Source organism: Heteronotia binoei, chromosome 21, assembly GCF_032191835.1.
Source record: "Heteronotia binoei isolate CCM8104 ecotype False Entrance Well chromosome 21, APGP_CSIRO_Hbin_v1, whole genome shotgun sequence".
NCBI lineage: Eukaryota > Metazoa > Chordata > Lepidosauria > Squamata > Gekkonidae > Heteronotia > Heteronotia binoei.
This window is the reverse complement of record NC_083243.1, coordinates 170,246,323-170,307,270: the sequence shown is the minus strand read 5'-3', so window position 1 is coordinate 170,307,270 and position 60,948 is coordinate 170,246,323. Positions and strand designations below refer to the sequence as shown.

At 42.6% G+C, this 60,948-nt stretch overlaps 4 protein-coding genes across 7 annotated transcripts; 2 read left to right on the top strand and 2 right to left on the bottom strand.

Moving 5' to 3' along the window:
- Positions 1-221: 221 nt before the first annotated feature.
- MED19 (mediator complex subunit 19) lies at positions 222-3,447 on the bottom strand. Its single transcript, XM_060263342.1, has 5 exons — positions 3,167-3,447; positions 2,199-2,455; positions 1,064-1,160; positions 875-969; positions 222-646 (listed from the first exon to the last, which is right to left on the bottom strand). Exons 1-5 carry the CDS (start codon positions 3,396-3,398, stop codon positions 578-580), a joined length of 750 nt encoding a protein of 249 aa, XP_060119325.1. The 5' UTR covers positions 3,399-3,447; the 3' UTR covers positions 222-577.
- A 112-nt stretch (positions 3,448-3,559) lies between these two features.
- TMX2 (thioredoxin related transmembrane protein 2) lies at positions 3,560-20,757 on the top strand. Its single transcript, XM_060262229.1, has 8 exons — positions 3,560-3,986; positions 5,305-5,365; positions 6,835-6,948; positions 7,350-7,426; positions 7,970-8,076; positions 10,448-10,513; positions 10,714-10,843; positions 19,653-20,757. Exons 1-8 carry the CDS (start codon positions 3,798-3,800, stop codon positions 19,785-19,787), a joined length of 879 nt encoding a protein of 292 aa, XP_060118212.1. The 5' UTR covers positions 3,560-3,797; the 3' UTR covers positions 19,788-20,757.
- Positions 20,758-28,506: 7,749 nt separating this feature from the next.
- SELENOH (selenoprotein H) lies at positions 28,507-34,842 on the top strand. Its single transcript, XM_060262507.1, has 5 exons — positions 28,507-28,644; positions 29,613-29,762; positions 31,593-31,738; positions 33,293-33,419; positions 34,637-34,842. The coding sequence occupies exons 2-4, from the start codon at positions 29,614-29,616 to the stop codon at positions 33,397-33,399; spliced, it is 402 nt and encodes a 133-aa protein (XP_060118490.1). The 5' UTR covers positions 28,507-28,644; position 29,613; the 3' UTR covers positions 33,400-33,419; positions 34,637-34,842.
- Positions 34,843-35,278: 436 nt separating this feature from the next.
- BTBD18 (BTB domain containing 18) lies at positions 35,279-43,987 on the bottom strand. Of its 4 annotated transcripts, none has more exons than XM_060261871.1 (4): positions 43,904-43,987; positions 39,949-40,106; positions 36,500-38,395; positions 35,279-35,434 (listed from the first exon to the last, which is right to left on the bottom strand). In XM_060261871.1, exons 2-4 carry the CDS (start codon positions 40,073-40,075, stop codon positions 35,388-35,390), a joined length of 2,070 nt encoding a protein of 689 aa, XP_060117854.1. In that variant the 5' UTR covers positions 40,076-40,106; positions 43,904-43,987; the 3' UTR covers positions 35,279-35,387. The 4 variants fall into 4 exon arrangements, with proteins under 4 accessions (XP_060117854.1, XP_060117853.1, XP_060117851.1 ...); XM_060261870.1 differs by having other exon boundaries at positions 43,549-43,923; XM_060261868.1 differs by having other exon boundaries at positions 35,279-38,395; positions 43,904-43,978.
- Between the last annotated feature and the right edge of the window lie 16,961 nt (positions 43,988-60,948).

Below are 60,948 nucleotides of genomic sequence, written 5' to 3'. Positions count from 1 at the left end.
GGGAGATGAAATCTACCATTGTCTTATCAGTGTGCTGCCTTCTCTCGTCATACTCCATTCAGAGAGAGCAGCTTAGTGCAATCAGGTTATTAGCGTGTCCAGGAGTAAATAGAAGCCATGCTCCATGAATAATAATGAATCAGTGGAATTATTTACCTTTCTGCAGAAGATTACAGAGCTACTTACAAAGTCCCTGATAAATGAGGAGGCAGCCCTCAGGATTCCTTCAAATCATTAGCATCTCCTCCAACAGAGATTTAATTAAAATCTGAGACAGACATCCCAACTTAGTCAGGATCATTTTATACCACATCCCCCCCCCCAAAAAAAAACCCCTGAAACAATGGAAGGTTCTCTGCCAAAAGACAACAGCGTGCTTCATGTCACAAGCAGTCTGTATGTTCCCTAGTGGAGTCTCAGAAGTTCCACCCAGTAGTTGTCTTTTACAAGTTGTTCCACAAGGTTAAAGGAAAGTATATGAATCAGCAGTCACTCCACCGTCATTGCTTGTCCTTTTGTCAGCAAGCTTGCAGCACCTTCCTGAAGCACTCTCTCCAGCATACTTTCTGGCAGGACTTTACCGGAGGCTGCTACTGCTGCTGGCTTGAGAGCTGCCCACACCTGGGTGCTCAGGGCTATGCCGGTTCTGAGGAAAAAGAAAAACACAGAAGAATAACAGGGAAACCCTATTAGTTACTTATTTCTTGCTGAGACTCAAGGCGGGTTACAATTGAAAATAGCACAGTAAGCCAATGGAAGCAGCATGAACCACAGAGTTTCAGACCAGAAAAAAAAACCTCTGCTCTAATACTTTTCCTTTCTGACTTCCTTGTGCTGAAAGGGGAATACTTGTAAAAAGGCCCCCCAAACTCACCTTTTTTTTCTTTTTCTCCTTCTTTTTTCTTTTCCGCTCAGGATCATCCTCTTTTTTCTTTTTCTTTTTCTTGTGATCAGAATCTGAAGGTGTTTCTGCCCAAAAAGATTCAGTAATTGAAGAAGGCATAATTCAGACAGAGGTGAGGAATAGTGGTGGTTTAGGCTATTGGATGAAGAAGCATCTTACCTGGAGGGACAGGATCCTGGGTACGGCTCTGCTTATGTTTGTGCTTGTTTTTTTTCTTAGGTGGCTGGATGTGCATTAAACGACACTGCTCTGGCAGCTTTAACAGCACGAAAAGAAACGGAAGCACATTAGTACAGGGAGCATCTCATCATTCTGCTGTTGCACAGGGCAATTTTGAGGAAGGAGGCTCTCGAGACTTCCACAGGGAAAGTTCATACTAGTTTACATTCTATCTGTTGACAACTCAGAATTCCCGGGCCGCCTTTGGGTCAAAGGGGCCCAGCTATTCTGAAGCCACTAAGTGACATTATCTACCATGTCCAAACTTTCCAAACACAGCAAAGCTCAGGCTCTGCTATCCTCAGTGCTTTCCACAGCTGTCCCCAAGCTACTGTTACATACTCTATCTGCTACACCCTCAATAAATGATAAACCTATCCTTCATGGAATACTCCACCGGAATTCAAAGAAAAATTATTCTGCTCTGCATACCTGCTCAGTAACTAAGGAAGAAAACCCATGGCTCTCTGCCCAGTAATAATCTTTTCTATTACAGAACGAAGAACTTCTATAATCTCCTGCTTGGGATCTCTATTTACCACTGTGCCCACCAAACAAAAAGAGCCCCGCAGCGCAGAGTGGTAAAACTGCAGTAGGAGCCCTCTGCTCACGACCTGAGTTCAATCCCAGCGAAAGCTGGTTCAGGTAGCAGGCTCCAAGTTGACTCAGCCTTCTATCCTTCCGAGGTCGGTAAAATGAGTACGCTGCTTGCTGGGGGAAAAGTATAAATGACTGGGAAAGGCAATGGCAAACCATCCCATAAAGTCTGCCGTGAAAACTTTGTGAAAGCAACGTCACCCCAGAGTCAAAAATGACTGGCGTTTGCACAGGGGACTACCTTTTTTTACCACCAAACAAGATGATTCCTAAGGTGCTGAACTCAAAATGTGATCTCAGTCTCTCATGAATACACTAATAGGAATTCATATTTTTCCCATGATCTTCAACTCTCACCACAGCTTTCCAGCACAAACAGGTTTTCTTCTCTATCAGGAGACTACAGTGTAATTTTCCATCAAGAGCAAAGATGCCCCCCCTCACTATAGTCCCTATTCAGCTCCCATCGTTGACTTACCGGGCCTGCATGGAGACGAAAGCCTGTGAGCATTGTACCAGTTATGGGGTTAAATGAGCTCCCACAGATGGGAGGCTTCTCAATGAGAGAACGCAGACTACTGTTGTCATGAGAGCCTGGAAGATCTATCATCCCTGGCAGATCAGGCAGGAAGTTACTGAGCTTCTCCTTCACCTTTTTGCCACAAAACTTGTTGTAAGCATGTTCCAGGTTATAGTAGGTAATAAGGTTGGTGCTCCCTGTTAATTCAGTGGTGCCTGTGCAAAGCATAAAACATTGTAACATGTACCGTGATTAGTTTATCAGAAAGCAACATTCAGAATAGGTCAGGTGCAATGTTCCCTTTAAGCTGCAGAGTCTTGTGAGCAAACATTCTACTTTGTGAACTACTGGCATTAAAGCTGTGAGCTACTGCATAAATTTAGTGTGCTCTGGGGTCATTCTTCCTAAGCTAAGACAAAAAATTGTAAGCTGGGAACTATAAATCTGTGAGCTAGCTCACACTAACTCAGCTTAGAGGGAACACTGGTCAGGTGTACCATGTAAAACTCTCAGTACTGAACCAAATTTCTTATGCAGCCGACTGCTTTATCTCGGTATGAAGCAATGTAACGTTTCCCCTCCTACCACATAACCTTTATCCGTACCACAACATTCTGAATCTCTAGGTTCCCACACATTTAAGTGCACAGTACTTTTGCAAGGAAAGGGACACGCATGTTGCAAACCACCCCCTCTCCAACCAAGATGTAATAAATGTTGTCAAGCGGAGCTATTCCTTTGGTGTCACAGAGATGGTGTGTTAGTGTAAGGAAACAAGCAGAACAGCCCGAGCCCATGATTGCATAGCTGCAAATTCCACCGTCCTCAACAAAACTTGCTCTTAAGCAGCATATTCGTAAACTACCATTGGCCCAATACGCACAACCCGTCTCTAAGCACCGGTTGGCACCCCTCCCCTTTACTACCTGGCAATTCGCGCATTAGGTAAAAAGGGCCGACAGCCGCCGCTTTGCGTGCAGTTTCTTCTCCAGCGGCAGTCACCGCAGGTATAGGGGGTGGTCCACTCCCGGGCCCTCCGGGTTTTCCCGGACCAAACCCCAGAGCAGCAGCTGTAGTAGACTGAGGCGGCTCTGCCCCACCAAAGAGAGCGGAAAAATTCTCCATCATCCCGGCATGCTCCGCGCAGCATTCTCCCATTGGCTCCGCATCCTGACGATCCCTTACGTTTGTCTGGTTTTCATTGGACAACGTTTAACCCACCCCTATAGGTCATTGGCCAGCAGGCCTAGAAACCTAATTCTACTCTGATTGGTCCGCTGTTTAGCTAGTCAACGGCGCATTTGTAGCGACATCCTAACGTCAATATAGTGCGCCAGAGACGCGAATGCTCCAAAATCGTTTCCTTGTTTGTGTTCTGAGCAGCCAATGAAGAGGGTATAAAGCTGGCCAATAAAGACAAGCTATGCTTCATTAGTCCCACCTTTTATTTGATTGGTGTCATTGCTGGCCAATGAAATGAACACAAGCTAGGACGGTACATACTGGAGCATCATAGCGGAGGTGCAGCGCTGGAGGTTCGGTCAGTGGGAGGTGAAGATGGCGGTGCTAGCTCCTCTGCTCGCTCTGATTTACTCCGTACCTGGGATCTGCCGTTGGTTAGCCCAGCCTTATTACCCCCTCTCCGTCCTTCTCTCAGTTGCCTTCCTGCTAGTGCGGAAGGTGCCACCGTTATGTCAAGGGTTGCCCAGCCAGCGCGAAGATGGGAACCCCTGCGACTTCGATTGGGTGAGACTGCCCGTCTCCGCCTACTGTATTCCTGCCTCTTATTTCTCTTTCCCTTTTTGCCAGGAGCCTTCGCTGCTCCTCCGCTCCTAGAGGGATGATTTTATTTGCTTATATTGTTTAAAGTCCGCCTTTCTCAGTGAGACTCGAGGCGGATTGCGCAGTGTAAATTAAATTCGATTAACAAGATGAGACATCTATTAAACCATGTAATATCACTTCACTGCCTCCAGCGTGTCTACGGATCCCAGGAGGGCAATGCGGCAGGGTGGGTGTTCTATTCCCCTCTTATTTGTACTCAGGAAGTGGTGTGCACAGACTGTCTTTGGGCTCTTTGTCGCATAAGAACATAAGAGAAGCCATGTTGGATCAGGCCAACGGCCCATCAAGTCCAACTCAAAACTCATACTCTCTACAAGAGTACGAGTGCAGTGGTACCTTTCAAGACCAAAGGCACCACTGGATTCTAATTTTATTCTATTGCTTCAGACCAACACAGCTATCCGTCTAGATTTACGATGGTACAAGTGCAAGGCTGCTAGACTAACTAGCAATTTTTTTAAAAAATTCTCATATCAGGCACAAGTGACCCCAGACATGGCTTACTTGCACCGAAGCTACAGGTGTGGGGTTTTTCTCTTTGTCTCTCCCCCCCCACCCCATATGTTGTCTTGCAACAGTTCTCCAGTCAAAATCCTCAGTCATTTCTGCTCCCTGTTTAGGCAGCTCTTCTTGTGGCGAGGTCTGGCCTGCAGTCCAACTGGATTGACAGAAAGAAGGAAACCAGTCACTGGACAGCGGGCTGCTATTGATGTTTACCATAGTAGTGTTAAAATGGAGAAACCCACCCTTTCTGCAGCATTTCCCCCTTCTTTTCTTCCATGCACTAGGAGTATACAAAACTATAGCTTGGAAATGTTGTGTAAGCATTTTAAGTGGGAATCCTGTAGCTGCTGGAGAGGCTTATGTTGAAGGCCATTGTTCTAACTGGCTGCCTAGCTAACCCTTTCTCACTTCAGCTGTTTGCTTGAAGTTTTAACTTTGCCCTCATAGGTATGTTACAAAGTACCTTGTCCCTTGCTTTTTTGTGGTTCTTTTACATTTCAAGCAACTGCAAAATGGTGGGGGTTGTGTTCCTGCTTGAATTGACAGTATGGTTGAATGAAAAATTAAAGGGGAGTAATATGGGGTGTGGGGTATTTAAATTACATTTACTGAAATAGAAGGATAAGTGTGACATCTGTTTCAAGAGCATTTGGATCTGTTATATCCTTGCTGGGTGGCTCACCTTCTGTTTTTCGTCTTCCCCCTCCTGCCCCAGCGAGAAGTGGAGATCCTTATGTTTCTCAGTGCAATTGTGATGATGAAGAACCGCAGATCCAGTGAGTTACATGTATATTTGCCTTAGTATTTTTTTTGCAGTAAATACTTCTCCTGGAACTATAGAGATTTTCAGTGAGTGACCACTTTTGGAATAATCAAAAAACAACCTTCAGGCATGGCTTCCTTAGGGTGAAAGCTATTTACACATGTCATCTGATACAGGGAAATCAGTAAAACTCAAGCAGGGTGAGATTGTGATAAGTGGTTTATTTGATATACTAACTACTTAAAAGGTTTGAAAGGTTCTTGGATTAATGACCGCCAGGAAATTGTCCCTGTACCTCAATGATTATCTATGCATGCCTCCTTGAAGATGCCCTTGCTATATCAGAAAAGGTTTTAAAGGGAGAATTCAGCTTGTAGTGGTGAGTTACTATTCATATGCAGATAAAATACTAGACTTGGTCTCAATAGATTGAAAGTGGTCAGCTCACTAGAGGGCATTTGTTCCTTTAAAGCAGCTTGTGTACTGTTTTGTCTTGAATTGGCTGCTGATCCCAAGTTGTGAGTGAATCACTTAATTTGCTTAAATGGATCTTGTATTTAGTTGTAGTCTGCATAGGAATGTGACCCACTATCTCTTGAATTGCATACTGTTTCTTCTCCCTCCCCACTGTCCTTCTGTTTGTATCCTTGTATGTGTGTTTGTTAATTGATATTTCAAGATGGGTAACAGTGTTAATCTGTCTATAGAAGTAGAAACAGTCCTGTAGCGCCTTAAAGATCAACTATGTTTGTGGTATGGTATGAGCTTTTGTGAGTTACTGCTTACTTCTTAAGATCTGAAGAAGTGAGCAGTGACTCACAGCACTACAAATTTCATTAGTCTTGAAGGTGTTACTGCACTGTTACCCTTTTCTACTGTCAGTTGATAACATTTCATGAAGCTGAAGAATTGGGCTGTAGCTCACAAAAGCTTATGCCACAAGTAACAGTACAGCCCTGTGTGGTGTTATTTCAGACTTACCAGAGTAACAAAATAACAAAGCTACTACTCTGGAATTTCTCACTGTTTCTTTTGTTTCTTGGAGATTATCCAAGGTATGGAGGTCAGGGGGATAATGCCTTTGTGGGCCAAGCCTCGATATTTTATGGGTGAAGAACAATTTGAAGTTAATAGGGTCAAGGGAGGCAAAGAGATTGAAAGTTAGAAAAAAATGAAAAAAAATTGGGGTGGGGGGGCAGACATGAAAATGCAAACCTTTTGTTTGTTTGTATGGTGAATATTAGAAGCTTATCACACATGCCATAGAATACAAAACAGTATAATGTAAAAACAGTACACCATTATGTGGTAAAGGCCCTGCAATTATTTGAAGCATGGATTCTTAAATTTGTAGAGAAAGTATCTCCAAACTGCCAGGTTTGGGGTCTAGGCTTCAGACACAAGCATTTTGGGCCCATCCAAGTTGCAGGAAGAGCTCCTTGACTCATCAGTGTTATAACATCTTTCTTTCTGTGTCTCAAGTTACTGTGGACCAACATGTGGGAAATATCTTCATGTTCAGCAAAGTAGCCAATGTCATCCTTTTCTTCCGACTTGACATCCGGATGGGACTGCTCTACCTCACCCTCTGCATAGGTAAGATCCTTCAATGCAGGTGGCTGAGATTACACCACTTTTGCAGTTCCAGAGATCAGGAGTAAGATAATTAGATTCAAAATTTGCATTGCCTATTTAGACTCATAAGTCCCATCAGAGAAAATTGTTTGAAACATTACTCTGTATTTTCATCTTGTATGAATCAGCCTTGAGTTACCATAGAACAAACATCTTGGAATTCTTTTTTATTTGAACGATTTCATTATGGAATGTGTGTAAATTTGTGAAAATCAATGCATTTTACTCATCACATCCGTCATGAATGCTGTCATTTCAAAAGGATATATGCTAGTTGAACAATATCTCTTGGAGTGCTTTCATGAGTTGTTGATAGCATTTCAATATGCTGCTAAACCATGTTTCTTGGTGTGCATTTTCAGTGTTCCTGATGACTTGTAAGCCACCTTTATACCTGGGTCCTGAATACATCAAATATTTCAGTGATAAAACCATAGATGTGAGTATTGTATCTTCTGCACACCTATAAATGCCTGCTAAGATCTTAAGCTATACCTTGGTCTGCTTGAGGAGATTGCTGACAGATCTGCAGAGCAGGGGCTTTTTAGGCTAATACAATGAGTAAAGAAAAGGGTTTCACTGGTAATCTAAAAGGATAAAGAGAAGGCTGGTGGCTGGACATAACAGCAAGACCCTGCTAATGAACTCTTGCCATCTTGCTAAACTCTTGCTAAAGAACTCTTGCCTCCAGTGGCCATACACAAAGTCTGCTGTTGGAACAAGGGATGTCCAGCAGCACAAAATGACCATGGTCTGGCTCATATATTAGGATGTTACAGTGCTAACTGCTCTGCATGAGTCTTTTTTGTGGTGATCTTGGATGTGTTTTTGGATTGGAAGGGCTTGTTTGTATATGCATCCTTATATATGTTTAGTGTATGAATGGTTGTACATCATGATAGGTTAATTTTCCAATTTTTGCAAGAAGTATGTCTATCGCTAAAGCCCTTGGATGATAACAATTTGATTCCTCTCTTTACAGGAAGAACTAGCACGGGATAAACGGATTACCTGGATTGTTGAATTCTTTGCTAACTGGTCTAATGAGTGCCAATCATTTGCTCCCATCTATGCTGACTTGTCTCTCAAGTTAGTCCTTCCTTTTTTTATTAAACAACTGGAATAGTCCTGTGTCATAGCTCTGAGGCAAAGTTGGTGGCCAATGCCCTGGAATATAAGACATGTGGCTATTTTAAGTGCAAACACAATTCTTGCAATAGCATTCTAGTATACATACAGTATGGGGAAAGGAGTTTTGCCAGATTCTCAAAGTTGAAATTTAACACACCATTACTGAAGTGAGAGGGTGCAAGGGCTGGCTGGGCAGACATTCTCGCGCCTGTTTTCAGGGGGAGGAGGATGGCTTTTCCAGGGCTGTTTTTTCAGCCCAGGCTGTTCAGGATGAGAAGCTACTTGCACATCTTCCAGATTTGTAAATCGGGAGTAGCAGGGGGAAACCCCCACCAGAAATACATATAATAACCAAAATAAAAAAGTTGTGAATGCATGTGTTGGCTGTGCAGGTCAAATCAAACCCAAATTCTCTTTTTGTGTCTCCTCTTACATCGTGGAAGGGCTATTGTACTCAATCTGATATGGAACTAATGCTGTGCTGAATGATACTGAAATGAAGGTTAACATCCACATGGCAAAGATTGAATGGCTGCTGAAACAGAAGAGTGGACAACCATGTCCACAACAAATCAAGCACAATTCTTTAGGTGTGCTGAAACTGAGGTGTCAACAGTTTTCAGTGCCTTCATTGTTTCCCTTAAACTTAAACAATGTAAGGAGTTGCTCTCTTGTCTGTCTCTCTTTTCAGGTATTCCACAGAAAACAATTTGTTTACTAAATATAAGTAAAAAGCAACATCCCAATTCACACTATATAGAGCACTGCATATTTTTCTAGAGTGTAATTCTCTTTAAGGTTCCAAGCACAGGAACAAGCTCTGTGTAATACCTTCATTAGCTGGATGTTACAAATTTTCAGGGAAGATCAGAAAACATCATGGCCTGAGAAAATCTGCATTCTGCTCTTCTAGTTTTTCAAACTTTGCAACATCCAGCATGACGAAGAACTCTGGTGAGCTCAGATGATTGCACAGTGTTTTGTGTCAATGTGATCCTAACAAAATGTATTACATAGATTTTGTTTTTGGATTATACATGGACTAGTAGGACTGTACAATATTTGCTCCTTTGGAAATAAATTTTAAATATAAAGTAAACTAGCTTGGTTAGTTGCTTTACATTTCAGTGAACCTTGGAAAAGGCATGGAAGAAGGAGGAAAGAGATCTGCGGTGCAGTCCTGAGCTGAGTTACGCACTTTTAAATCCAGTGAAGTCTGTGGTCTGCTGATGGTTAGGATTGCACTGCTAGTACCTAAACTGGTAGTAGCTTATTTCTGCTGACTGGTGTTGTGTAACACTTCATAGTAGATTCTAGTAGCCCTACCAATCAGCTGAGCCATAGGCTTTTTATTACGCTAATAATGAAAGGAGGATTCTGACTTTAATAGCTTTGGACTTGAATAAAGTTACAGTTCAGTGGCACCTTTGAGAGCAACAAAGTTTTATTCAAGGTACGAGGTTTCATGTGCAAGCAGAGTTCTTCAGTGTGCTTCAGCAAACTTTATTCTGTTGCTTCAGAGAGCCCTGTGGTGCAGAGTGGTAAGCTGCAGTATTGCAGTCCAAGCTCTGCTCACGACCTGAGTTCGATCCTGGCGGAAGCTGGGTTCAGGTAGCCAGCTCAAGGTTGATTTAGCCTTTCATCCTTCTGAGGTCGGTAAAATGAGTACCCAGCTTGCTGGGGGTAAAGTGTAGATCAGGGGTGACCAACGGTATGTCTCCAGATGTTTTTTTTGCCTACAATTTCCATCAGCCCCAGCCAACATGGCCAATGGCTGGGGCTGATGGGAGTTGTAGGCAAAAAAAAACATCCGGAGAGCTACTGTTGGCCACCCCTGGTGTAGATGACTGGGGAGGGTAACGGCAAACCACCCTGTAAAAAAAAAGTCTGTGAAAACGTCATGTTGTGATGTCATCCAGATTCAGAAATGACTAGTTCTTGCACAGGGGACTACCTTTACCTTTATTGCTTCAGACCAACATGGCTACCCACCTGAATCAAGCTTTAGGCTAGGTATGAGCTGCAAGACACCTTTCCTGAAAAATCTTGTATCCACATAATGATGACCTGTAGTTAGTGTAAAAAGTTGTTTCAATTTTAGACCTAAGGAATAATCCTCTTTCCCTGGAAATATTGCATTAGGCCAGTTGCTGTTTATGGAGGCAGGTGCAGGTCTGCCTCTCAGTGAGTTCATGCCGACTCAGAGCAGTGGCTGAAATGGGAAAGAATGGTGAGATTGTGCTGTAATTAGCTGACAGTGCACGTCTAGGCTTCTTGAGGTTCTCCAAACTTTTCTAAGTGGTCTCTTATAATTGTTGTATTCTGCCAGGTATAACTGCACTGGACTGTGTTTTGGAAAGGTGGATGTGGGCCGCTACCCTGATGTTGCCACCAGGTGAGATATATTCAGAAGCTCTTGCTTTAGGAAACTTCTCAGGGGTGTGATGACTGGACAGGTGGAGAAGGCCAAAGTTGATGTGCCCTGTGTGGTGTGTAGTGCCATGAAGATTCCTCTTCCATTAGTGGGGGCAGTTATGGGGGAGGAGGTTGGCCATTCATTTGTTTTTGAACTTTGTACCAATTGTCTCTTCACAGGTACAAAGTCAGCACCTCTCCTCTTACCAAGCAGTTGCCCACCTTAATCCTTTTCCAGGGAGGGAAGGAGATGATGCGCCGTCCACAGATAGATAAAAAGGGACGAGCAGTCTCGTGGAACTTCTCTGAGGTATATTATTTAATAGATTTTTTTCCCCTCCCACTTTGCTATTTTAAAAAATCCAGCATTGACGCAGGTCGACACAGGAATTTTAGTATAAGTATGCCTTGTTAGGAGTTCTGTTGTAGGGATTCTTTTCCAAATGGTAGTCCTGACTGCAGGCACTGCTATAGTTGACAGGGCAACATGGTGGTGACCCTGATAGCATCGTTAAAACTAAGCAGTTGTCGTAGGAACACGAAATATATAGTTCAAATGATAGTGACTGAGGAATGACAATTCACATTCAGATGCAGTTCAAGTTCAAGATAGGAATACAGGTGTAGTTCTGTTTGAAGGATTTTTCAGTATATTGTAAACAAAACAAAAATGTTGTTCGGTCCTTTTATAAAGATTAATATAATCACTACAGTACATAATAAAGGACGTGGGCAGAGCAATTCTGTGCTGTGCCTTTGCTGCAGCAGCCAGCCGTGGGACAGCAGTGGGACCACTAGTCATCACCTTAAAGGGATAGTTATGTGGTGGCCAAATGGGAAAAAAGTGCCCCAGCAATGTTGCTGGGCAGTGCTGCAATGGTGTCTGTGGTGATTCCACTGCAGCATTCCACTCCAGTGTTATTGTGAGGTTGGGATGGCATAGACAGGGCAGGCAGGACCAATGGGAGTCACGAGTCAAGGTGACTGAGCCAAGCATCTGTCACTGGCAGGGGGTGGAGAGGAGCAGACCAGGAGAGTGATGATTCTCCTCTGCTGCACATCCTTGTTAAAGAGACCAGATCCCATTACAAGTGTCAGCCATCTTTCAGTAGGGAGGGGGCTGTCATCTGTTAGCCCTGTGGGCCCCCCAAGGTGGTGCTCAGCATACAGAGTGCATAGGGCCCCAGAGGGTGATGATGGACAAGAATGTGGATGTGAGGGTGCTCACTGCCAGCTGCAGCATCCAACAGGGTGCCTGCACTGTTGAGAGCATCTGTGCCAGCCCACGTGCCACCCCAGTTGGAGGCACAACAGGAGGAGGGGCAGGAGGCCAGGGAAGCAGTGATGGCATGCTGCTGGAGAGTCATCTGAAAGGGTGGCATGCATATCATTTGTGGCACCCATCACTAGTGCTGTGGGCAGCCGACACTGCCTAGTTACTGCTAGTGCTTGCCTTTGAACCCCTTATTTGCATACCCAAATATTCTCCAAGGTGGCCCTTGGGAGGCTTTGTAGGGCTGTGCTCTCTGATATTGACTCTATCCGCTGCGCAGCACTTTCAGCTATCAGTCAGATCTCACTGTGGTGGCGGGCCTTTATGCCAGCAGCTTTGTTTCACCATCCAATCCATTTCTCCTTGTCGAGCCATGCCAGCCCACCAGGGCCAGCCACCTTCCCCAGGGCTGTTCTGGAAGCAGTCATTCATGGTATTGCTGCCTAGGATGACTCCCATTTCCCTTCTTCCATGGGGTGAGTCGGCTGACCCACAACCCGATGCCAGTCCATCGTGTGTCTGTAGCTGGGGGAATGGCAGCCTGTCCCCTTGCCTTACCCTCCCACCCATCTGTGCCTGTTTCTGTGGCTGCAGTCTTGCCAGGGTGAAGCCCCTGCCCCTGTTGTGTCTATTGGGTTCTTGTTGCTTCAGCAACACTCTCCTCCTGCTCCCTTCCCAACAGATACCAACATTTCAGGTCGGCACAATGATTCAGCTTTATTAAAGATATCCAGGGACAATGGAGTGGTTCTCGTGGGATCACAGCACCTGCAACTAGTATCCTGCTCGGTCCTTTGTTACTAAGGTGCCTCCTCAAAGGCAAGGGGGAGGGAACGACCAGGTTGCTAGATGTGTCTGGGCACTTCTCTTGCAGCATGAGCACTTGATGGTGTTTCGGATGCACGGCTGGGATATCCCCTCTCCCTGTTGGATCAGCAGCTGTATGGGCCAAAACAGATGATGCAGCAGCTGGCAACATTCTGTCATGGCAGAACTGCCATTAGCAGTTTCATAGGGGTCTCCATGAGGCAAAAGGAGTGCCCCATCTGGCACTCCAGTACCTCAAGGGGGGGGGCCCAGGTGAAGGTTCTTGCACCCTCCACCTGAGTTGGCATCCTGTTGGCACCTCCCTGTAATGGAAGAGAAATGGCGTTAGCACTATTCAGGGCATACTTCTCCTGGACTGAAAGGGTATGGCCAGCACATAGGTTGGTGATGCTTGCTAGCTGCCGCAGGGTTTTGACCTGGGGAAGTGTTGCCACCTGGCTAGTTCACAGCCATCACAGTGCCAGCAGCTGCCTGGTATGTGGCATCCATGTTTGTGTGAAGACCTATTGCTCACCCACATGGCTGCTGGGTTCAGGAGGGGGAGATGCTGTGTCCAGTGTGGTTTGGTGGCATCACGGTACGCCCAGGAGAAGTATGGGAGCCTTGCTTACCTATTCATATGCAGCTGCTCCTTAGAATCCCAGAGGAGGGCCTGGTGCACCTGTGGGGGCTGAAATCTGGGAGAGGTCAGCCACAAAGTGTGGGCTTTGCTCACCCTGTGGTGTATTCCCCCCAGTTGCTCTCCCAGCAGCACTAGGTATCTTGTCTGTGATGTGCCTGCCACCAGAGCGCATGTACACTTGCACAGCAGAGAGCTGTCAGACAGCATTCCATATCCTGCACACTACCTCTGCACTGGGGGGGAGCTTCTGCAACCATTTGTAGGGTTGGGAGGCATAATTGGACCCTGAGTGCAGCCAGAGCAAGGGAGTGTGCTGACTGAGTGAGAATGTAGTTGGTATCCTGAGCCTGCTTGGGTGTGGCGGCAGCTGTGTGGGGAAGACTGAATTTGAAGTTACCATGGATGCCAATGGCTGACAATGCCATCCTTGCTGGCACAACTTTGTGCCTGCTCAGAGGGGCATTCCCATGCTGAAAATACTTTAGAAACCGCCTAACCGCTGCCATGCCCCCTGGAATGCCCATAGGCAGCAGGGTTTGTGCCATCGCCCCACTGGTGTGCAGCTGTGGCACTCCTACGGCAGTGGGACTCAGCTCTGCAGCACCCTGCTCCAATGTAAACTTCCCATACACTGACATAACTCAAGAGTTACACCAGTATATGGGTTTATCAGGTCACTATTCTGATATAGCCAGATTTCTCTGTAGAACTACGTTATTTTTTATTTTGTTTTCAAATACAATACAGAAGAACACTACGGAGCCTTTTTGAACACAGCTGCAGTTTGAAACATTCCCTTGTCACTTAACAGTGTTAACTCTTTAATGCTGATACGCAAATAAATATTCCTTATGTACACCCAGCCTGAAGGAAGCTATAAAAATGTACTAAATTGAATTTTAGAAAAACCTCACCTGTTTTGTATAATTATAAACATAATTAAAACTTTAATGTTTTAGTTTTAAGTTCATACATATTTAAGGATTCTGTGTGTGTTTGCATGCATGCACCCAGACATACTGGTCACGACTCACCACATCAGCCATTGGCCTGTCAACTGCTACTCAAGTTTTGTTGCCTTCCATTGGTTGAGTCCACTCCTCTCTCCTGCTACTGTTGCCTACCCACTCTCTGTGGCATTCAGCAGAGAAAGTAGGCAGTAGCAGCAAGGAGACAGCAAAGAGATGGGGAACAAAGGGCAGATGACTACTCAGGTGAACAGGTGGGCAAGCCTTCTCCTTGAAATGTGACTAGGCAGCAAGGCCTGGCCCCCACCAGGAGTGTTTCATCAGAGGCCACACTGACTGCCTCTTTCCTGTCACTTCTTCCTTCCCTCCTACCTTCAGCCTTAACCCAGGACAGATGAGGATTGGGCTACTGCTAGGCAACAAAACTTGGTTTTGTCAGTAAAAGGTGGAAGCCCTTTCCAGGCCTATTTTGGCCTTTGAGGGAGAACTCATTGGGGCCAGTCCTGACTAGGGTTGCCAGTTTCAGGTTGGTGGGAAATTCCTGGCGATTTTATGGTGGAGTCTAAGAAAGCCAAAGTTTGGGGAGCGGAGAGGCCTCAGCTGAATAAAATGCCAGAGTCCACTCTCCAAAGCAGTTATTTTCCCTAGGGGGAGAGAGATCTGTTGTCTGGAGTTCAGTTGTGATACCAGGAGATCTTCAGGCTCCACCTGGAGGTTCGCTACACTAAGCCTGGCTGCTTGCTTCTGTTCAGTAGCAGCCCCCCCATGACAGCCAGTATAGCATAGGAGTTAGCGCTTCAGAGCAGGGTCTGCTAGGCTCAGGTTCTCGCTATGGAAGCTGGCTGGGTGATTTCAGCCCAGTCATAGACTTTCAGCTCAGCCAACCTCACAGGGTTCTACTGCAGATCAAAAAGAGAAGAGGCGAATAATGTAAGCTGCTTTGGACCTCACTGGGGAGAAAGACTGTCCTTTTCCTAAATAGAGGCTTCAGAGAAGGGGAAGGAGATGGAAAGCTGAAGTCAGATCAATTTCCCTAGAGCAGGAGTGTCAAACTCATTTGTTATGAGGGACGGATCTGACATAAATGAGACCTCTTTGGGCTGGGCCATGTGTGTCATAAAATGTATTGCCAGGTCGCGGAGAGATAAACTTTATAAAGGACACAGACAAACACAAAGATTTTTTTAAATCGTAAAATAAAATACGCTTAAAAGATTAGCACTGTTGCAATATATTGTTTATTTAACAGTTTCTGATAACTGATACCTCTTGCTCTGAATTATTGCATCAAAATCTGGAGACAATGTCTGTGCTGTAGCAATCTTGAGTATGCTGTTCAGGTGTGTGTCTGTAAGCTGCAAACCTACTTTTGATTGAGTGACATTCATTACAGAAATCTCATGGTCAGTGCTTTGAGCCTAAGACCCAGGGGAAAACATGAAATGGGTGGGTATTGAGAGCTTTTGTACATAAGTTGCTTCGTGTGCTGGTCAGCCAGTGGAGAAAATAGAGGCTTTGCTCTGTAGCGCCGGTGTGATTGAGCAAGCCTGGCAAAGCAAGCTATGTTGCAGAAGGAGGCAAGAGGAAGAGAAGGAAGCAGATGACAGTGAGTTGCTCCCGGGCCTGATAGCCTTCTGGGGGCTGCATGTTTGATACCCCTGCCCTACAGAAAACAGCCACCTTGTGGTGCATGCCCTATGGAATACCATAAAACAACCGTGCCAGGCAAAAAACCCCAGATCATGCCACAAGCTCTCAATGATGCTAAAAGCCACAAGGCTGAATAGGACAGGAAAAGGTAACAACAGTGCACTGCAAATAAAAGGAATGCTGAGCTTCAGCGTCTACGTGACCATCATCTCCCCCCCCCCTCATAATTATTCTTCCTTATCCCCATTCTGAGCCTCTTTCAGGGCTTTGAGATACCACAGGGACACAAACACATGTGCACGGGGAAGCCAGCATCTGTTTCAGCTGCAGGATGGGATGAAAGACAAGGGTTGGGACAGCAAGGTGGGTGAGAAGACAGCAAGGATAGGGGGATGAGTGAATGTCACTAGTGGGGGGAGTAGTGGGGTGCCATTGTTGTGGGGTAGTTGAGAGGAAGAGGTTGTTGGGGGTAGTTGGAGTGTGGGTGGCTGGTAAGGCACCAAGGGTCGCGGCGGGGGGAGTGAATGCCTTCACTTTGGTGGATAGGTGGGAAGACAGCAAGGGGGGGGGGGTACTCACCCAGAGCCTCTTTCGAGAGCCCGTTGTATTTTTCCCACAACGGACCTTATTTCTAGTACCTATGTAATATTCTGCTTGGAAATTTCCAACAGCAGTCAGTGAAATAAAGTGCATATTACAGAATGGAAAGCATAAAGTGAATGAGACATGATAGCAAACTGATGTAATAGTCAACATAACTTATTGCCGATGTGCTACTAGGTTTATTGAATGTCACTGAAATGGAAAAAAAGAACTAATTCAAAGGGACCCACATACTAAAAAATGTGTATGTATGATTTGACGAAAAAAGGGACCCCTGTCGGTAAACGTGTCATATATACAGACAAAATTAGGATCATATAGAAAAGCAGGATTATACATAGAAAAACTACAATTGTAAAGTTGCTGTTGTGTTGTACTGTTCTACATTCCTCATCTAGGAACATGATTAATAAAATTGGTTAAAAGCCATATATCTAACATTTTAAACTATTAATCAACCCCACATCCTTGCATAACAGCTTAGAGTTCCACTTTATTAAAAGGCTGTGAAATAATTTTAATATTTTTTTCAGTGACAAAAAACTGCAATTTCATATATTTCCCCTTTACCTACAAAATATTCAACAGGTGTTTTTTCTGTAGTCATAGTTCCTATATAAGAGTGACGTTCCACTACATAAGTTCTAGTAGAGCAGATATTCATGTGATAAAATATGACGTGTTTAGTATTACAGACAGAGATATTCTACAGCTCCAACTCGCAGTGATCTTGTAGATCGTCAAAACAATTATTATTTCAACTTTTATACTGCCCTCCCCACAGAGCGAGCTCAGAGCGGTGTACAACAGATTACGTCAAAAATATTAAAACCCATCTACTAATCTAGGTATACACATAAAATACAAAAGTCATTAAAAGCATACAAATATCATAGAGAAATCATAAAACCTATCTGGCACCACAGAATAAATTTATTTATTTATTTTCCATTTATAGCCTGCCCGCCCCCCAAGCAGGCTCAGGGATATAATGACCCCCGGAGACAAGGGGAAGAGTGAGAATGCAACTGATTGCTCTTAAAAGCCATTGCTGTGCTTTACAGTATGCTTGGTGGAACATCTGCCTTACAGGCCCTGCAGAACCGTAACAAGTCCTGCAGAGCCCTGGTGTCATTTGTCAGAGAGTTCCATCAAGTCATAGCCAGGGCTGAGAAATTCCTGGCTCTGGTTGAGGACAGCTGGATACTTTGGGTCAAGAACTTCTAGCAGATTTTGTTCTCCTGAGTGCAGCACTCTCCGGGGGACATACCAAGAGAGGCAGTTCCGCAGGTAGGTTGGTCCCTGACCGCTTAGGGCCTTGAAGGTCAGGACCTGACCCGGTACTCAATCTAGAGTCAATGCAGCTGATGAAGCACAGGTTGGATATGTGCAGTCAGTGGTGTCCCCATAAGGACACAGGCCACTGCATTCTGGTTCCTTAACAGTTTTAGTTTTTTTTTAAGCAGTTCAAACTTAGGTATTAAGCTTTAATATCAGTGTCCTAAAAATTCTAACTGGGTAACCTCTAGTTGAGTTTTTAAAATCTTTTTTTGAATATGATGCTCATGTAGCGTTAAGTTTCTTTTAATTCTCAAATATTGGCCTTATGGAAGATTGCTATATAATTTAGCAGGGTCAAAATAGGTGTATAAGAGAGCCAGTTTGGTGTAGTGGTTAAGTGCGTGGGCTCTTATCTGGGAGAACCGGGTTTGATTCCCCACTCCTCAACTTGCACCTGCTGGAATGGCCTTGGGTCAGCCATAGCTCTTGGAGAGGCTGTCCTTGAAAGAGTAGCTGCTGCAAGAGCCCTCTCAGCCCCACCCACTTCACAGGGTGTCTGTTGTGGGGGGATAAGATACAGGAGATTGTAAGCTGCTCTGAGTCTCTGATTCAGAGAGAATGGTGGGGTATAAATCTGCAATCCTTCTTCTGTTACTGAAGTCCTTTTCAGTGATTAACTTGCAATTAATCACTGAAAAGGGTTCTGGTCCAGATTGTGTGTTATAGAATCTTCCAAGGGGCTCATGAATAAGTCAGCTAAATCAGGAGCAAAAAGAATGCCCATTCCTATGTTTCTTGTGCAGTAACAGAACTGGCTAGCAAACCTGAGACTCTCTCCTCCCCCACCCTTTAAAGTAAGTCAGCTCCATTAAAAATATATAGGCGGTTTCAATTTGTTACAAGAATCCAGAATAGATTCAAGCACCATATGCTCCTTCTCATGAGGGATACTTGTATAGAGGGAATTGACTCCTTTAAAAAGGTCAAAACAGTCTCCAGTGAAATTATTTTGCCTTCTGTAATGGAAAAGACATCTTTAGTATCCTTAACACAGGAAGGTGATTTAATGAGAGCTTGTCATAAAAAGGAACCCATATACTGAGGCAAAGGTTCCAATACTGAATTGAAACCCAAAACAATAAGTTGGCCAGGTGGTGTAAATCCTGGTTTAAGTATTTTAGGAAGCATGTGCCAGACCAGAATTTGAGGTTGTAAATTAATTAAAATGTTTGAGGTGGACATTTTAACTGGAGCCTCATTGGCAGCTGTTGTAATGATATAAGAAATATTATCTGTAGGGTCTTTAGATAGGGGTACATGCCATATAGTATCTTGTAACTGTCTAAAGCAGTGTTTCCCATTTGCAGGGTCGTGGCCCAGTACTGGGCCACACAAGCCTCAATAGCTGGTCACCAGGGGTGGCCCGACAGCCCCTCCCCCCTCTATTTATCTTCGGCACTGCATGCTCCAGCCCCTTCCCCCCATGCTGCTGCTAACTGTAACACACTCTGAGCATCCTCCAGCCGGAGGACGCTAAGAGTGCTACAAAAGCTATGTGCTGGCCAGAAGTCCTCCCCCGTCCCTCTCTGATGTACAGAAACATCAGAGAAGGACGGGGAAAGCTCCTGGCTGGTGTGCAGTCTCTGTATCACTCCCTGAGCATCCTCCGCCCAGACCACGGGGAAAAAACCAGGCCACGGGGAGAGGGGGAGTTTGGGAAACCCTGGTCTAAAGGGAGAATGAGACCCAGCAAACTGGGTGACCACCTACATGTAAATCAGATGCTCTACCTCTAAGCCATGGGTCTTCCAGATAAGGATGTGAGTCTTGTACTGAACATGTGGGGAAGGATATGAGACTGCCACTAAGCAATGCTGGTTTGTGTCTGCCACAGGAGAATGTGATTCGGGAGTTCAACCTCAATGAGCTGTTCCAGAGGGCGAAGAAAACACCTAAGCAGAGTGAAGAAATCTCCGAGGAGCAACCTATTGCAACTGAGCTCAACGGAGAGACTAAAAAAGATAAATAGAACCCACTGGACTGAACTGTGTGTTCCTTGCCATTTAATTTCCCTTTTTTTTTTCATTTCCATTTTAACCCCCCGTCATGAGTCACCAGGCATTTGCCTCTACCCAGCAGCACGAGATGTATTTAAAAATAATGATTCTCCCTACTGGTCCTATTTGTTGCTTCTCTGATTTTTTGTTGTTGTTGTTTTGGTGCGTGTTGGGGGGTGGTTTCCTGATTCTTTTTCCAGAACAATCTGGAGCTCGCTTTGAGGAGCTGATTAGAATAGTTAAGAGGAGTTATCTCCCATTATGGATATTATATAACGTTTTGTTTTTCAAGACGAGTTGAAAGATTCTGCAAATGAATAGAGGCTGTGGAAAGAAGCAACACTTTTAGTTGCAGTGGAGCCCTATCTCCTGTTCACCAGTGATGCTAAGATCTTCCATTAAACAAACATTGCCAGTTTTGACCAATTCTGCAGTCAAAACTGACACTTAGGTCCTATTGATTTTATTTTCTCCGGAGTGATCTTTCCGGTTGGAGATACTTAGAAATTTATCATTGGTAGGTTTCATTACCCATTAACACTTTGTAACAGCAGAAATCCTGATGGTGTCTCTTTTCATCATTAGGGGTTTAAATCCTTGAGTGCCAGAAATTGAATGCTAGCTGAGCCTGAGCATGCTGCTGTGCCAGAGACTAGGCTGCTGCCTAGTCTTAAAGGACCTCCTGAATCAGCGGCTGCCAGCATAGAGTAACCTGTTCATGTGTGGGCCAGGGAGTTTTGTACTGTGCTGGTAGCTGCCCCTATTGCCTCTAATGTGCAAAGTATGGGGCAGTGACTTATAGAGATGTTAACGTTGTGTCATTGTTAATATGAGGAGTTTAGTCATAAGCTCCTTTTTTTAACCATGCTCACATTTTAGTTTTCAGATTCTATTAATGGTTTTCTACATATGTCTCTAATAAATTGGGAATGTTATTTATCAGTGTGCTGCTGTTTTCTGAGTTACAATATAACTGGTACCAGTGCTGTATCGCACAAATGCAGGTTTCCAGGGTTTGGATCCTATGGAATACTTCTGCTTCCAGAAAGCATTTCTTTTTTCCTGGGACCGAGTGATGCCCAGGAACTGCATGAGTGAATAGACTGAGGTCCAGACCAGGAGTGAGTCTTGAGGTGGGGATTGGTTATAATCATCCCCTCCTCTGTTTGTGAAAATCTTCTACGGCAGTGCTTCTCAACTGGTAGTATGCATGTCACAGAAGCAGTCTAGGTGAGATGTAGTGTTTATTATGCAAATACTAAGAATTCCTTCTGTTGAGGCTCATGTCCACCTGCGCACGTGATTTGCCATCTTCTCTCAACTTTTCCTGCCGCAAATTATCTGTGATTTCAAGAATGCTGGTAGTAGCTTTGAACACTTGGCATTTCTCCTGATCTCCCATTCTCCCTGTCCAGGAGCAAGTGTCTTTGTATCACTTCCTGTCAACACTCCTGCCAGGAATTATCCATTCTGCTTCTGTCATTTTTTATGTCCTTAAGAACAAAAGAAGTCCTGCTGGATCAAACCAACTATCCATCTAGCCTAGCATCCTGTCTATCACAGTGGCCAACTATTTTCTCAGCGGCTGTGTGATGGGAAATATACGTTGAATTCAGAGGTTTGGAGTGGCAATAATTGGAGTCGAGGCTTAAGCTTATCAAAAGAAGTAAAGTTTACTAGAAAACATCAGGATAGGGTACTTGGGATAAAAAAAAACAATTTAGCATACCAGCTAGTCTAAGTATGTGTGTCCTCTACATGGCTACATCTAACAGTTCTTCTTCCCAAAGAGCATTTCGCCAGGAAGAAGAGCAATTCAGCTTGCATACAAGATCAAAGCATTTCACACCTAACAGCTTTTCTGACCAATGCTGTGTTTACATCTTTCACGGGTAAAGAAGACTCAGCTCACAATTGGGTTTAGGTTACAATACATCACTTCCTCTATCAGGTAAACAGTTAACTCTATAATAGCTGGAATGTGCATAGCTTGTATTCTAACAAACCCCTTCTCAAGTTATGTAACATTTCAGTCATTAGCAATTTCTATCAAGTTCATACTTTCACGTAGTTGTTCAAACTTCAGTCTGTCAAGCGGCTTCGTCATGATGTCATTTCTTCAGTAGGGCAGTATTGTAATTCAATCAGTCCTTTAATCATCTCTTGCACAAGTAAACACTTGATGACAATATGTTTGTTGTCTAGCTTTATGTTCTCAGCTTTGCATATGTTTATGCATGCTTGGTTGTCTTCAAACATGAGTACTGGTTTAGGTTCCTCTATTCCAAATTCCTTAAGAAGAAAAATAATCCATTCCAGTTCATTGCATGCCCTTTGAGCAGACACACATTCAGCTTCAGCAGTAGATTGAGCTACAATCTTTTGTTTCTTAGTGTTCCAGTCAATCACACTATCTTCATAGAAGAATATATTTCCACTTGTTGATTTTCCATCTCCTTCATTTCTCCCATAGTTGGCGTCCATGTAGACTACTAGTCTTGGGTTGTCACATGCTGAAATTAGTAATTTGTAGTCAGCAGTCTCTTTATGGCATTCCAATCTGGTAATATAGTGAACTTGTGAACTTTTCTTTCTACGCAAGATTCCAACAGCAGTAGAAATATCTGGTCTCGAGATTCTGTTTAAGTACAGTAGTTTTCCAGTTGCTTCTCTATACTCACGATTGTTTTCAAGCAATTTTCCTTCTTTCAAAGTTAAGTATGCTGGATCAAGTGGTGTACTAATGTTTCCATGTTTCTTTATTCCCATGGATTGAACAAAGTCCATAATTTTGTGGTTTTGGTTCAGCAGAAAACGTCTGTCTTCAGCTCTTTCAATTTGTATTCCAAGGTAATGTTTTATGTCTCCCAGTTGTTTGACTGCCACATCTTTATTTAGCTCATCAGCAATTTCTTTGATGTCCTTCTTGTTGTAGCAACATAAAATCAGATCGTCAACGTAAGACAATATGTCCTGGTATTGTCCATTTTTTAGTCTTGTAAACAAACAGGGTTCTGATTTCCCTTGTTGAAATTCTTGCTTCTTTAGTAGTTCTGTCAGCTTATCCGACCAACCTCTTGCGGCTTGTTTTAATCCATAAATTCCTTTTTGAAGTTTACACACAAGTTTTTCCTTTCCAGAGTCTTCAGATCCTTCAGGTTGTTCCTTGTAGATTTCCTCTGTTAAGTCTCCATTGAGGAAAGTTGTTTTAATGTCCACGTGTTCAACTTGCATGCCTTTGGAGGCTGCAATTGTTAGAAGTATTCTGAACGCAACATGACTTATGACAGGTGCAAAAGTCTCTGTATAGTCAATTCCTTGTTCTTGCCTGTATCCTTTTGCTACTAAACGTGCTTTGTATCGATCCACACTTCCATCAGGATTGTATTTTACTTTAGTATCCATTTACAACCAATAGCTGTTCTTTCAGGAGGTAAGTTTGCAAGTGTCCAAGCTTGCTTGTCATGTAAAGACTTCATTTCATCATTCATTGCATCCATCCATTTCTTTCTTTCTGGATCTGGTAGTTGATTTATTTATCTCCCAAGTTGAGGGTTCTTTGACAGGTTGTACTGTTGCACAAATTCCAAGTCTTGGCGGTGGTATGCCTTTGTTGCTCCTTGCTGACTTTCTCACAGTAACTATGGTTGTCTCTGCTTCTCTTGGACTTCCTGCTTCCCTTTCTGATTCATTGCTTTCTTGTGAAAGTGGACCTGCCTGCTCACAGGTGGTCTCTGCAGGTTCCCAAATAGCAAATTCACTGAAGGTAAGATCCTCTATAGGATTCTGTACTGTGGATTCAGCTTGCATAGGAGCTTGCAAAACACTGTTGCCATCTATATATACCACATTGCATTCTTTGACAGTATATGCATTAGGGTCTAAGATTCTGTATCCTCTTCCACCATTAGCATAGCCCACAAGAATACCAAGTTCTGCTCTGGGGTCTAGTTTGCCCCTTTTCTCCTTAGGTATAAACACGTATGCTTTGCAACCAAAAGGTCTTAAATGTTTCAAACCGGGTCGTTTGCCATACCAAATCTCAAACGGTGATTTATTAGTTACTTTGGATGGAATTCTGTTATGCAAATAAACTGCAGTATTTACAGCTTCACCCCATGTATAATCTGGCAGTCCAGATTGTATTAGCATTGATCTGGCCATTTCCATAATTGTTCGGTTAGGTCTCTCAGCTGCACCATTCTGCTGTGGTGAATAGGGTGTAGTAGTTTTATGTTGAATGCCTTATTGTTCCATAAACCTTTGGAACTCACTGCTTCTGTTCAGTTCCATTGTCTGTGAACAATACTTCTGGAACTTTACCAGATTTATTTCTCACAGCAGCAACATAGGATTTAAATTTGTCAAAGACTTGATCTTTGCTTTTAATTAAGTAGACATAGACATATCTTGACTTAGCTTCTATAAACGTTAAAAAGTACCTGCTTGCACCAGCCAATTCTTTGATTAGCCCTGCAATATCTGAGAATACCATCGCTAGAAATTGTTCATTGTGTACCGTATTTTTGCCCATGTATCTTGGGCGGTACCTTTTGCCTTTAAACATATCACAACCAGATTGCATTTGATCACAATCAATAACATCAACATTACATTCTTTCAACAATTTTGCACACTTTGCACACTCCGGTGCCCCATAGTTATGTGCCATTTAAGAAGACATTTATGCTTACATACAGATTGCATTGTATTATACACTGACCCAACAACTTTTGTTACATCAGAAATATTTTCAGCATCATTTTGCACATCATCATCATCATGCAAGCTTTAGATAATGAAGACTGTCAACTACATCAAGCATAAATTCAGTTCCAGATTCAGGATCAACAATATTTCCATTGTCCTTTTTGAGTACAATCTCATGATTTCTTCTGATAATTCTCTTTGTTGAGACTAAGTTGCTGACTGCCTCAGGGGCATATGCACACACTGTTAGTGTAACCTTTTTAATTTCTTGACTTTCATCCATAACATTTAAGATTACAGTCCCACTTCCTTCAACTTTCAGTATTTGTCCATTGGCTTGCTCTAATTTTGGGCAGTTGTTCTCATCCAATTCCACAAAATGAGTTGTTCTCATCCAATTCCACAAAATATTTCTTATCTTTACAGACATGATAATAAGTTCCAGAATCTATGATCCAATGATTCTCAAGATTTGCATTTGATTCAGTAATTGCATATTTAGGATTCCTATCAGACACATTCTCAGGCTTGGTTGCTGGCTTTGCAGATTTAAAATCACGTTTCTGTTGGTTGCTATTTTCCACTTGCCCAATGGGTGTCGCCGGGAAGAAGAGCAATTCAGCTTGCATACAAGATCAAAGCATTCACACCTAACATCCTTTCTGACCAATGTTGTTTTTATATCTTTCGCCGGTAAAGAAGACTCAGCTCACAATTGGATTTAGGTTACAATACATCACTTCCTCTATCAGGTAAACAAACAGTTAACTCTATAATGGCTGGAATGTGCATAGCTTGTATTCCAACACTGAGGCCTTCTGATACTGCCTCCTGGTATTCGTATTCAGAGGATTACTGCTTCTGGATATGGAAGTTTCCTTTAATAGCCACTGAAAGTTCTAACCTCTATGAACCTGGCTAATCCCCTTTTAAAACCATCTCTACCTGCGGCAATGACTACATCCACTAGCAGTAAATTCCACATTTGAATCACAAAGTTAACAAGTATTTGTTTCTCCTGAATCTATTGCCAATCAGATTCATTGGATGCCTATCCTTGAGTAGTGGTATTTTGGGAAAGGGAGAAAAATTCTCTTTGTCCACCCTCTCCACTTCCTTGCATTATTTTATAAACCTCTGTCATGTGTCCCCTTAGTTGTCTTTTCCCAGGCCCAGACTCTTCAGCCCTTCCTCATAGGAAAGCTCCTCCAGCCTCTTAATCATCTTGGTTGCCCTTTTCTGTACTTTTTTCAGTTCTGCTGTGTCCTTTTTAAAATACAGTAATCAGCATAGCAAAGAGCCCCATGGTGCAGAGTGGTAAAGCTGCAGTACTGCAGTCAGAGCCCTTTGCTCACGACCTGAGTTCGATCCCAGTGGAAGCTGGTTCAGATAGCCGGCTCCAGGTTGACTCAGCCTTCCATCCTTCCGAGGTCGGTAAAATGAGTACCCAGCTTGCTGGGGGGAGAGTGTAGATGACTGGGGAAGGCAATGGCAAACCACCCCGTAAAAAGTCTGCCGTGAAAACAACATCACCCCAGAGTCGAAAACGACTGGTGCTTGCAGAAGGGACTACCTTTACCTTTTTTTAATCAGCATAGCACAGAGTATTTCAAATGAGGCCTCACCACAGATTTAAACGGGTATTATAATACTGGCTGCTCCTACCATGGTATGAACCAGATTCTTTGACAGAGTGATTGACCGGAAAGGTTGAGCATCACTGCTCTACTGGACCTAATCCCAACGGCTTTGTGTCAGAGTCTGCTCCTAGAATATGGATTGCTCTTCTGCCGAAGGCACACATTTTTATTTTATATCCTTTCCAGCCTTTGGCTTTTAGTAAAGTTACAACCAAAGCAGTTATGTAGGAATAAAATGTGAAGAAATCTGGATAAACGAAAGTGGCAGTAAGTTTCATTCAGTTTGGTTCGGCTATAGCAAAGGCCTGGTAACTATTTCAGGAAATTATTACAGGAAAACTTGCCATGATGCAGGAAGAAGGAACAGCCTAACCAGGATTAGAAGGGAAAGGCATCGTTCAGGGAGACGGGGGGGCAGCGGTGGCAAGAGACCAGAATCATAGCAAAGCATACAGCACTGATACTAGGAGAAATATGCTAACAGGCAGGGCAATACAAAATTTGTCTCTCAACTTGGTAGTTAAGAAGACTTATGACAGGTTGCCTAATGATCCCAACTGAAGTCAACTAAAAGCTGCAGTTATCACATGATGCATCTAACAGATCAAACTGCACTTGATCACCTTTGAGTCAGAATTGTCAGCGTGAACTGATCCTTCGTTCAATCTAGGGTGTCGAAGAAAGCACTGAACTGGGCAATGGGTGAAAGGTAGCTGGGGCATACAGTGATTCAAGACACTTTCATAAAGTTCCACTCTTTTAGGTATTATCTTGTCCAAAACAACTACAAAAGGGAACTAAAATAATTTATATCCTCTTCATCAATACATATTAGATAAGCAGAAGTGGCTCCTTATGCTTTTTACAGCACAATCTGAAGGACACTTTCCTGGGAGTAAGCCCTAAAACCATAGTAGAATTCAGAATAGACCTGTTTAGGTCTTATGGTGCGTTCACACACACTAAATACTGCCCTTTGCAACTGGATTTTCCCTGTAAGAATGGAAAAATCCAATTGCAACCAGTTGCTGTGTGAAAGCACCCTTAGTCTCATGCTAAGTGGAAGTGGTACGTGGAAGACAAAAGTTAGGAGTAGGGTTGCCAGGTCCCAGGCAGGAAGTATCTGGGGACTTGGGAGGGAGAGAGCCAGGAGTTAGGTCAGGACAAGCACGATTAAACTCTGAAGGGAGTTCTGTTCATTACATTTAAAGGAACTGCCTTCTCTTCATTGGGAATAATGGAGGATGGGGGCACCTTTTGGGGAGGCTCATAGAATTGGACTTCCTGGTCCAATCTTTTTGAAACGTGGGTTTTTGTTTTTGAGGAGACACCAGATACTATGCTGAAAATTTGGTGCCTCTACCTCAAAACCCCCCCACCCCTGCCCAGCAATACTCCCTATAAGCTATGGAGCCTTGTGAGCAGAAATTCTACTTGGAGAGCCACTGGCATTTGAGTAAGCAGTTTGGCTACTGCATATTAATTTGCTCTGGGCCATCCTTTCTGAACAAAGACAAAAAAAGTGTGAGCCAGAGCCCAAAAATCTGTAAGCTAGCTCACACTAACTCAGTTTAGAGGGAACATTGTTCTTGAGCCCCAGATACCGACAGATTTATTTTCCATTATACCTTATGTGGACCGCTCACCATAGGGTATAATGGAGTGCCCAGTGCACATTTCCCCTCCCCCTTCTAATAACTCTGAAGCCGGGAGAGGCGCTTCCAAACCAGGGGATCCCTCCCCTGCCCCCAACTGGAGATTTAGCAACTAAAGAGAGCAACGTGGAAATTGGAGGTGAGAAGCCCTAAGGCATCCACGTCAAACCAGCCTCAATTGTAGACAATTCAAATATTTTATATAACAAAATTCACTTGTAAGATAATACGATGCTAAGCAAAGTGCAAATATAAGCCACACCCGAACGTAAAGTCCATCTACTTCTAGTTGACAGCCTGTCCTTTGAAACTGGAACTCTGGGATGTGGTATGGGGTGAGCCGTGAGAACAAACAACGTGGTTTGTCTGCAGAATGGTTGGAGAGCTGGTCTCTCATATGAATTACTTAAATGTTTTTTGAAGCTCGCAGAAGCCTCCTGTGAAACAGGGTATTGTGCGCATCCCTGTTGTGATCTTGTGTCTTGCTGCTTCCAACGTTTACACTGGCTAAAAGATTTGGAGCATTGAACTCTATTCTCGCGGCTCACCATACCACATGCCGGAGTTGCAGTTTCTCTTCGGCACGCCGAAGACGTTTTTAACCCGCGCTCCCAGGACCGTCTTCCTCCGTAGGGCGTTCCAACGCTTGGATTACATTCTGATTGGATGCCGCAGCCGCGCGAGCTTTCCTTGTTTCGGCACGAGCAGCAACCTGCGTAGAACTTCAAGCGGAGTGGACGATACTATTTTTTTTTAAAGCGGGGACTGCAGCGCCAGCTGAATAACGGCCTTTGAGTGTGCGCAAGGCTTATCCGCCTCTGAAGGTAATGCTTCAAGACGGTTACGTTGTGTGTGTGTGTGTGTGTTTTTTCTTGCTTCACTGTTACATTTCATTGGTTGAAACGGCGGTCGTGGTTTTGCTCTATGGAAGACCTTGGACGTGGAGACTTTGTCGTTTCGGCATTCTAAGAACTGGGGGCGGCAGAGCTGCAAGTATTTCTGCCTTGGTAATTAAGGGAAAGTCAGCTGCGATGAGAGATTATGCAGGACGTTGTTTGTCGTGTGCAGTTCTGCGCCGATCTGCAATTCTTTCTCATTCACGTTCTGTTATGTCGAGCCGTAAGCCTTTCTTCCAGTGTAGCCATGCCTCTCTTATTTGGAATCCGCCATTATTTGTCGTCTCTAAACTGCCTTTGTTGCCCCCTTTGTTTTCTTGTTCCTGTTGTTCGCAGGCACCAAGCTTTCTCAGTCCGAGGAAAGGGTATTTCAGGTGGTTTTTGTTCATAGCGAATTGTCTCAGATGAAGGAGTCTGTTTCAGGATTCTCCATTTATAATTCAAATTGATTAATTGAATGGTGGGGGAATGATCTCTTCTTGCCTGAAAGGCCCTTTTGTAAATACACAAATGAGCCCGTTTTCAAAAGGGTCCATAACGCAAATAATAGAACCACTGCTAATGTCCTCCCTGGGTTTGTTTCTAGCAAGTTTATTATTATTTTCACCCCCTTATCTTTCCATATATTTTTGTTCTTATTCTGGGTTATTGTGGAAACCTAACCCATGGAGATACTAGAACAAAGCAGTAGACAAATGTACCTTTAAGACCAACTAAGCTTTATTCAGAATGTAAGCTTTCGTATGCTCTTAAGCAGACTTCATCAGACAAATGGGAATGGAAGCAGCAATTAATAGGTGGGCAGTGTAGAATCATGGGAATGTTTTTACCAGATTAAAAGCATCACAAATATTGTTTGGCTTGTCCTTTTGCCTTGGCTTTTGCTTTGTAGGTAGAATGCCCCCTAAAGGGCAGAAGAGGAAGGCAGTTACCCCTGCAGTAAAAGCGGCAGAGTGCTATGAGGTGGAAGCCAAGGAAGTTGACCAGTCACCCAAGAAACTGAAGAAGAGCAGAGGCTCAGACCCTTATGTGGTCATTGAACACTGGTGAGTCTCTATCTTTACATCTCTTAAGGCCTGTTCAGAGTCACAGTTTAATCAGTTGTCGCTGCTGTTTCCTACCGGATTAAAAGTGGCTGATCAGACAGCAACATCTGCCTCCTAGTAATCGTTGTGCTTTCCCATCCTTCTCCAAACCGGATTATTTTGTTACCTGCTCCTTTGTGTTTTTTTAGTTGTCTGGTTTGACCTCATCGTTTTCTCCGTCTGGATAGTTCTGCTGCGATATTAACCAACTTCCAGATATCTGAAGGCTGTCCCAGAGCAAAAGGAGCCTCAGACATCTGGTTTACAGCCGCCATTTTTTTTTTACTACTTAGCAACATGCGCATAACCGCATCATGTTTTCTGACCTATGTGCATGCACATTTGCACATAATGTGCTCGTGCGCATATGTACATAAAGGTGGGGAAACAAAGAACTGCATGGTGCTGTCGTGTGGATGGCAGAAGACGGTTTCACCGCGGAGTGATTCGAATTGTAGTATGGCAGTCTGAATGATAATATCTGGAGCACAGATATTTGGAACAGAACTGGGTCAGTTTAACACGGACTCAACACGCTGTGTGAACAGGGCCTTAGTGTGCTGAATCCAGCAAGGAGTCCTTGGTTAGAGCGTCAGACCAAGTTCAAATCCCCACTTGCCATGGCAGATTACTGAGTGACCATGGGCCAGTCACACACTCACTCTCAACCTAACCTACCTCACAGGATGATTATAATGATAAAATGTACAAGGGGAGAATGTTGGAAGCTACTTTAGGTTCCTGTTGGGAAGAAAAAAGGTAAAGGTAGTCCCCTGTGCAAGCCCCAGTCGTTTCCGACTCTGGGGTGACTTCGCAGCATGACGTTTTCGTGGCAGACTTTTTTTTACGGGGTGGTTTGCCATTGCCTTCCCCTGTCATCTACACCAGGGGTCCTCAACCTACGGCCCGTGGGCCAGATGCGGCCCGCCGGGTTATGGCAAAATCAGACCAGAAGTGACGTTCGACCTAAACTCGCATTAGCAACGCATGCTTCCGGCACTAGGCTGAGGCGGCGGAGACAGAGTGTGAGGCGATACCGAGGTGAGGTGAGTTCCCAGGCCGGGGTGTGTGATGTGGGGAAGGGAGAGAGATGCAGAAGACGGAGAACTGACGGCCCGCGGCCTTGTACAGTAACGACAGTCCGGCCCTCCAACAGTCTGAGGGACAGTGAACTGGCCCCCTATTTAAAAAGGTTGAGGACCCCTGATCTACACTTTCCCCCCAGCAAGCTGCGTACTCATTTTACTGACCTCGGAAGGATGGAAGGCTGAGTCAATCTGGAGCCGGCTACCTGAGAAGAAGAGAGAGATAAATGAGGCAAATAAGTTACTGGGAAAAGGATACCTTAACTGTGGAAGGAATTCTGGAATACAAAAATACTTTGTATGAATTGTACCAATAAAAAAGTGGGGGGGTTTTGTTTCCAAATAAACGTGCAACAAGTGGCTCAGCCATTTCTGATTACCATTCCTAAATACATATATGCTTAGGATCTTTTAGTAATGTATTAAAGGACATGTGTACTTTTTAATTGGAGGGCTTCTTGCATGACACTCAAGATACTTCATGTAATTTTTTAATTTTTGAGTAATTTTTTTTGAAGATACCTTATGTAGTAAGGAAAATATAAGATCTTTTATGAGCAGCAAACACACTGTTAACTGGGGCTTGAGGAGACCTTTCTCTAGGGAGCCAAATGATTTAGCTGGATTTGGTTTTGGCAGACTTTTAGATAATGGCTGAGTTTTTCAGTAGTTTGGGAAAAACAAACACTTCCTTTTTGTCCTGCAGTAAAAGCTGACGAGTCTATGGGCGTAACGCTGATGCTGTTGGCCAGGCCCTGCGCCAGGCCTTTCCTGACCTCACCGTGGAGATCAACCCTGATAAGCCCCGCAGAAATAGCTTTGAGGTGCTCCTGTTGAAAGAGGATGGCACAAGTAAGTACTGTCTTCACAGGAGGCTTGCCCATGTGAGGACTGCTTTGGGGATTAATCTGCCTAGTATGCATGTAACCAGGCTCCTGCAAATCCACCCACTGGGAATCCCTGGTGAATAGAATGCTCAGAAACACTGAATCTTCAGAGCTCTGATTTGTGTTATAACCTGGAGAAGCAACAGCAGGGAAGAGGCTTTTGCTGTGACAGAGAACCCTGATGCTTACAATGACTTCTGTGCATTCCAGAGCACCGTTGTTAGTGTTGTGTATCTGGTGTCTGTTAGAAGACTAGCCAAAAGTTGACGCATCAGATTGCAGATTGTCTACTACAACTGCTGTGTGTGTATACACACACACGGCTTTTTTTGTAGAAAAACCCCAGCAAGAACTCATTTGCATATTAGGTCACACCCCTTGGTGCCAAGCCAGTCAAAACTGCATTCCTATGCGTTCCTGTTAAAAAAAAAAAACGCGCTCTCTCTCTCTCATTTCCACATGATGGCTACTGCAGAATAAGGACTGCTCCTGTGCCATGCTTGTTAGTTTTCTGGGAGACAGAACCTTACTAGGCAAAAGGAGTCAGAGAATGAGAGTGATGAACCTCAAGATGACCACAGCATCAAGAAGTTCCAGCTGCTGTAGCTATCTAATAACAGCCAATTCCGCACTAGACCTTTAATCTTGGTTCAGCTCTGTCCCCAAACTGGCATTCTACACTTGAATCATGGAATCATAGAAACCAGCTCTGCGAGTTCATGATTCTAGTGTAGAAAATCAGTTTGGGGACAGGGCTGAACCAGGATTAAAGGTGTAGTGCAAAACTGGCCTTACAGTTTCTTTTCTGCTCTCTCACTGCTGCCTGCTCTTTTGTTTCTTTCTCCCAATTGGGACCTGATGTGCATAATGAAGTTAAAGTACTCAGCTTTAAAAAAGCATTATATAATACTCAAAAACACTCTTCAGAATTCAGTTTTACAACCCCTTCAAAATGCTGTCAGGGTGGAGGCTTTCTACTTTTGGTGGATGGTGTTCCGTAAAACATGAGTAGCCACTGAGAGAGCTGGTAGATGAGTGGCAACTGCATCCAATGGGAGGGGCGGGGAGAGACACAACCAAATGTTGTTGTGCTGAATGAAAATACTACATGGGCTTCTCAAGTTCTCTCAAAGCTGTTCTGCTCAAGCAGTTTTGGGAGAGCTCTCAGCCTCACCTCACAGGGTGTTTCTTGGGAGATTTGTAAGCTGCTTTGAGACTCCTTTCGCTAGCAGAGGGTGGGGTATAAGTCCAATCTCCTCCTCCTCCCAGTTGCTCTCTGAATCCAAACTAAGTTAGCTGGAGTGGAAAGATATTGCTGGTGCTTTGGGAAATCCATAGTTCAGATGCCTCCTATGGATAACTTCTCTTTGTGAAGGCTGCAGATTGCATAATGAATGTGTGCAGCCCTGCTTACAAAAACATGGCAGAAGGAACTGGCTTCTTGATGTGCTTGTGGTTTGTTTCCAGTAATGCAGTGCAAATACTGCTGGTAACTGTCTTCTGCTGTTATTGCTTTTAGAGGTGGAGTTATGGAGTGGTCTTAAGAAGGGGCCACCACGCAAGCTGAAGTTCCCAGAACCAAACAAGGTGGTTGAAACTCTGAAGGGCAGCTTAGAAATAAGGTGAACTGGACAGGATTGCTAAAGGTAAATTGATATAAGCAAGTGGTTTGTTATGAGATTTGCTAGTTAAAAAAAAACCTACTAGACTGGTCTGAGCCACTGATGCAGCTGCTCTGTACTAACTCTGAATATACATTGCCACTTCAGGTTCTTACTACTTAACCGCAGCAGGAAATGGGGCCAATACATAGACCAGGCTTCATGTTCTGCTTGTTATTACCATTCTTCCTCAAAGCAGTCTTGGGAGTTGCATAAAGCAGATATGGTGTAGGAGAGTAATTACTCCATATCTCAAGTAGAAACCCCATTGCTAATTCACCCAAGAATGGGCCTTCCATCCTATAGCCCACTACATATTGGCTTGTGTGATCAAGAGTGTAGTGTGCCACCAATGACTTGCAAGAGGGTCAGTAAATGGCTCAGGCTAGATTGTCACATATATTGAATCTCAGAGACTAGTTATGTTACTCTAGAGCAGTGGTGGCCAAACTGCGATTAGGAGCCGTGTGGTTCTTTCACACACATTGTGTGGCTCTTGAAGCCCCCCACCTCCCCTGGGCTGGCTTGGGAACGCATTTGTCTTTAAATCACCTCTCCAAGCCAGCTTGAAGAACACATTTAAAGTTGCTTTCTTTCCACTATTCCCAAGCTATTTTCCTTCTGGCTCTCAAACGTCTGATGTCCATGCTTTGCTGCTCTCAAACGTCTGATGTTTATTATGTGGCTCTTGCATTAAGCAAGTTTGGCCACTCCTGCTCTAGAGGAACATTTATTTTGTAACCTCGGTGTTGCAATTAATTGGATCTTGAGTATGAGCATAATTAACCCATTGATGTGGGTTTTGTAACTTCAGCCAACACTTATTACAACCTATAGTCATAATCTTACACCTTGCTTGTAGCAGTCCCTGATTCTTGGTGGGTGGGGGATGGAGGAGAGAGAAGCTGCTGAAGAACTACTCTTCTATCCTTTACTGTACCTTGCAAGTTCTATGCATCTTGTGAGGTAGGTTGCCTGGGAATCCCATCTGAAATCCAGAGCAGCATCTCAATTCTGAATTACCCTCCCAAGAGAAGTGCACCTGACTATATACAGTACCTTTCTTGGTCTTCTGCCATCCTGTTAATTTATCCATGTGTACTGAACACAGGCAAGCAGGTGCTTGGCATCAGGTAGGTGAGGTGTGTTAGCTGTTTATCTCGGAAACAAGCTCTCTGCTAATGACCATTTTATTCCCACAGGGTATCAGCTGAATTGTTCATCCCTTGTGAGTTGGAGCATTTATGATGGGATATGACCAAGTGAGGTAAACTGCAAAACCTCAGTCATTTCTCTGAAGTTGCTGCTCTTCCTCCAAATAAAATGTTTCCTGTCTTCCCACTTTGAAATCGTTTTGCTTTATCTGAAATAACTTGAAACATTTTCAATAAATGGTCAACTTTGTAATACTTGATTCTTCTTGTTTAATTCTGTTCAGTGTTGCAAAGTTTTGGCAGTGAGTGGCACTGGTCCACGTTTGTGGGCAATGCTTCTTCTAAGCTGCGGAGTTTTGTCAGCAAAAATTCTACTTTGTGAGCCACTGGCATTAAAGTTGTGAGCTTTAGTTTGCTCCGAGGCCATTTTTCCTGCGCTAAGACAAAGAAGTGTGAGCTGGAGACCAAAAGACTGAGCTAGCTCACACTAACTCAGCTTAGAGGGAACACTGCTTGTGGGGGTTCTGCAGTGTTACCAAACATGTAATTTATTGGATCAATCGTTTTCAGTGAATCCACCAGTTTATTTTTTGCAGTTAAATTACATCTTGTAGGGCCTAATCACTGCTGTCTGTCATGTAGTTTGGCTCTTAAACTCCAGTTAAACTGTAAAAGAAAGACTACTATTCATTTTATTTTGAACAAACTACAACTCAACATTTATTCCATTCTTTGTGCCATGTGCTCTTCAGAATGTTCTTAGATCCATACATTGAGAGCTTTAGCATTTGGTACAGGATCATGGAGATGGGTCACTGCACTTGAGTACACCTCTCTCTGAAGAAGCTGTAAACACAAGGGAGATGGTTTCAATGAAAAAAAAAAGGAATTTAACACTCAACCTCTGGTGTGCCTTCTCTAGACAAAATATGGAAAACCAGCAGAAGGGCTAATTAATAGCTTATTGGATCAGCCTATGATTTAAAATAAGACAGCTGTCCAATACTCATATAGTTAGCAGTGAATACTTCTGCCTGTAATACAGGAAAACCAAGGACCTTGGGTTACAGTAGACCATCATAGCTCTAGGCATGATGGAAAAGGATAAAGACAACTCTAAATAAACAGACTATACTGCTGCTACTGGCTACTATAGAAGAGAATAAGTACCCTGATAGGGTAATATATATATATATATATATATATATATATATATATATATATATATATATATATAGGGTATATTGTGGGGGAGGGGGGTAACATTTCCAGATGAGCAGCTCCCTACTTGAAATACTTTAGATCTGCTACAAGCACAGCCAAAGCAGCAGCTGTGGCAAAATGTATCAAAGGACAGCCTCAGGTACCAGTGCAGGAAAAGAGTATAGTCACAATGGTCGTGGTAGTCCACCAACTGATGCAAGGAATCTAACACTTAAATTTGGCTGCTATCTCAGCCCTATCCTCCAATTGACCACTTCCCCTGACAGACGCCACCTAGCAGATTCCCAGAAAGCCTGCTGGACTGTTTTTACATATAAGGAGTGCTGAGAGATGGTGTTATTCCTGACCAGCTCCTCCCCTCCACATTTCAGAGGGAGCTTTCTTTTCAGCATATCTTTGTTAGAATCTAAACTAGTACCTAAACACTATGCATGGTTGTTAATCATATGCCTATTGCAACTTGCCACAGAACTTAAGTGTTAATGCTGAGAGACACCACACATTAACGCAGACCCAAGGCATCTGCTTGTCCCCAGTCCTGCCCTCACTAGTTCATAATATCCACCTCATTTTCAGACATTGGAGAGGTATCTGGCCGGACACATTCATTATTAAGGAAGAAATCCTCTACCCCACCAACATCTATCTCATCCTCTTCTAAGATGACTAACTGGGGAAGCAGCTTACAGTCCAAGTGATGCTGCAAGGGATTCCTTAGGAATGCCTGAGGTTGTGGCTTTGTTTCTGCACTTGAGGTAGCCTCTCCACAGGATGGAAGCCCTTGGTTCTCATGGCTGAGCAAGGGGGCAGTAAGTCTTGTAGCCCCATTTGCCAACTCAGGCAACCGGTGATGAGCTGTCAAACTTTCCTGCTGGGGAGAAGTAAGGCTGCATAACGGAAGGCAATCATTACTGGATTGATACGTCGAAAGTGGAAGGCAACTATGAACAGGGTCCGGAAAGGGAACTCCATTTGTCAAACCAGGAGTTCCTTCACTGATCTTGGAGGCAGCACACCCCTCCTCTCCTTGGGGGGGACTCTTTTCTTCCTTGATCCACTGTGGACAAACACACACTCCTGCAGAGCACCAGCATTTTCCCTCAGCTCCAGCATTTCCTAATGGACTGTTACTTGTCTTTGGTGCAGGGCCTGAGGCAGGCATGCCCTCTGGAACAATGGTGTCTTGGGACGCCTCAACAGCATCATCATCGGCCAAAAGCAAATCTAGCATGTGTTCCAGCTCCCCAGTAGAAGCCAGACTGTCATATCCTTCACCCTCAGCTAATTGGTCTCGCATGAGCAGCTGGTATGAGCCTCTGTCAGCTAAGGTCACAGCACTCCCAGCCTTTCCTACCAGACTCTTCCCAGTGAAAGATGAACTCTCTGCTTTTGCAAGCAGATGTTTAGTAGAGCTAGCTTGCTGATGTGTGGCTGTTACCTCTTGCTCTGTATATTTGGGTTGAGGTGGGGAGGCCTCTGTCAAAACATGCACAGAATCTGCTGCTCTTATGGGATGTGCAGCAGATGGCTCTTGCACCACCTCCCAGCAACTGCCATTAATAACCTTCCTAAGCTTCACTCGGTGAACCTGACCAGCCTCTTGGGGATGGTTTATGCTCGGAGCTGGCTCACTGGCGCTGCGTTTTCTACCCTTAGTAGCTTTTGGAAGCAGTGAGGGACTCAGGAAGCCATGCAAATGCCTAAGCACTTCAGCTTCTTTGGTGTCATCCTTCACAGGAGAACTTTTCTTACGCCAAAGGCGTCTAGTGGACTTTGAGATTTTATGGGAAACAATAACACCATGGTCTTCAGGGGTGCATGGCATGGGTAAAGGCGGTGACGAGAGTTTTGGGCGGCTCAGCTTGATCTTTTTTGACTCTTGCAAGCCAGCCATGGCTTGCTTAACCCTGGGCCTGGCCTGTTCTGTTGACAGATTGCCAGTTTCCTCATTGCCCATTATATCCTTTACTGCACCTACACTATGCTTTTTAGCTTTGGGTGTTAGGAACTCTGCCATAGCTGATGCATCTGCAGGCATCTGGTATTTGTCTTCACTCTTAATTGCTGGTTTGTCTTCACTCTTAATGACCGATTTTTCCTTGACAGTCTCTTTCTGGCTAGCACTGCTACTGTTCCCTGTTTCCTTGGTGCATGGATGCTGCAGTGCTGTCTGCTGCCTACTTGCAAGTAGGTGGGATGTCAGACACCTAACACGAGAGGCAGGAAGAGACTGCATCAGATTTTCCTCTGGAATGGACACAGGACTGGACAACTGCAGGCACTCCCGGTTCAAACGCCGGCCCAGTGCTTTTTTTACCAGCTTTCCTCCCTCTAGCTGTAGAGATTCTAGCTCCGACACCTGAAGCTGCCGGGCAGCTGCAAGAACATCCTGGGCTTCTTCCCGGGACACTTCCATCTCAGAGGTGTAGAGGAAATCCACCAGCTTACGCAGTGGCCCAATCTTCAGTCCCCGGAGCTCCAGCACAACCTTATGTCCCTTGGGAGGCATCTCACGCTCCAAACGCTCTGTGAAGAAGGGGCTGCAGGCTGACAGGATACAACAGTGTGCAGGAACAGCCTCTCCTGTAAATAACATCATCATTAGTGGCTACTGTGTCAGCAAATAACCCTGGATGTACTGCTACCTTCAAAACTTCTCCTGACAAAGGTTGTTCCCCCCCATGACCTGGCCCTCTGGTGCTCCAGCCCCCAATAAACTATTGCCTTGGGACTTCTCAAGTGCTATTTTGCAGGCACTTCTTTTCCAAGCAGCAAGCAACTCCTTCCTGTTTATACGTTAAGTTGTACCGCATTTAATCCTCCTTACATATAAACACATTATAATTTGACAGTTTTGTTTTACATGCGTAGGTGCAGAGCTCAGTTATGTATCATTACTTGCTCCTATAACTCTTTCTGCATCTGTAAAAATATACTTTAAAAGTTAAACTAATCCCATCCTCCCCTATACCCATACCCACCACAAAGTTCTGAGAAAACTGCTGCTAATAAAAATAACCCACTGTACAGGATGGCCTATAAATTATTTAAATGTGTATACTTGCACAGGTACACTTTTTCCTAAGAGAAATATGCTTCAATTTGTTTCACCAAATTTTGCTTATGAAAAAGACTCCAGTTTGTGTTCCTGTATCTTCGAGGGGCAGGAATTTATTTATATTCCACTGTTCTCCCCAATATGAACCCAAAGTTGCTTACATTAATCTCAATACATCAACTTTATATCCTCACAATGACCCTATGGGGTAGATTAGGCTACAAAAGAATGATTTGCCCAAGGTAAACCAGCACGTTTCCATAGCAGAGTAGGGCCTGAACCTGGGTCTCCAAGTTCCTAATCTGACACTCTGATCACTACATCACACTGGCTCTGAAATGTTACAAACCAAAAACACCACTTGCCTAATAAGCAAGTTCCATTAATATCCTACCCATTACTACAGTCAAGGCACACAAAAGTAACAGTCCTAGAAGTTAAAAACAATAAACTCCCTCCTAACTTCAACAGAAGAGTTCAACACATATTTATCTCTCTCTTCAGTTGAAATTAAGGAGAACTAGTAGAGTTACACTCTGCTTAGCTTCTCAAATCTGATGAGACTGAGCTATATAAGTTCGAGCCACTTCAACCATGTAGAGCATAATGTAAAAAATTAGAGGTAACATCTCATGCTAACATGGACGTTATACTCTTTGCCTTTCAAGCCCTTCTCACTAATGCCAGAGGACTGGGTACAGACTGTACTTATTCAGTAATGAGAATGCTCAGAGGCAATTTTAATACAAATGTGTCAAGGCTAAGCCATGGCACTGAAAACAATTTGGGAGCTAAACCACAACTAAAGGGCACACATCACTTTCTATAGAAAACCACAACTCTAACAACATGAATTAGGGATATTTTTGCAACCTATGCAGTCAAGCTACTAGTTAGGACTAGAACAACACTTGACATTTTTAAGAGCCAATATCAAAATTTCAGCTGTGAGTCTTTCACACATCTTAATACTTAGAATTCACAGACCCAGCGCAGAGATTGTCAAGGTGATGTGGCACCAAGTCCACCCCCCCCCCCCGCAGCACCCTTTCCCTATTATTAGTTGCGAGACAATTACCTTCTGCTTGCAGGACAACATCACAAAATAAGTCAGCCCTCTGTTGCCGATGGAGCTGCAGGAACACCATACGAAGGAGGCGGGAATTCCGATACAGAATCTTGGGATTTGCAGCTGGAGAGCCCATGGCAGAAGAACCTTTGTTAGGTGCCAAATTTCTGCAAACACAAGAGCTAAAAATTTAATTATCATCCTTTACGAGCAGTACTCTTCACAGCTTTACTCAAACTAACTCTAACCTTCAGCCAGCAGACAATGAGAAAGATCCATGCACGTTTTCTTTCATCTAACTGCCAAAACACCTTCTTAACCTGTATTCCTCCACAGTACTAATGACCCTCGATATTTTAGTTTTACCTCAGCGAATTAAATACAGAATGGCATGGTAGAAAATACACCACCATGTGATTTGCCAGCAGTACCTGTATTTTTCAGCTGAACCAAGTAATAATATTCCAAATGTTTTAATGCTCTTCCCTTACTACGCAGACATATCAGACTTCAAGCATTCAAGTAGCTGATATCAGACAAGGGCACAGAAATCTTGCCTCGAATACAACCAGAACTGTAGAAAAAAACAGTCAGCTATAGAATCAAAACTGGTAGACTTAAAAGCCAAAAATGAACTATTCAAGTTGTAAAACCAAAACAGTCTACATAGCACAATGAGGTCTACCATCATAACACTACAGAATGTAATGGAAATTCTTTATATCAGAGGCCTGTTACTCCACAGTATTCCATAGGAAAGCACACTGCAATTGTATATCTATCTAAATTGTAAACAGGTGTTTCTGTTGATCATTCAGGGTTTAACAGCCATTTTATTTTGAGAAAGAGATTTCTACACCTGCCACTCACCGGGCCGGGGAAGTATATTCAAACTGGAACAAACACAAATCAGAACTATGAGAATATAGTCAGCAGAACAACCAAACTACCCCACCAGATTAAATTTAACAAGTTAGAGTTGGTTAAAGCCTATCCTATCATCAAAAGATCAAAAGTTTATATGACGAGAAATGAAGAAAACACTCTAAGCTCCAGAAAAAGAGTATACAGCATACATAGAAACAGTATATCAAATAGCTGTTTGGAAGTTTCTAGTAAAAGAGTCAAAGTTTGGTACCCCAAGACAGTCAAGTAAATTTTTTAAAAAACCTACTCAGTTTCCATAGTAATATAATAGATGAGTGGCACCAGAGAAGCTGCTCTTAGCCTGGTGCTTTAATAGTTTTCTGCAGCTGCCAGATATTTTCCATTCAAAGCATCACACTTCCACAGCTGTAATGACACCCAAAACAGAGAATTCCCTCCTTGCAGCTCAACAGTAAAAACACTATTTTAATTCAATAAACTGGACTCACATCCCAATAGGTATCTAGGTACCATGAGAAAACAGTCAAACATCAGCCGGGAAATTTGCTCACATATTCAGGATACCAAGACAGGCATGTCAGAAAATGTGTTTCTTAATAATCCCGGATAGCATTTTTGAAGGTTCTTGGCTATCATTTGTCCTACTATAGTTGAGATGTTTTGTTTTTGACATTCTGAAATTATACAAGGCTAGGATCTACAGGGAAGACATGACGAGAACAACTTCTACATGGAGGAGTTTGCAAGGGTTAAATATGTATATTGCGTCAGCATGCATATCACCTCCAACTGCAGGAAGATGGTGCATATCACTGCAAGTACAAACACATACAAGAATAAGACAGATGGCACAGCAACTACTGAACAAAACCTGCACTCCAAGCTCCCAGGCTAGATAGTCTGTTTGTAGACTGCTTGTTCCCAATTTTTTAAGGGAACAAGGGTCCTGCCAGGTTTCAGAGTAGCTACCAGACTTCTCAGAGAGAAACAACTAAGCAAGTGTCTTTTTCAAGAACAGCATTCTCACTTTGAGGAAACTACACTTCTCATTAAAGCCTATGTGCAGAAGTCAGCTATTCAAGGGGGCAAAATGCATCTTATACAAAAATACATCATACAATCTTCATTATTTCACAAGACTGAGTACGATTTTACTGGTACACACTAATCTTGCATAGCAGTTATAGAAATAAAGTGATCCACACCGATTAGTGTGTGTGTGTGTGGTTTAGCTGAAGGTGGAGTGCAAACTGGAAGAAGGAATATTAACAATCTGAGGCATGCAGATGACACTGCATTATTGGCAGAAAATAGTGAAGGAACAGCTACTGGTGAAGGTTAAAGCATTAAGTGCCAAAGGAGGATAACAGCTGAACATTAAAAACACAAAAGTAATTACTGGCTAATTACACAACTTTAAGGTTGACAATGAAGTAATTGAAATTGTTCAATATTTTCTATTCCTTGGTTCCATCATCAACCAAAAGGGAAACTGCAACTAAGAAATCTGAAGGAAACTGAGACCTGGGAAGGGCAGCTGTTAAAGATCTAGAAAAGATTCTTAAATGTAGGGATGATTGTTGGTGATTGAGATCAAGTTAATCCGTGCCATTTTATTCCCCATTACTGTCCATGGCTGTGAAAGCTGGAGAATGAAGAAAGCTCACAGGGGAGAAAGTAGATTTTACTACTGGAATAAAACCAGGACTGAAAATATGTAAATGCAATCTGAAAAGAGTAGATAAGAACATAAGAAAAGCAATGTTGGATCAGGCCAATGGCCCATCCAGTCCAACACTCTGTTACACAGTGCCCCCCCCCCCAAAAAAAAACAAGTGCCATCAAGAGCTAGAAGCCCTTCCACTGTGCCTTCCCCAAGCACAAGAATACAGAGCCATCACAGCCCAACAAAAAATTCCACCAATAAGCTGTGGCTAATACCCACTGATGGACCTCTGCTCCATATGCTTATCCATTCCCCCCTTGAAGCTGTCTATGCTTGTAGCCGCCACCACCTCCTGTGGTAGTGAATTCCACATGTTAATCACCCTTTGGGTGAAGAAGTACTTCCTTTAATCAGTTCTAACCCAACTGCTCAGCAATTTAATTGAAAGCCCACAAGTTCTTGTATTGTGAGAAAGCAAGAAAAGTACTTCTTTCTCTGCCTTTTCTAACCCAAGCACAATCTTGTAAATCATGTCACCCCGCAGTCAACGTTTCTCCAAGCTAAAGAGCCCCAAGCATTTTAACCTTTCTTCATAGAGAAAGCGTTCCAGCCCTTTAATCATTCCAGTTGCCCTTTCTGCACTTTTTCCTAACTACTAAATTGCACACATAATCAGCTGTCCTACTTGTTAAAAAAGCAAAGCTCTGTTTCAATGCTTCCATCTGGAACCCCCACTGCAGAAACACAAATTCATTATTCTGTATTAATACAGAGCCACCCTACCTTCCAGCACGAGGCAGAATCCCCACAAGTATGCATCAAAAGGGTAGCAAAATTACGAGAACAAAGTGGCTAAAATGTGTTTAAAGGGGACAGCCCAATTACATTGTCATTTTTCAAATACAAGCCCTATTCTAGATAACAGACAAAATTCCTGTATGTTTAACTATGCCAGAATAAAGGCAGCAGCCCAAGCGCTGAGTGTAAATTCTCCCCAAAGGACCAAGATCAGAAGGAAAACATCCAGGAAACTCTACCAAGGGCAAACGGCTTACTTTTGCATACCGTCTCCCCCCAGGTCAACAGTAATTAATTTTATATTCCAACCCCTACATGTTTTACATCGCAGGATAGTAAGTTTGTTAGCTGCCTTAGACGGTCGATATCAGGCTGAAATTAGCAGTTGACCTGAGAATTAAAGCTCCTCGCGCCACACCCGTATTACGTAAGTTCCACTGATTCCCTTTCTGTATCTCTAATGAAGATACTACTCCATCCTAGTAAAAGGCGACACGAATTTCTTTCCCACCATCTGTTCTCCATTCACTCTGTAAGGCCCGTAGGGGTCTTCTCCCCTTTCGCTACAAAGACTTCCCTCGAGCCCTCTGGCCGCAACCCCACGACGCCCACCGTCGCGCGTTTATCTCGCCGCTAAAGCGCCGCGCCGCGCTGCACGCCGCCGCCGCCGACTCAGCGACGAAGGAAAAGAGTGGGAAAAGCGTGCGCACGCGCCGACCACGCCCCCTCGCCCGCTCTCAGAAACAGTCTTCCCATTGGCTTTCACGCCAGCAAATAAGAACGAAGGGTGGCTTTTGGCGGGAGGATCAGTGGCTTGCTTTTATTCATTTATGTATTTATCTGAAAGAGAACATTGGCAGTAGTCGCTGTTCACTTTATGGGTTCTTTATGGCTCACCTGCTTTAAACTTTCGGTGGGCAAGTGAGGAGCAGAGCTAGCTCAGGCAAAACCAGAAAAAAGGTAAAAGGCAAACTGTCCCCCACGTTCTTTAAGGGTATTCCCGGATACCTAGCTACTGCTCTCTCTGGGTTGTTTTCTAATCCGCCTGAGATGTCTGCTCCTGTGAAAGGGGCGGAAAGTCGAACTAACAATTGGTGGTTGAGATGAGAGAGCGCTTCACAAGGGGGCTGAAAAAGGGCTTCCTGTGTTAACATTGCATGTTCGGGGGGGGGCGGGCTGAAAAGGCGCATATCATGTAGTGGCACGATCACGCTTTGCCTGCTGTGATGCAGGACCCCCGCGTGAAAAAGAGCAAAGCGGTACATCAACCCAACACGCATGCAGTAGTACCGAGGAGGACTGCCCGGATTACGGCTGTTATATTAAGAGTACTATGGAAATTTCACCACAAGGGGGAAACCGAGATTCCACTGAAACCCCACTTCCTGTTATTTCAGTGCTATGAACATGCAGATTTGAAGTTTCTTTCCACTATAACAGTCCTTCCTAATCTTTAATCCGATATTGCCCATCAAGCATGCAACATAAATGCACCAGAACTGCGTCTTGCTGAAATTGCATAATTTACTATAAATGGATTTTATAAATGAATGGATTTTATAGTGTTAATGGTTGGGGGGGGGGGGTTAGCTATTATTATGATTTACTATTGTTCCTATTAATACGTTGTACTGCACCCTGAGCCCTTCATGGGAAACGGCAGAATAGAAATTAGCTAAATAATAAATAAATAAACGCTCTTGTTAAAAACAGTTTAAAACAACACTCCAGAAAAGGCAACTTTATATGGGTACATATATTTATATGCATATGATATACAGGAATATATTCGCCTCCTATCTGATCACCCTCAACCAACACTTTAATGTTAGGTGTGATTATTTCCTATGTGCTGATATTTAAGGGCGTGAAGGAAAGATATAGGATTTTTATATTCTGTTGGGTATGCCAAATGAAATTATGTCAGAAGCAATTGCAGGTCAGGAGCAGTCTAAAATCTCAAATGCTCCCCTGCAGTTTGCCCTCCAAATTCTGAATTCTTCTCAAGATTTGTAGATTGCCTCCATTTAAAACCATTGAACTATTCTCAATTAGTTGCCTTTCATGAGGGCCATTTTACACATTATAAAGAAGGGGTGATAAGGAAGTGGTCTCCAACAGGTAGCTCAGCTACTGCAGAGTAGCTCATGCATCTCCTACAAGACCCAGGAAAAGACTACAAAGAGACATACTCTATGCTTTTTCTTTTACTTCTTTTATTTTTTAAAAAAACCCTTTTATTTCATAGGTTTTTTTCTCTGTGCTATTTTGCAGCTGACAGCTTTATTTCTGGCACTCTTCCTAGTGTTCATGTTCTGTTTCTAGGTCAGAACAAAACTTGGCAAGTATCTCAGTATATTTTTTAGTACTCAAAATAGCTCCAATTATTTACTCACTTCAGTTGTGCCTGTCTCCCAAAGTGTCTTACCCCATTATTTTATCCTTACAACAACCCTGTGAAGTAGGATAAGCTGAGCGTGTGTGATGTACCCAAGGTCACCCAGTAAGTTTCCATTGCAAACCTGGGATTTGAACTTGGGTCTCTCTAATTCTAGTCCTACACAGTAACCACTTTGGGGGGGGGGGTTTGCTACCAAGTCACAGCTGACTAGTGATGACTTTGTAGGATTTTCAGGACAAAAAAATTCTCAGAGGTAGTTTGCTGTTATGTTCTCTGCATAGCAATATGGCATTCCTTAGTGGCTTCCCATCTGAATACTAATGAGGGCCGACCTTCCTTAGCTTCTGAGACCTGTCAAGATCAGGCTAGCCTGGACTATCCAGCGCAGGCCTCTGTTATATCATGCTCATTAAAGAAAATGTTGGCAGTGGAGGATATGCAACAAATGATGCGAACATTTTCCCATCTTCCTTGATATTGTATATATAGAGTTCTCTCCATGTGGATAAAATTGAGGGGGTTTGTTTTTAAGGATATAAACCCCAAAGAAGAAAAAAATCGTCAATGCATCAAGAAGATGGTTACTGACCAGAGGTAAACAGCAAAGTCACCAACATTTACAAAAAGCTGGAGGAAAAAACTGTTTCAACTGATTTGTCTAATAGTTTAACAAACCTAGCATAGCTAAACAATTGTAGGGGAAGAGGTACACAGTGAAGATGCTACAACAGAGATGGCCCTTTCTTGGGTACCCACCCACCTGAAGGCAAATGCATGCAACAAGGTCTCCAAAGATCTTAATTGGACAGTTCCGCAAGGCCTGCAAGACTGTCCTCTCCAGGTTAGCATACAACTGACTGGCATTTAAGAACTTCGGAGGAAGCCCATCACCATCAGATTAACACCAAATTAATAGACTGTTTCTGTTCCTTCGTCTTAATTGTTTTAACTACTGTAAATTATTGAATATGTATTTTAATATTTATTAATGTTATTGTTCTATGCTTTTATGTTGTAAGCCGCCCTGAGCTCACCTTGGTGGGGAGGGCGGGATATAAATCAAATAAATAAATAAATGTTGGGCAGGTTCACATGGAAGAGAATGATCCTTTAAAGATCCTGGTTCAGTCAAGGTCTCAATCAATTTCAGGTTTTAAGGGTGACACTGACCCTTTGAACTGTGTTCAGTCTATGGGGCGGGGGGTTCTTCAAAATTCATGCCAGCCAGCCATCTTAGCACTTCATTTTGCACAAACGGAAATTTCCGAGCAGACTGCAGTGGACAGCTACACACATTTAGTGCATTACATTCCTCTAACCTTGGTATGATAAGACCACATATAACTCAGATCATGCCTGCCAAGAAACAGCCACAGCTAGCCCGCCAACTGAAAACTGCCTAAAGGCACTATGTGCCATAGATTGACACCTGAGCCTTCATCTGCTTATGATGATCCAGTAGCACCGCTAAGCAGAAAAACTGGTCTGTTATGGGAAAGTAACAACCCCTGCCTGGCTATATTATCTACCCCTAAGATCCTAGTAATTTAAACTGAGTTTAATTTTACTGGCCCTCATTCCGCTCATTACTGCTTCTAGGTAGCTATGCAGAAAGCCACCATCCTAGCTGAATTTGCAAAAAAGGAGGATTGTTAATTGTCAACAATATAATAATTCTGTCCAAGCAATCTTTTCTTGGCCAAGGGTCTGTGCTTGATTTTTGTTGGGAAATCTCTATTCAATGTTGAAACTTCCCGTGCCTCACTGTTTTCCAAGTACAGTTACTTCACATGCAGTGGAGCTCTCTGAAAGAGGTTTCACATCCTTATATAGACCTTCAAATGTAATGTCCAGGATGTGAATTTTAGTGCTACTTGACAAATTACTAAGGCCATTGAGATATCCTTCCAACACTGTTTTCTCCTGTGATTTTGTGTATCCCAGAGATCTATTACATCTGCCATGCTTTTGAGAACACAAACTGGATTTTATGTAGTTAACTGTTAAAATACTACAAGTAAAAATAATGCATAGAAAGAGGGAAGCAAAAATGACAATCTGCACCACAACATTAAAGCTGTTGTGAAACAATCTGACTATTTTTACCCTTTAAGCTAACATCTGACTGTAACAATTTCTAAGTCACTCTGTTCCTGAGAATGAAGTGAATTTCATTCATGCTGGAGGTATTGGTTTATTTGTACAAACCATGAATATAAGAAAATAATAAAAAAGGAATACTGAAAAGATGATGAGACTCTGAAATCTATTCCACTTCAAATAAATAAATAAAATAAATCTAATAACTACAACATTAAAATAGTTTGCAGATACTGTCCCTGTCCCTAACAGCCAACCATCATTTGTACATTGGGTTCATTATTTTTCTTGCCCTGCTATAGCATGTGGCTTTGTTGTATTATCTAAGCAGAAGATCTCCTATTCATTGCTTATGGCACACTGCAGTCTTGATCACATCAGTTGGTATGTGAGAAGTCTGGTGAATGGATGGTACTGTAACACAACAGTCACCTTCAGAGGTCCTGTTTCAGGTGTCCCTGCCATCTGAGGGTAGGTAGACCTGAGAAAATGACTTCTTGGTCATGGTGCCAAAACTTTGGAACTCCTCCTACCATTGTCTTTCTCCAGTGGGTGAAGACTTTTTTCCTTTTGTCTTGCATTCCCTCCTATTAGCCTTCCTCCCTGTGGTTGTTATATGTTTGTATTTATACATTTTTGTATTTATGTTTGTTTTAAATATTTTATATGCATTTGTATTTTAACTGCTTTTTAATGTCTGAAATGTTTTAATGTTTGCTGCCTTGGGGGCCCTGAATTAGTGGAAAAGTGGTATAGAAATGTTTTACATTAAATAAATAAAATACTGCCTGAGGGCTTGTTTAGCTGGAGTAATACATTTCCCACATTCAGACCTAGTTCCGATGGATAGAACTAACAGCCCTGATGGATTAGACAATGGTGCTCCACCTAGTCCAACTTCCTGTTTCCACCAATGAGTATCCAATTATCTCTGAAGATTGGATAATGCTGTTAGATAAAAAAACCTTTACGGTTAGAAGCTCATGGGAATAAATTCGGCTGGCACGCGTATTTGTATTATGGGAAAAATAAGATGGATGGTCTTTTTTCTCACCACTATATTAGAAACAGCTTACTAAATACTTGGATAAAATATAAGACATATGGTGATGAGAGGAAGCCGCTCTGGATAGTGCCAGCAGAAGTAATAAAAATAACAGCTGAATCTGAGGAAGAAAGAGCGATGTCATACAATCAGTTGCTAAAGATTCAAGGTGAGAAAGTTGAATTAAAATCTGCAGAAGAGCTAAGTAATAAATATGACTGGTTTCAAATGCAACAAATAAAAAGTCTGATGGAAAATGATATTAAGTCTGATGGAATTAGATGTGAGCAAACAAAACTGGAAAGGGTTCTGCTTGGAGACAATGAAAAATTAATATCGAAAGTATATAAATTATTATTGAAATGGTCTACAGAAGAGGAAGTAGTAAAATCTCAAATGGGCAATCAATGTGAACAGAGAAATTCAAATGGACACTTGGGAGTATCTTTGGAAGAACTCGATGAAGATATCAACATGTCAGAATATTAAGGAGAACTGTTTTAAAATGATGTATAGGTGGTATATGACTCCGAAGAAACTGGCAAAGATGAGTAAAAAGATGTTCGGATAGATGTTGGAAATGTAAACATCATGAGGGTTCTTTTTTTCATATGTGGTGGACTTGTGAAAAAGCGAAAAAGTTTTGGCGAATGATACAACAAGAAATCTCTAAAATTTTGGGCTATGACTTTAAGAAAGTTGCAGAGACTTTTCTGCTAGGATTACAAATAGAAAAATTTCAAAAAGAAGACAGGACTTTAATTTGGTACTTGCTCTCAGCTGCTAGGACATTGTATGCACAGTTGTGGAAGCAAGAAAAAATACCAGAGAAATGGGATTGGATTGTGAAAGTTTTATCGTGGAGTGAGATGGATAAATTAACAAGAACTTTAAGAGACTGTGATTTGGAGGTGTTTAAAAATGAGTGGAAGAAATTTAAAAGATATATAGAGCAAGAGTGGAACGTAAAAAGACATTGGACAATTTTTTAACATGAATGAGAAGAAAAAGACACTGAACTTTGATTGGTTAGGGGTACCTTTATAATTGAATTTAAATATGTTGGAACTCAGTCCTAAAATGGCTGACTGACTCCATCTTAGTAATAGTAATGTTGTTTCTGCAATGTCATGCTGAGTCATGCTGCATCATGATCCAGCTGTTACCTGTTACTGAGGTAAGGTGGGATGACCTCACCTGTAATTAGGCTTTGTGCTGACTCACAGAGCTGATGCAACCCTGATGATTGGTATGTGTACTTAGGGAAGCTCAGTGAGCTTGCTCAGTCTGCCTGTAAGGATTGTGGGTTCTGTGAGGCCCGCTATCTGGGTGGCAGCGATCACTGCTGGTGTTGGATCCTATGCTACTGTGCTTGGATCGTGCTGTGTATACTTACTGCTGTATACTGTTATCTACTGAAGTGTGTACTGATTACTGTGTATGACCTTGGCCTGGCAACGACTCTGAATATTGGATACTATTCCTGGTAAATATATCTACCATTGAATACAGCTGTTTCTCTTGTCTATTAATTCCTGTGTTTTGCCTGTCCCTCTCCTTCAGCTCTTCTGCTGCGTGCAAAATACTCTAACATTGGTTATGGGCCCAGCACGCTTCCGCTGCGCCCAGTGTTTCTAGAGGTGCTGCTGTTCTGAAGACAGAGGAGGCAACACAGTGTTTTGGAAGAGACGGAGGCAGACTGCCAAGTTGCCCAGGTGTCCAGTGATAAGTAGCAGAGATGGAAGCTGCAAATGTTGTTTCCTTCTCTGGGCTCAGCATTACTAAGCTGAATGGGACTAACTATGCTACGTGGTCCCAGAAGGTCAGTCTGTTATTAAAGCACCAAGAGCTGTGGGAGGTGGTGGCTGCTCCTTTACGGGGGTTGTTGGCAGCTGCTGAAGACAGAAAAGCTGCAGACCTTTTGCGTAAAAAGGATGTTAAGGCTTTGTCTTTAATAGGTCTTTCTCTAGACGACTCCCAGCTGGTGCATATAGCAGGACTGGAGACGGCTAATGACTGCTGGAATGCTTTGAAGGAAATTTACGTCCGAGGAACTGTCGGTTCTCAGATTCGTTTGGTGAGGAAGCTTCTGCATACCAGGCTGGCAGCTAATGCTGATATGTTATCTCATATAGAGTCTATGCGTAGGATGTTTCTAGAGCTAAGAGAGCATAACCAAATGTTTTCTGAATCACAGGAGGTGTGCATACTTTTAAGTTCTTTAGATGCATCATATGACGCTGTGATAACGAGCCTGGAGGGTTTGCCTGAGACAGGGTTGACCATGAACGTCGTAACTGGACGGCTTCTTGATGAATATGGCAAGAGACAGTCCAATTCCTCTCTACGTGCGGAGAGAAAGCCTGTCTGTAAGCCAGAGAGGGGCAGTGGATTTACTGTTAAGGAGGATCCTGACTGTCAAACAGGTAATGTAATGGCTGTAAGGAAGAAATCCTTCCGGTGTGGCTCATCCAGACATTTGTTTAGGAATTGTCAAGGCCAGAAAGGGAAAGAGAGACGGTCTGGAATGAGGTCTGCTGATAAGAGTGGTAATGTGCATCTCGTTACTACTGGTAAGTCAACTAACCACACTCAATCTTTCCTAATTGACAGCGGAGCGTCGGAGAACCTCTGTAGAGAGAGGAGTTTGTTTACTACTTACACACCTGTTGATAACCAGTCTGTTGTTTTAGCAGATGGAGTTAAGGCAACTGTTTTTGGCAGAGGGAAAGTGTTCCTGCCAAGCCTAAGGAAGGAGCTTCAAATGGGTTTTGTTCCTTCACTTAAGATGAATCTGCTGTCTGTGTCTGCTCTGTGCAGGGAAGGTTTCAAACTGCAATTTGACACCTCGTGCTGTGAGCTGAGGACCAGTGACGGTGTGTGTGTAAAGGCAATGCTGAAGGAAGATTTATACTTCTTGCATACCAAGGTACAAACGTGTAATAACGTCTGTGTAAATAAACCAGTGCATGATAATTGCTGTCATCTTTTACACAGGAAATTAGGCCATGCTGGTTTTCCTGCTCTAAAGAAGACTGTGGAACAGGCAGAAGGCCTTAGTCTTAAACCTTGCAAGGAATTTCTTGACTGTGAAATCTGCAAGCTGGTAAAGTCTACAAAAGCTCCTGTGCGTACTCCAAGTAAATTTACTAGTAAGAAACCTCTTGACCTAGTGTTCTTAGACCTGATAGGGCCCTTTAAGGAGTCAGTGGGCGGGGCCAAATATGTCTTAAGTATAGAAGATCACTATTCAAGGTATGGTTTTGTTTACCTGTTGAAAGCTAAAACTGAAACCTTTCAAAATGTGCAGAATTGGCTAAGGTTTGTTAAGAGAAAAACTGGAAATGTGCCTGCATGCATTATTTCTGATAGAGGCTCGGAATTTGTTAATAAACGTTTTCAAAGTTTGTTTGCAGAGCTTGGGATTGAGCACCGTTTGACTGCTCCGTACAGACCTACCCATAATGCTTTTTGTGAGAGAAGAGGCCGTACATTGCAAGACATGTGCCAGTGTATGTTACGTGATGCAGATATGCCCTGGAGATTTTGGGCAGAGGCTATGTGCTGTGCCAACTACAACCTGAACAGAGTTTGGTGTTCATCTACTGGCAAAATACCAGCAAGCCTATGGCATGACAAGGTAACTAACTTGGCAAATTTGCATGTATTTGGAGTTACAGCTTTTGTTCATATTCCTCAACAGCTCAGACGTAAAGGCCAACTGAAGGCTAGACGTATGAGGTTTCTCGGGTATGAGAGAAACGGGAGCTGTTATCGTTTTGGCACGCTCGACAGTCGTGAGGTGGTGATTAGTGCTTCAGCCACGTTTCTGGAGAGATCAGAGGGCTGGGATCGTTGCACCCAATCGCCAGCGTTCTGTCCTGAGGATGACCAAGGAATCCGGTTACAAGTCAGCTCGATGCCTAGCAACCCAGAGGAGGGAGAGGCGGCTGAGTTAACCCCAAAAGAAGAGATGCCTGACGAGGAGGAGATGGAGGAGAAGCCTACTCGTGAGGAATTATCCGGGAGGAATGTGCCAACTGATGAGCCTGCATTGAGGAGATCTACACGTGAAAGAAGAGCTCCTGAGAGATTTAGTCCTGTAATGTCTGCTATACATGAGCCTGAGAAATATACTGACATTTTCTCTTTGTCCAAGGAAGAGCAGTGTAACTGGAAGGCTGCTATGGACGATGAACTTTCTTCCCTGAAACATTTAAATGTTTATGTTGAGACTGATACTGTACCTGCTGGTGTAAAACCCATAGGCAGTAGATGGGTATACAAGGTGAAAACAGACCAGTCTGGGGGGAAAAAGTATAAGGCGAGGCTTGTAGCACAAGGTTGCAGACAGACTAATGAGACTTATGACGAAGTGTTTGCTCCAACGTTAAAGAGCAGTTCACTTCTGACTGCGTTAACTGTGGCAGCCAGAGAAAAACTCCATTTTACCCATTTGGATGTCTGTGTGGCATACCTAAATGCTAATTTGGAGCACCAAATTTATTTAAAGAGACCAGAAGGTATTCCTGGTACTGGAAAGGGATACTGGTTGCTAAATAAGAGCTTGTATGGTCTACAGCAAAGTGGTCATCAATGGTCAAAATGCCTAGTGGGTACACTTAAAGAGCTAGGGTTTACCCAGAGCATTGCTGATCCATGTGTGTTTACCAAGGGAAATGGTGAAACACGATGTATTGTTCTTACTTTTGTGGATGACTTGGGGATTCTAACCAAGACAAAGAAACAAACAGATGATATTGTTTCAGCCTTAAGTAAGAAGTTTAAACTGAGAAATCTTGGTACTGTACAGACCTATGTGGGTGTAGATATTGCAAAAACTACACAAGGTTTTAAACTGTCACAAAACCCTAAAATCATAGATTTGTTGGACAAGTACAAGATGACTGATTGCAAAACTGTTTCAACCCCTATGGTGACTGGCTTTGTAAATGATGTTACAGATAGCCCACCATGTAATGTTGAAATGTACAGGTCGTTAATTGGTAGTCTGAGCTATATCAGTAATTGGACACGGCCAGACATATCAGTAGCCTGTAATCTGTTGGCAAGAGCTACCCAGAACCCTAAGCAGAATCACTGGATTGCTGCTAAGCGAGTGTTGAGATATTTAAAGAACACTGCTGACTGGTGTCTTTATATCGAACCTAGGGGGGAGCTAGCACTGAAAGTGTATACAGATGCAAGTTTTGCAAGTGACTGTGAAACCAGAAAGTCAACAACAGGTCTTTCCATATATTTGGGAGAGGTATTAGTATGCTGGAAGACACAAAAGCAGCGTGTGGTTGCCTTGTCCACCACAGAAGCAGAGTTCTGCGCCCTTTCTACTGCTTGTACTGAGGTAGAATGGTTTAGACAGCTACTAAAGGACCTGCATATAGAGGCAGAGAAGCCTGTTGAAGTTCTGGAAGACAATCAAGCTGTGATTGAGATTGCAAAAGCGGAAGGAGTAAAGACAAGGAATAGGTACACTGACATACGGTACCAAAATGTCAGATCATGTATCATGGAAGGGTTGATAAACATAAGGTATTGTGATACTGGCCACAATACGGCAGATATGTTTACCAAACCCCAGACTATGGAAAAGCATAACGAGCACTGTAAAAGGCTCGGATTGAGAAACGAACAGAACTATTAAGAGGAGAATGTTGGAACTCAGTCCTAAAATGGCTGACTGACTCCATCTTAGTAATAGTAATGTTGTTTCTGCAATGTCATGCTGAGTCATGCTGCATCATGATCCAGCTGTTACCTGTTACTGAGGTAAGGTGGGATGACCTCACCTGTAATTAGGCTTTGTGCTGACTCACAGAGCTGATGCAACCCTGATGATTGGTATGTGTACTTAGGGAAGCTCAGTGAGCTTGCTCAGTCTGCCTGTAAGGATTGTGGGTTCTGTGAGGCCCGCTATCTGGGTGGCAGCGATCACTGCTGGTGTTGGATCCTATGCTACTGTGCTTGGATCGTGCTGTGTATACTTACTGCTGTATACTGTTATCTACTGAAGTGTGTACTGATTACTGTGTATGACCTTGGCCTGGCAACGACTCTGAATATTGGATACTATTCCTGGTAAATATATCTACCATTGAATACAGCTGTTTCTCTTGTCTATTAATTCCTGTGTTTTGCCTGTCCCTCTCCTTCAGCTCTTCTGCTGCGTGCAAAATACTCTAACAAAATATATAACTTCGGGGGAAGTCTAGCAATGGAGGGAGGGGGATAGAAAATATCATATGGGTTAGAGATAGAAAGGTTATAATTAAATATTGTAACTATATGTTATCAATAAATTGTTAAAACACAATTATCTCTGAAGTTTAGAAAGTCATACCCCGATTGCATGTGCTCTCAGCAAATGATATTCAAAAATACATTGTTTCTGAACATGGAGGTTCCATTTAAGTTACTTTCAACTTCTGGTGCACTATAATAGAAACTGAGTGAGACATTTTTCTACTGACACTTGAATTCAAAGTTTTGCTGCCATCACTTTCCTTACAGGTTTAGCTCAATCATGTTTGCCAGAAGAAAATTCTCCTAAATTTGCTGTGACTTGTTTCCGTATAATAGTTCACCAGATTGCAGTCTTCCATTAAAATGAGCTAGGAAATTTGATTAAAACAGATACAGGAATACTTGCAAGTAGCACAAGATGTATGTTCTCTTTCTGTGCTTAATTTAGGAACTTTTCAGTTGCACAATCCAGTAAGAAATGCTTTTATCTAGATAGCACAGATAAGCAGTAGTGGCTTGTGTGGCCATAAGCCTGGATATGTAGAAAAAACTCTTGAAAGTGTATTCTTAAATAAATACAAGTTCCATCTAGGGACAGAAAAGAAAAAAATAGGCATACTGAAAACACATTCACACATATGCAAAGCACAATAACTGTTTCAATCAGTTTAGACTTCTGAAATTGGTACAAGACTTTTATACACTTGCCATTGAGTTAGACTTGTATAAATTGCTAAGATCATCTAGGTTCCAGTCCAACACACGTTTAGTTAAAAAGAAGCCCCAATGAAGAAAGTGTGACATAGAAGACATTGTTGGACATGGACCGGGGAAATCTGAGTTCAAATTTGAAAGCTTATTGGGTGATTTTGGATCAGTAACTATGCCTCACCCTGTCCCATCTCACAGGGTTATAGGGATAAAGGAGAGAAGACATGATTGCTGTTCTGATCTCCTTGGAGGAAAGGTAGAACAAAAATGTAACGAGTACATCTTCAGCACATGAACTAGATAGCCCAGATTATCCCAGTCTCAGAAGTTATGTGGGGTCAGCCCTGGTAAGTATGTGGGAGATAAACCACCAAGAAATACTAGGGTCATGACTTGGAGGCAGGCAATGGCAAGCTACTTCTGAATGTCTCTTGCCTTGAAACCCCCATAGGGTTGCCATAAGTCAGCTATGATTTGATAGTAAAAACCCCCAAACATGCAAATTCTCTCTCCATCAAAAGCAAACTATAGAAGAAAAGGATTCCTATTAACATACATAAAAATATTCCATGTAATTCCAAAATGCATCATAAGTCCTTTTAAAAAGACAATTAAAATAAATGCTGGTTATGTCTTCAAATCTGAATAAGAGGACGGAGGGCATAATCATATCAGCTTGTAAATTAATATTTCATGAGATTGTTTTGTAGATGTATTTGTCTGTTCCAGTAGCAAGGCAATGGATATTTAGTCTGGGTAGCTGGAGATGTGTACTTAAAGCTAGGGATGGTCAGATTCTGAAACCTGAGAGATTGCATGTATACAGTCAGCTTTTCAAGGACAGTTATTCATATATTCTGTAAGTGGGAAAGGTCAAAGTGCCATGCTCACATATTACAGAGAAAATAAATTGAGTCCATGATTCCTACTCTGTGTCCTCAGTGCAACAGTCATATAGGACAAAGGGTAAGGACTCAGATACAACCTCCATAATGCATTAATCCCTTTGAAGAATTTAGGATTCAGAGTGAGCTGGAGGCTACCTACTAAGGGTGAGGGAAACTAATGAAACTTATTGTAGAAAGAGAACGACCACTGCATACTCACCGTGAAGGGTCCTTCTCCTCTGAGGACAGGAGGACATCTTGTGGGTTTTTCCTAACCTTCTTACAGGGAGGCAGGAGAATTTAAATATTTGAACTTCCTGTTCCTGTTAGGAAGCACCCTCCTTCAGTTCGGCAACTCCCATAGCCGTATAACATTACACATAGATAACATAACTGTTAATAAGATTTATCATGAAAAAACACAGGAAGAAGTCCAGGCATATTCTAACTCGTGCCGAAGCCTATAACACTGTATGAACTTATAATTCATCCCCTGCATGGGTACTGGGTAGTCCAAAACAACAACTTTTTTCAGGACTTATCTGGTCGACCCCCAATGATGGTCCCTAAAGAGAAACTACTTGCTATTGTAATTTAGTTTATTGAATTTGATGACGGTAACGGCCCCTTGAGTGGGCCAAGATGTCTTCCTGTCCTCAGAGGAGAAGGACCCGTCACAGTGAGTATCCAATGGTCATTCTCCCTCTGAGGCAGGAGGACATCTTGTGGGACATTCTAAAGTAGTGTCCCAATTAGGGCGGGTTAATACCGTCCCCGTCATCCAGAATATGTTGAAGCACCTTTCTGCCAAAAGCCGTATCAGCCAAATCATAAATGTTAATTCTGTAATGTCTGATAAACGCTGACGGTGACGACCAAGTGGACGCCCTACATACTTCTTCCACAGACGCTTGATTGACAAATGCTGCATTAGTTGCCGCACTCCTCACCAAATGTTTTATTGACTTTAGTACAATTGGCCATTACAGCATATGGATGTTGAAATTACAAATAACCCTCGCCCCTCCCCCCAACCCTCCCCATCTTCTTTTAGTCTTTTCCCCTCAGCCAAGGGCACAGAGTCCTGATCTTCCACTGAATGTCCTTCCTTGCTTCTCCTGAGATCCACTCTAAATAAGGGTTCCATCTGGTCTCGATTTCCTTGACTTTATCTTCCCACGTGGAATCCTTGTTGATTGTTGCCACAATGTCAGACTGTATGTAATCAAACAAATAGCTGTGCCAGCTTTCTATTGACCATTTACTTTTATCTTTCCACCCCAAGGCGATGACCGCCTTCCCTGCTAGTATCATTGCCTTGACAAGGTTTTGCATGGGTCTACTTAGTGCCGGACTTCCTATTATGCTTAACAACATCATATTAAAGCCAATGGTTAATGGTACATTGCAGACTTTTCTAATAAATTGAATAATTTCCCCCCAAAAGGGTTTTACCTCTTCACACTCCCACCACATATGTGCAAACCAACCCTTAAATTGTTTGCAATGCCAGCACTTGGAGCTCACTCCTGGGAATATATTGGCTGTTTGTGCGGGAGTTTTGTACCATTTTGTGAAAAATTTATATTCCAGTTCTTTAAATTTGGTTACTTTAATCCTTTCTAGACCATCCAAGATTTTCCCAGCCAACCCCTCTGTTAACTGACCTTCATGACTCCAAATCTTTTGTAAATGTACTATTATTTTATCTTTATTTGAAATCATTTTTCTGTATAATAACCCCACTAGACCCTTCCTTTGTTTGGCCATTACCTTATATATCTCTTCCATTGGGGTGTCTAACCAAAGCTCTCCCTTTTCACTGATCATCTTAACTCTCTTATGCAAGCCTGCTATGTTTAACCAGTATTGATTACCTAAATCTTCTATAATTTCCTGTAAGGGTTTTAGCTTACCACCCCTAAACATATCGTCCACTCTAAAATAGCCATTGTTTTTAAGCCTTTCCCACCATTTTATAGCATGCACCTCCTTAACAATAGCTTCTAGGGGGCTCCACCTTGAAACCTTCCCTAGCCACTGTGGGTACCATTTCATCCAGGTTTCTAATGCTGCTCTTCTGGGCCCTATAGCTAATTTTAGATCTTTTGTTGACACTGTGGAAAAAAATCCAAATCTTCCAATGCCACTGTTGACCGCATTCTCAAAATTAATCCACTTCTGTACCTTATCCTCACTCAAATCAAGTAACGCTCTTAGTTGGAAGGCCTCATAATATTTACTTAAATTTGGGATTCCCCAACCTAATTCTGATTTAAGGTTGTATAGAATTCTCTTATGAAACCTACTGTTTTTATTATTAAAAATCCACACTTTGATTGCTTTATTCCATTGTTCAATTTGATTTTTCCTCAAACCTAAGGGTAACGTTTGGAATAAATACATTAACTTTGGTATCATGAACATTTTAAGAGATCTTATTCTAGATGATATCCCTAGTATTTTATGATTCCAATTATTCATATCCCTCTCTATTTTCTTCCATATTTTACCATAGTTCTCCTTTATCATTTTGTCCATATTTTTTTGGAGGACTATCCCTAAATATTTTAATCTCTTGGCTCCCATTCCTATATTCGTAATCCTATTTATTTCCTGTTTTTCCTCTCTATTAACATTAAGGTATAGAATTTCTGATTTTGCCATATTCACTCCGAGCCCTGAACACTTTTCAAAATCATCTAAAATTATCTTAATCTCTTTAACTCCGTCTTTTGGGTTAGACATAATTACTATGATATCATCCGCAAATAAATTAATTTTCATTTCTTCAATACCTGACTTATACCCCTCTATTCTCCCGGCATTCCTAATTCGCTCTGCTAGTTGCTCTATAGCTATTATAAATATAAGCGGGGATAGTGGACAGCCTTGTCTTACCCCCCCTTGAATTGGGAACGCTTGTGAGTGGTCAGTGTTGACTCTAACTTTGGCCTTACCTCCGTTGTATATTTCCTGTATAGCGTGTAAGAACCGTTCCTCTAAACCTATCTTCTTTAATATTTGCCACAAGAATTCATGTGAGAGAGTATCAAAGGCTTTATAAACATCCAACTTTAACAGAGCTATTTTTTTCTTTTGACCATGGTGCAATACATTTAAGATATTTCTAATAGGATGGGCAATAGATCTACCCTCAATAAAACCGTATTGGTCCCCTTTTATGATTGACGGGATAACTCTCTTAAGTCTATTTGCTAAAACCTTAGCAAAAATCTTATAATCTTGATTTAGTAAACTAATGGGCCTATATGAACCTACTTCTTCCGGATCTTTCTGGGGCTTTAATATCAAAATTATTTCTGTTTCCTTCCATGAGTCCGGGGCTTTCTTTCCTTCCAAGACTTCGTTAAAAACTACCTGCAATTCAGGTGCTATAATTTCTACCATTTCTTTATAAAAGTCAGAAGTAAAGCCATCCAGCCCTGGTGATTTACCCTTTTTGAGCGCTTTTATTACTTCCTTTATCTCTTGGAGTGTAATCTCAGCACCCAGTGAGGCTTTTGCTTCCTCCTCTATAATTAGCTTAGGTGCGTCCCACACCTCCGTTATATTCTTTTTCATATATAAATTTTTATAGAAGTCTTCAAATGCCTTAGTGATTTCCTTAGAGTTTTGAGTTGTACTATTATTAATTTTAATAGTTCTAATTGATTGTTTTGCCTTTTTAACTTTCAAATAATTAGCTAATCTTTTTGCTGTATTAATGCTATTCCTCTGGAAGTCGTTCTTAACCATTATTTCCTTTTTCCACATTGTTGCCATATCTAGGGCCTCCAACTGTTTTTGAATCTCTTTAATTTTAATCTGTAAACTAGGATTACACTTTCCCACTATTTCTTTTTGTAACTCCTCCAATTCCTTAAGTTTTGTTTGCCTTTTTTTATACCATTCACTTTTTATGTCTTTTTCCTTCCTAACCAAATGGCCCCTTATTACCGCTTTAGCAGCGTCCCACAATATATTAGTTGACACAGTTCCTCTATTTTCCTTAAAATATAATTTTAACTGTGTCATTAAGTATTCCCTATCCTCTTCTTTTGTCATTACCAAGTTGTTATACCTCCAAGGTCTATTTTTCGAGGGAAGATTTAATTCTAATTCAATACTTAGAGGGGCATGGTCAGAAATCAAAATTGGATGGGTCTTGATCTCTTTAACCACCATATTATTATTTTTTTCCAAAATTATATAATCTAAGCGGGATGCTGTTTTATGTCTACAAGAAATA

Coding starts and splice junctions, on each gene's coding strand:
- MED19 (XM_060263342.1), bottom strand. CDS start 3,398: ATGGGAGAATGCTGCGCGGAGCATGCCGGGATGATGGAGAATTTTTCC. Junction 2,456..3,166: donor CCTAATGCGCGAATTGCCAG/GTAGTAAAGGGG, acceptor TGCTTTGCACAG/GCACCACTGAATTAACAGGG. Junction 647..874: donor AGGAGAAAAAGAAAAAAAAG/GTGAGTTTGGGG, acceptor CTTTTTCCTCAG/AACCGGCATAGCCCTGAGCA.
- TMX2 (XM_060262229.1), top strand. CDS start 3,798: ATGGCGGTGCTAGCTCCTCTGCTCGCTCTGATTTACTCCGTACCTGGG. Junction 5,366..6,834: donor GATGAAGAACCGCAGATCCA/GTGAGTTACATG, acceptor CTGTGTCTCAAG/TTACTGTGGACCAACATGTG. Junction 10,844..19,652: donor TCTCGTGGAACTTCTCTGAG/GTATATTATTTA, acceptor TGTCTGCCACAG/GAGAATGTGATTCGGGAGTT.
- BTBD18 (XM_060261868.1), bottom strand. CDS start 40,075: ATGGGCTCTCCAGCTGCAAATCCCAAGATTCTGTATCGGAATTCCCGC. Junction 38,396..39,948: donor TGTTGTCCTGCAAGCAGAAG/GTAATTGTCTCG, acceptor TGTTATTTACAG/GAGAGGCTGTTCCTGCACAC.